The 72,089-nt window shown below is 40.3% G+C and overlaps 3 protein-coding genes and 1 pseudogene across 4 annotated transcripts; 2 read left to right on the forward strand and 2 right to left on the reverse strand.

Annotated features, from left to right (window-relative positions):
• The first annotated feature begins 2,190 nt into the window (after positions 1-2,190).
• Positions 2,191-28,401, forward strand: LOC109190146 (ADP-ribosylation factor GTPase-activating protein AGD3-like). 2 transcript variants are annotated; one of them, XM_019340588.1, is made up of 20 exons: positions 2,191-2,778; positions 3,250-3,326; positions 4,324-4,424; positions 4,959-5,029; positions 5,177-5,239; positions 5,510-5,554; positions 7,412-7,477; positions 7,601-7,648; positions 7,767-7,862; positions 7,948-7,989; positions 9,105-9,329; positions 9,467-9,598; positions 9,682-9,909; positions 10,070-10,156; positions 10,231-10,527; positions 10,777-10,925; positions 11,269-11,359; positions 12,326-12,804; positions 12,995-13,141; positions 28,389-28,401. In XM_019340588.1, the coding sequence occupies exons 1-19, from the start codon at positions 2,716-2,718 to the stop codon at positions 13,122-13,124; spliced, it is 2,490 nt and encodes an 829-aa protein (XP_019196133.1). In that variant the 5' UTR covers positions 2,191-2,715; the 3' UTR covers positions 13,125-13,141; positions 28,389-28,401. The 2 variants fall into 2 exon arrangements, with proteins under 2 accessions (XP_019196133.1, XP_019196132.1); XM_019340587.1 differs by lacking the exon at positions 28,389-28,401 and having other exon boundaries at positions 12,995-13,532.
• A 4,372-nt stretch (positions 28,402-32,773) lies between these two features.
• LOC109190153 (uncharacterized mitochondrial protein AtMg00810-like) lies at positions 32,774-33,196 on the forward strand. The gene is made up of 2 exons (XM_019340598.1): positions 32,774-33,122; positions 33,177-33,196. Exons 1-2 carry the CDS (start codon positions 32,774-32,776, stop codon positions 33,194-33,196), a joined length of 369 nt encoding a protein of 122 aa, XP_019196143.1.
• A 4,193-nt stretch (positions 33,197-37,389) lies between these two features.
• LOC109190154 (oxysterol-binding protein homolog 1-like) lies at positions 37,390-57,061 on the reverse strand. The gene is made up of 4 exons (XM_019340599.1): positions 56,777-57,061; positions 56,487-56,666; positions 56,283-56,340; positions 37,390-38,699 (listed from the first exon to the last, which is right to left on the reverse strand). The coding sequence occupies exons 1-4, from the start codon at positions 57,059-57,061 to the stop codon at positions 37,390-37,392; spliced, it is 1,833 nt and encodes a 610-aa protein (XP_019196144.1).
• Positions 57,062-71,694: 14,633 nt separating this feature from the next.
• LOC109190155 overlaps positions 71,695-72,089 on the reverse strand; it is a 1,042-nt pseudogene continuing 647 nt past the window's right edge.

The raw sequence follows: 72,089 nt of genomic DNA on the forward strand, positions 1-72,089 counted from the left end.
CAGAAATTGTAAAGAGGACGGCGAGTTCAGACCAGAGGAATACATACACGTACACACAAAAGCTATTACTTCCTTATATTTTTGAAAGGTGAATCCACCAACCACGGTTGTGTTGGACCTCCCTGGGCCAAAAAACCCTAAAACCAACATTTGTATTGAGGATTGCAAAAGTTTTCGTTCACTTTGCATTCACATTTGTATTTATGATTTGTAATAGTGATTTAAGTATACGAAATGGTAGAATATCCTCTTAAATGGTTAATTAAACAAACATTGTGATATGTATATAACCTTTCAAATACCAAAATATTTATAAAATAAAAATTACAAATCCAATAAACATTGGACAACGAAGAGTTACATAAAGTAATTAATAAAAATATTTATTTACTCTAAATGTTATAACAAAAATTCTGATATGTATATAATAACCTTTTAAATACCAAAATATTTTCTAAAAAAATTACAAATCCAATAAACATTGGACAACGAAGATTTACATAAAATAATTAATAAAAATATTTATTTAATCTAAATGTTATATATATATATCAGTGGGTATATATATATATATATATATATATATATATATATATATATATATATATATATATATAGGACAGTATAGATAAAGATAATAATTGTAACAAAAATTGCTCATAAAAATAATATGTTTGATTTACCTTCACAAAAAATATAAAAATATTTTGGAGGGAAAATTTTATGGCCCTGAATTTTGCTTTATTAAATTTAATTTACTCTAAATGTTATAACAACAATTCTGATATGTATATAATAACCTTTCAAATACCAAAATATTTTTTTAAAAAATTACAAATCCAATAAACATGGGACAACGAAGAGTTACATAAAGTAATTAATAAAAATATTTATTTAATCTAAATCTTATATATATATATATATATATATATATATATATATATATATATATATATATATATATAATAGATGAATTTTCATTAGGAGTAACCTACATGCTAATATTTAAGTGCATCCATCTGTTCCGCGAATGCACACATGACAGATTGTGTGCATTAATGCTGGACGAATTAAACACAATATAATCTGTGCAGTGGTGGAGCTACAATGGGGGTAGTGAGGACAGCTGCCCCCATTCCCCCTACCCCACCCCATTTATATATATTGTATGTATAGGTCATTGTATATACATAATTAACTTATAAATACTAAATTTACATAAATTTAACCAAGGAATTAGTTAGCTTAGATGGTAAGATATCTTATTTTTCTTTAAGGGGATGTTTGGTTCATGGAAAATGTTTGCCAAAGGAAAACATTTTCCTTGAAGTGAATGAAAATGTTGTTTTCTGTTCACGGAATTCATTTTCCAAATGGAAAATGAATTCCTCAAATTTGAGGAAAACAAAATCCTTGGTTGGACCAATGATTTTGTTTTCCATGGAGGATGGGAAGAAAAAGGGAATAGCTTGTCTATTTTACCCTTGTTTTCTTTTTTAATTATATTACTTTTATTAATTTGTAGGGGCATATAGGTCTTTATACTCATTATTCCTTACAATTTCAAATCTAACCAAACAATAGAACTAGTATTCCCAGTAATTCTTTTTCCACCAACCAAACAATGAAATTCATCTTCCTAGTAATTATTTTTCCATGGAATTCCAATTCCACTTCCCTTAAAATATTTTCCGCGAACCAAACGAGCCCTTAGGGGTTTGAATCCTATTGCATGAATTTATAGTGATTTATAATATGTTTTCTATTCGAACTATTTATCTAATTAATTATATTTCATATTTTGTGAAATTTTTATTTGTAACATTGTGTTTTTTTTTTCTCGTTTTTAATATTAATAGTGATATGAGTGTTTTATATTATGTTTTCTACTCAAATTATTTTATCTAATTACTATATTTCATATTTTGTTTTGAATATTTTTTGAATATTATTTTGATGTATTTTATTTTTTCATCCTAATTAACAATATTTATAACTCGATCTCTAAATTTTTTTTTTAAAAATATCTCATTGATTTTTAATTTTTTGTCCCGCGGAAGATTTCTAAATCCACCCCTATATGTGTGCATTCATATAATAATTTTTGAATATTTATAGTAAATCTCACAAGACTCAAGAAGAGATGGTCTCATTTGATTATTACTCTTCAAGTACATATCACCTTATTTTCGTTTAAAAAAATGACATGGGAGTACGGTAGACATCATCGCGGTATAATTTGAGTTGGTCGGCAAGGGGCAGGCAAGCAAAACATTCACGCATGGCGCGCACTCGACAGTTAAAAATCGAAGCACAGAGAGAGATAGAGAGAGAGACATAGATTACTGTTTGTTCAATATCACATATAGCCAATGGAAGTAATCTAGTGACGGCCATGAAATATCGCACCTTTCTATACCAAATTTCCATCTTCCACCATTTTCGCTAACCTTCTCCCTCGATATCTCGCTTCCCCTCACGCACCCACACTCTCTTTATTTCATGCCCTTTGCATTTCAAGATTGCTTCTTTTTAAAATTTTTTTTTTTGAAAATATTGGATGGTTTTTTTTTTTTTTTTTTTTTTGCTGATCTGAGTTTGGGTTTTTGTTGTTATTGAATGCGGGTCAAAAAGTCTGGTAATTAGTCGGAGCCTTGTGGGGTTTTCTTCATCTTGATATTGAGGGTGCTTAGAGGGTATGCCGGTTTTGATCAGATGCAGGAAAGCGCGATACCTTCCCCCTGCCGGCTCGATGATTCGCCTATGTTTCGCCAGCAGGTCTCTTTTATATTTTAATGGATAATGGATGGATTTGATGAATGAGGATCATTTGCATTTTCGTGCTTTTAGCTTTCCTAATCTCTACCTTTTTGCTTCTATTTGGTGATACATGATTTTTATGTGGTAGTAATGGGATCATTTCAATAACTATAATTTGATTCGTAAAAGTTTCTCCTTCTTTTATTCATTGACTTGATTTGGGAGAAACATAACCTGATTGCAGAGGTTGTTAGTGAAGGCATTGTTTGCTTGTCTTAAAATGAAGCATCAATAATTTTTTGACATTTTGTAGTGTGAAAAATGTATTATGATGGCAATAGTACCTTTTTGGTTGCCTTCTTCCTGCATTTCACAAGATATGTTTTCCTATGTTTCAAATTAATATGCACAGGCTAAACAAAAATGGTTCTGTTTTATATTCCCGCATTTGAAACAATGGAGGTCTTAACTTTTTACTTGGTTAATCAGATGCAATCTATGGAGGAAAATGTTGAGATATTGAAGGAGAAATGTTTAAAATTTTGTAAAGGATGCCGGAAGTATACGTAAGTTTTTATACCCTGCTATATTAACTCATAATTAATATGATACTCAGTTTGCATAGTTAATCCATCAATGAACCTTCTTTTGATTATTGTTATGTTTCTTTTAAATAAAAATGGAACTTACAAATTTTAAACTACAGGATACATGGGATGGTGGGGTAGGCCCTCCACTGTGATAAAACTAAATAACTGACAAAGTGCTAATCAAACAACCTCATTAGAGAATGCTTGTATGTTTTGGGCTTTTAGTAAGAAAAACAAGTTAGAGAAACTTTTAGGTGTTTGTGTTCTAGATCTTCTCTCTACCATTATACAAGTATGAGCTCTCATTTGCCTCTGAACACTGGAAAGTTGTCAATATTATTGTGTTCTGTGCTGAATATCAGCACTAAGATCACATACCATTCACTTGTTGTATTATAAGACCTTTACCATCTTAGGCCTATCTTGGATTACATAAGCCTAGCATTCACACATATATTACCCATGGAGTATTTTTAATTAATTAGCCTTGATGCTTTCCTACTTTCACTTCCATATCAGCATGGGTTCCTTAAACTTGTCGAAGAGTGTTGTCTTTCTGGTCCTATAATAGTTTTAGCAAGTTTGTTGAGGATGCTGACAGTTTCATCATGGTTTTCCTGTTTTCTACTCAACCATGATTGCTCCCTCTCCTAATATTTGCATCTTAGCATGTGAATTTTATATTTATCTAGTGACTATTCCCATTCTTTTGTCTTGTTTTCTAATGCTGAAACTTTCTGTAAAGATATCCATGTTTCTGTTAGAGAGGATGAATGAAGTGTTCACAAGCAATTGGTTTCTCTATTGCAACTTATATATATTATTAAATTTCTTGATTGAGTATAATTCTAGCGAAATACTGAATGCATTATCCAAGTCTAGCAGCCATTCTGCTTACTACCTCTCTTTCGCATTATTACAGTCTCCTGCAACGGCATTATCGTTACAGGGTTCCTTCTTTTTACTGTCACAGGGAAGGGATTGGGGAAGCATATGACACAGACATTTCTTTTGCTAGTGCCATTGAAATCTTTGGAGGAGGACATGACGATCCAACTTCTGTGGCATTTGGAGGTGTATATTTTCTCTTTTGTAGTCAAATAAGTTTCTGCTCCCTTTCCCCTTCGTACTTCGAAGCCCAAGGGAAGTTTATTTTCATTGGACACTGTGCTTGAAGCCTTTAAGATAAAATCTTACCACAAGTTTTGTTATATGAAGAAAAGTAGACACTAGTAACTTCAACATACTTCTTTAACTAGGAGTTGAAATAAGTGTCTTGATTTCTTAAATCACAGATTATTGAGTAAAGTATCTCTTAAAATGGCTAGAGGAATTAGTTTATCATTTTTTTTGGTATTGCTACCCATTATAAGAAAAAGAAAAAGGTAGAGGATGCCAGGGCAGCAAGGCTTCAACTTTCAAATGCCATATCAATAACTCAATAAGAATTTCAATCTAGTTACAACAAATCATGCAATTATGAGTAAATATATCATTTTTGTTTATTAGGAAATTCTACATAGCAATACTTAATTTGAGCAAAGAATTAGGTATTAAACTCTTCATCTTCCAATGATTCTCAAATTTTTTTGGTATTTGCACCCATAGGTCCTGATATGGTTAATTTTGCAATTGCCTTGAGAGAAATTGGAACATACAAGGAAGTTCTCCGATCACAGGTAGCAATTATCTTGCTACTTTTTAACGTAGGCTTTTAAATGCTAATATGATTTCATCTTTCAATATTTTAGTCTGATGTGAATATTAAGACATCTTTATCTTCTTTTAAGTTTCCTTCAATGACATCCTCTGACTATCTTTCTAAGGTAGAGCGTACACTAACGGAGAAGTTACAACATGTTGCTGTGGTTGAGATTCCACAGGTGAAGGTACTACTCGTTACTTTTGCTTGACATTTTATGTATACAATCATTATAGCATATTCTAGGTTTTTGGATATTTTGATTATTATGAAACTTTCTAGCAAGGTCCAAAGTGATGGAATTTATAAAGTTTTCTTTGTGCTAATCTGTCAATAGGATATTTTGTTCTCACAGTGGGATCCATATCCATACCCATCCTACACCCCCAATGGTTGAATAAATAGACAGATTTTCCTTGTAGCTTTCATGAGTTATGAGAATATTGGGTTATTGCAGGAAGCTCGGAAGCGTTTTGACAAAGCTAATGTCATCTATGATCAGGTTGGTATCACTAGTGAGCAGTTCAAAGTAAATGCCTCTTATATGAATAATCAGGTCTTTTTTTTTGCTTTTATAGTTTGCATTTAAAGAATCTTCAGTTGTATTTAGGTTATGAGTCTTCAGTTGTATATAGGTTCATATAATTAGATGAATTTGTAGTTATTTTCAAAATGAACTCTGTTTAACTTGGATGGACATATCTATCCCTTTATCTATATTATCACAATTGGCTGACTTCATTATGGGTGTAATATATTTTTCATAGTGTAACATTTGAATTTGACCGGGTTGAAATATAGAAACCATAGCTTAGCCCTAGGTTTAGCCCATTATGCAGCCCATAATATTCCTATATAAGCATATGTGTCTCTCTTAGAATGTATAGCAATACATTATTACTAAGAGAAAATATTTGATGCACATTCCGTTCATAAGTGTTATACACCAACAGTAAACCACAGGTTGCCACATTGTTAAATCTAAAAGTCAAAATATTGGCTGAGCCCTTGTTTGCAAATAGTAATAATATTTATCATAATTGTAAATTATTTAATTAAAAATAAATCTTATTCAATTAATAAAACCTAGCCCTAATCTACTATTGTCGGTGGCATTCTCATATTTATCTTCTTCTAAAGATCTTGCATATAAAAGTAATTACCTTAAAAAATCTGCAACTTTGGAAGACATATAGCAGGCTGCCAAGCAAGCATATGCAGAGGAATTTATATGTTTTCCTTCCCCATGGCTATAACACAATTGTTGATTGTTGATGACCATTTGCTTAAGTGGAGGCCAAAAGCAATGCATTCTTCTTGCTGACCATTCTTACTCAGTATTTGGGAAATTTTTTAAATTAAGATAGATTTATTTTTAATTAAATTATTATCATTATGTTAGACATTATTACTTCCAAACAAGGACTCAGTCAATGTTTGACTTTTATTTTTAATGAAGTGGCAAGTTTTGGTCCACCATTGATGCATAGCACCTATGCATTGATGGTGAATCAAATATTTTCTCTATTATTAATAGGGTGGTGACAGAGAAGTTATTTTTTTAATTTTTATTTTTTCAAATTATGGCTCTAATACATTGTGGAAATTGAGAGATTGAAAGACCTGGCGAGTGGCAAATAGCCACTACCCTCCAGTTAAGTAGAAGCAAAATAGCAAAAATATGAAAAAAAAAAAAAAGAATATATGATTGTATTAGTTATAATAGATTGCATACATTCTAAGAGAGATACACATGCTTATATAGGAATATTATGGGCTGCATAATGTGCTAAACCTGGGGCCACACAGGGTTTTCTATATTTCAACAGATGGTTCAAAGAATGTGTTTGATAGACTAGGTGGTAAATTAGAGAGGCTTTTTTTCTTACTGGGATAGAAGTCATTCCAGATCTTCTGCTTGTTGAGCTGATAATTTAGTCATTCTGGTAGATGTGAGGCCAATGACATTTCCCTTCCCTCTTATGGTTCAAGGAGAGGCCTCAAGTCTCCTAGAGCCTAAGGTCAAGAGTTCGACCTCCTTTCCTCTTCTGATGTACCAAAAGGAAAAAAATACTTTTCAATGTAGCAAATGTCTTCAAATCTGAGCAGCTGAGATGAATTATTGGGTCCAAGATACATAATATGCCTTGATAATACAGTCCAACATGAAGGATGACATTTTCTCCTTAATTACATTTTGTACAGTCCATCTTAATATCCTGGAATTTGTTGTACTCACAGCTGACTGGTGTTAATCAAAGTGATACAAGTTCTGTATTTCCATGAGGAATTATAGACTGGATTAGTTGGGTGTTCTGCATGACTAAGTTCTAAATATATGTCTATTTTCATCCTTCAGGCTCGTGAGAAGTTTTTGTCACTGAGGAAAAGTACTAGGTTGGACATAGCTGTGGCCATTGAGGAGGTATTAGACAACGCTTCTTACTTTACTATGAAGAATAATTCCTTTTCTATCATTAGTTGAGCCGATAGTATGTCATGGGTAACTATCCTCAGTAAATTCTAATTTGGTAGAGAGCCGTTCCAGGAACTTTACCAGTCAAGATCAAGTTTTGAGAATGCCCGCTTTCATCTGGTCAGTCAAGTTTATTTTCCGCTATATTTTCTTTGCTTCATGAATTAATGACAAAATAAAGATGCACTTGAGGAATGGCTGTGTACCCACATCTTTGACTGTTCATCGATCCATACAGTTTGGAGCTCTTACCTCTGTTGAGGCAAAAAAGAAGTTTGAGTTTTTGGAAGCTGTTACTGCTACAATGGATGCTCATCTTCGTTATTTTAAGCAGGTGCTAAAGTAATGAAAATTTTCAGTCGTTTGCCTTGCTATGCAATGCATTAGTGCTGCAATCTGAAATTCAATCTGCCATGCAGGGGTATGAACTTTTGAATCAGATGGAGCCTTATATCAACCAGGTAATTTGCTATTTCATGTTCATTCATTACGTATTAATGCTATTTAATGCCTGCTTATTGTATTGCACTATTGCACAAGGATTTTTATTTGTTTTACAGGGTTGAAAGTAGAAGTAATTCACCATTGGCATATGATGAAAGGAAATATGGTTGAAATTTTTTTGAAGTAAAATGCTTTTCTGAACTATATAGGGGATGTTTTTCATTCGAAGTTTATTGTCCATGTAATGATATTGTCTTGAAATATTAGAATCCCACTGATACATTTATGAACAATTAACTTTGTTGGTGAGCTTTGACAAACTCTGCTGCAAGCTTATTTATTTATAGCCACAAATAGATAATATTTAAAGTGTTGAAAAATAAAGAGTTAGGTTTATCTATAGGGTTGTGTCAGTTTATGAATAGGTGTTAGTTATGGGTAGTTACTTACAGTTATGTGTTTGTATATATATATATGTACTATGTTTCTTTGTTAGAAACACATTCAGATAATACAGAATCTTACATTATCTATATCTTCAGTCTTATATACATTTTTCATTCCTTGATTCTTCATCATTGCTTCCGCCTAACTGGGATTGAGAGATTTTAGCAGTAAAAGGAAAGACAAAGCACACGATTTCTTTGACTTTTTTACTTCATGATTTTACAAAATCATCTGATATTAAGCTAGTTGTTGCATGACAAAGGACAGAGTCATGATACTCGGTTGCCAAAAGTGGGATTATGAAAAATATCTCTAATGTGGTCAAAGGAAATACCTTTTATCAAAGGTTCATGAGGTCAATAAGTAAGATGGTCATTCTAGCATCACGTGGGCTCTTATTACTTGAATCCACTTCTAGTAGTATTATGAAAAATGAGTTAAAGTTTGTCTTTTGGTCTTCTTTTCTTCCTCTTCTCTTGAGGTTGGAGTAAAATAGAAACTTTTCATTGATATATGCAGTGTTATAAGTAGTCTGGTGACTTCTATACAACTCGATTAAAATGATATGAATAACAGAGGATTGTATTTGATACTATGTTATGGTTTTGCTTCTTCTCTTTTTGGCTTTCTAATTATTTTATCCTCTATTTAAGAGTTATTAGTGAAGTCAGTTGTTTTGTCACAGCTCTTGGCCTATTCACAGAAGAGCAGAGAGAGTTATTTGTCTGAGCAGGCAGCTCTTATGGAAAGGATGGAAGAATACCAAAAGAAAGTTGATGAAGACAGTAAACGGTCCTTTAGTGCTTGTCCGATTCCTCCGAATCCTCCGAATTGTGATCCCATACAATCCTTTCCCAGAAGTTCTCATAAAGCGATAGAAGCAGTAATGCAGTCAACTGTAGAAGGAAAGGTACTTGTATTTTCTTTTTTCTTTTTTCTTATTTTTGTAGATGTAACATAATTTCTTTTGCTTCCTTTCAGAATATATAGCTGATCCTAAAGTTACTGCTGATTATTACATTTATAGCTAAGGTTTCAATAGTTTAGGTACAAACTATAAAGCAAGGATATCTCTCAAAACGTTCTTCTAATTTGAGAGGTGATTGGAAAAGAAGATTCTTCATTCTTGATAGCCGAGGAATGCTGTACTATTACCGTAAACTATGGAACAGGATACCCGTAAGCATCCAAGAGAATTTTTCAAAACTTTTTGAAGTATATTTTCTTTCTGAATTGTGCAGCAGCGTGTATATTATTTTCAGGGAAATTCCAATACAAATGCTTCAAATAAAAGCTCTTCTTCAGAATCGGGTTCTGGGCTGTTGAGTCGGTGGCTTTCCTCTCATTATCATAGTGGTGTACATGATGAAAAAGCTGTTGCACGTCACACAGTAAATCTGATGACATCAACGATTAAAAAGGATGCAGAACAATCTGATCTGAGATTCTGCTTCAGAATAATATCACCAACAAAGAATTATACTTTGCAAGTAAAGTCCTAAGCATCAGTCTGGTCATATAAGCAGTATTCAGGATTTTGTTGTGGCTATTACTATAGACGTGTATAGTTAACAATGAGTAAGAGAATTGGTTCTGTGTTATTAAAAAAAAAAAAAAACTTTAATTGAAAAGGGGACTTTGACAATGCAGGCAGAGAGTGCAACAGAACAAATGGACTGGATTGAAAAAATAACTGGAGTTATTGCTTCTTTGCTCACTTCCCAGACAGCTGAGAGGGTAAATGGAAAAGTGGTTTTATGCTTGTTTTTACTGTGTTTTCAACTTACTAATGATGACTTCTTTTATGCCAGCATTTTTGTCACAGTCCCACTAGTGAAAATAGTTCCATTACAAGTCCTCCCGATTTTGATCAAAGGGCAATTGAAGATAACTCATCTGTTAGGAATATTGCCTCTAAAAACGTTATGCGTACAGCTGTCAACATGCAAACAGGAAAACTGGTTGACACATTAACGAGTTTGCCAGGGAATGATAAATGTGCTGACTGTGGTGCTCCTGAACCAGACTGGGCATCTCTGAATCTTGGTATTCTAATATGTATTGAATGTTCTGGTGTTCACCGAAACCTTGGTGTACATATATCAAAGGCAGGTTATCTTTGCACCTAAACTTTTCTTTTCCAATTGTCATTGGAGATTCTATTACTAGGTAGCTTTCAGCAATAACATGTTCAGGGAATTCAACGAACTAAGGAAGCAAAAGATGGAGAAAAAGGGGAGGGGTACATAGACATATAATATGGATTATCATTTGCATCAAACTTCTTACATCTCTTCAGTGTAACCACCGTATCATAGTGTCAAATACTTATGGATCAACTTTTACTACAAATGCAGATAAGATCCTTGACACTTGATGTTAAAGTCTGGGAGCCTTCTATCATCACTCTGTTTCATGCATTGGGTAATGCTTTTGCAAACTCTGTATGGGAGGAATTGTTGCAAGTGAGCACAACATTTCAGGATGATGATGAGATACCAACATGGTATGCATTATGAATCTTAGCAAGACATGTTTTTCATCTTATTTTATTCTATTATTATTTTTTTGAAGTGATGATGTTATAAGTATCACTTAAGAAGTTAGATAGTTAGGAACAACAGGGCTGAAAGAATCCCCTACATACTAGAGAACCTAACTGTAGATCATTACAATAAATTATATGTGGGTATTGGGTACAAAGAACTGACATAAATAGAGGACATTAGTCTACACTGAAATTCGAACCCACTTTAGGCCTTTAACCATAACAACCTCAGCTAATGCACCATTGGCATTTATATCTTCATTTATAATTGTGAAATATATGTATAATATCTGTGTTATAGGTTTGTTGAGCTGGATAAACGCAAGGAAGTTTCCCCCAAACCCAATCACAATGATCAAATCTCAGTGAAGGAGAAGTTCATTCATGCAAAGGTATCACTTCAAACTTTTGACCATTTGTTAAAATCACGTGCCACTTAAAAGGTAGTAAAGCATATAGTCTAAAATGGTTAATATGTTACTATCAGATTGGTGTAAGATGATCCTAAGATTTCCCTAACCATTACACAAGATGGGTTTGATCTAAAATTGAGTTTATTTTTCCAATCTCCTGACTAAAAATCGACATAATCTTGCATTTGCCACTTTGCATCCTTCCCACAATCCACATGTATACTGCAACACATGATTATGCTTGGTGTGTCCTTTGACTCCTTTCTTATGCTGTAGTCCTCATCTCTTGAATCCCTATGAGATTTCTCCCTTGTATATCAATTGAAGAAAATTCCATATGGTTTCAAACAAGTGAGGAATCCGTTAACTTCAGAATCCTTATCTCTTCAAACCTCTATCATCTCCTTCGTTAATTGGTTCAAACAAGTGACGAAAGCACTATCATTCAAGTCTGAACATGTTTAGGGTGTGTTTAGTGACATGGAAGTGTGAGATGAGATCTTTCTATTGAGGGGGATTCAGTAACCAGTAAATTTGGAGTGTCTTTGGAGGACTCAAATCAACATGACAAAGGTCATCTCTGTAGTAGCTTCTGTATTGTGTGGCAATGTCGTAACAATTTTGTGGATATTGCATTCATTGGATAGTATGTTATCTAGTTTTGTAATGCTTCCGATCATTCCTATAGTTTGACCCATCAGTTAACCCTCACCTTGGTTGAGCTAGGTGGATTTCCCGATTGCAGAGATTAGCAAAGTGTAGATTTGGTATGATGTTGTATTGCAAATCTTGAGCGTTCTTCAGATTTTGGCATGTGAAAGTCTAAATGCATAGCATATCCTTTTAAATAATCTACTTATTTTAAAAGATGAGAATGATCTTAGAGCTCATTAAAATATAACTCGATGCTACTTTTAATTTGATGGCTAACACTCCTGACTACAGTATGCAGAAAAAGGTTTTGTTCACAAGGAAAACAACAGTCTCAACATGCTCTCAGTTGCTGAACAGTTGTGGGAAGGTGTTCGTACGAATGACAAGAAAGCTGTATACCGTCTTGTTATTGCTTATGGAGCAGATGTTAATGCTATTAATGGAAATGCATCACCTGGTAAATCTTTGACTCTTCCACATGCAATGAAATTAGACCCACTATCAGACCTCAAGCCGAACTTCAACCGCATAGACAGCAAGTCTTCTTGTTTCTTTGATGCAGAAGAAGGAAGTGAAGATGATTACATGAATGATTCTCTTGATGGCTGTTCCCTGCTTCACCTTGCCTGCCAAATAGCTGATATTGCCATGGTGGAGCTGCTCCTACAGCACGGTGCAAATATAAACTCTTGTGATTCAAAGGATCAGACGCCACTGCATCATAGTATCATGAGGGGAAGAATTGCGGTTGCCAAACATTTACTTTCCAGGTAACCAGTCTGTTTTCAATCTTTCTTATCAAAACCAGTTGAGAGTCGCTACCCCAACTTAAATCAAAATATTCCCCGGCCTTGGAGCTTCTAGAATTGTGACTATTTGTACTATACATTGCACCTAACTCGTTTACTGTACTTAAACATAAGACTTATTGTCTGTCGTTTTCTATTTCTACCCAAATAGAGGGGCTGATCCAAATGCCACTGATAAGGATGGCAAGACTCCTTCTATACTGGTTACAGAGTTGGAGCTGGGTGATGCAGAGTTGCTTGGACTCCTGAAAGTCACAAACAGCACAACGCAATGCACTTAAAGAACAGTCTGAGATTGGTCCAGAGGGTATAAAGCTATCTGGGAATTGCTTGCGAGTTCTGGTTCACACATGTCTTTTCCAGCAAAGAAGTGAAGAACCCAATTAAATTTTGCAGTCTTCCTCCTATAGCAGATCTTCAGAAGTGAGGGTGGTATCCAAAAATGATCAAATTCTAATCCATTTTTCCCCTTCAATTTTGACTGCCATCCTTTGAGGATCTTATAGAAGTAGCAGGCAGAATATTAGCTGTATATAGACCTCCTTTATTCTTAGTTTTGCAATAAGCTCCCAAGAATTGTGTCAACTCTTGATGATAATTAGTGAGATTAGTATTCTCTGTGATAGGGCAGGGAACTTTGGATTGTTGTACAATCATATACAAAAATGAAGTACTAATTTCATTATTTTTTTTTTGCCCTTGTAACAAGTGAAGTTCACAGCCCACATTTTTTCACTCTCTAAGACTTCCTGTCTGACATGGATCTCCTTAAAGTAAAGGAGTGATGCTTTATTTTAACTTTTCAACTAAATATAATAATGTGTCTCTTTAAATAAGGAAGGTAAAAATATGCAGGGAGAATAGCATTACTTATTCTCAAATTTAACATAGAAATTTAATTCCTTCTCCAAAAATTTACATACATGCAACAAGATTTCTAATATTTTTTTTTTGGTAAAACATCCTTTTAACGGTTTTATTTTTTATTTTGATTTTGATATTATTCATGATGGGGCTTAGGAATAAGTGTACATTAAATTTTGATGATACCAAATAACTTAGGAATTTTAGTACCCAATTTATTTTCAATTTGTAAGGTGATTATGAGAATAGGGAAGAAGTGGTCATGCATGATGTTGAATCCCGCAAGTTAAAGTGCATGAAAAAGCGCGCGATTTGAGGATTATGTGATACATTGAATTGTTATTTTCATTATTATTCGCTTTTCTTGTTATGTTAACGTACATTTACGTGCGTTTTTAGAAATTAGCATTTTCATTACCTTATATCTGTATGAGATATGATCTCAGGGAACGAACATAGTATATCTTCTCAAGTCTTATTTTCTCTACTCTTTCTATCTCAGGGAATGAACATAGTACCCTTGCTCGAAAAAGGCCTCTTGATTTAACTTTCGAGTTGTATTAAAGGCCATATCCAAAGTAATCAGAACGATTTGTTAATTAGATGATAAGAACTCTGTAACTTGACAAAACGAGAGAACAATAACCAATATAATCTCGATGTTTTTATCACTCTTCCAAATGCAATAACCAAGAAGGTGAGAAGAATGATCTGAGACAGTGGCGGAGCCAGGATTTTTGTTCAGTGGGGGCGAAGAAATAAGAAGAAAATAAATTCAAAAATATTCAAATACAAGGTTCAAATACGAATAAGATTGTTAAAATACAAAATACATTATAAATTATAATACAAGGTTTATGATGAACTACGTGATAATACTCCTCTACGCTCTCTCATATTTTGAAATCGTTGTAGAACTGCTTCATTTGAAACTTGATCAAAAATATCCTTTTCAACATACGGCACTAAGCAGTCATTTAATAAATCATCGCCCATTCGGTTGCGTAAAGATGTCTTGATTAACTTCATAGCATAAAATGCTCTTTCCACACTAGCAGTTGCAACCGGTAGGATCAAAGCCAACTTTAGAAGCAAATACACCATCGTATAGTCCAAATGTCTTCCCGTTTCCACCATTTTTTTAGCTAAGTCATCAATACCATCCAATTTAGAGAAAGCAGGATTAGAAGTTACATCAACAAAATAAGTCTGTAGTTGGTTATCTAGTAATTGAAGTTCAATATCAGAAAAATCATTTGGATAAAACTGTGCCAATCGAACTAATTTATCCTTATCAAACCTAGCAAATGAATTCTTTGGATCAAAACATGCCACGCATAAGAGAAACTCTGTATTCTTCTCATTGAAACGGTTGTTTAGCTCTTGGAGTTGTAGATCTAAAACAGCATAAAACCTTTCAACACGGTACCTATGAAGATGAGTCATTTCTTCAGCTTTACGGCGAGGTCTTCCTGGAACTACATAAACTTCATCCAAATTAGGTACGGGAATTGAATGCTTGTTGCAAAACAGTGAAACCTGTTGTAAAAGAGCTTCCCACCCATCATCTCTCATCATTTGCAATCTTTTTTTTTGAGACATCAACTAGTCTCATGGCATTCACAATGTTTTGATCTTTCTTTTGTAGTGCCTGTGACAAATAATTGGTAATTCCTAAAGCATCCCTCATTAAATGCAACAAGAACACAAAATCAAAACATAAGATATTCTTCAATACTCTAAATGCTTCTGTCCTTTGTTTTGGATCCTGCTTTATTTCATCAAGAACATCAATCACTGGAGAAAATAATGTGATAATGCTCATCAGTGCACCGTAATGGGATCCCCAACGTGTATCACCCGGATGCTTTAAAACTGTTTCTTGATTCAAACCAGTTCCCGTTTCAATTGTATCATCAGAAATTGAATCAATCAACATCTTTAATTGTTTGTCTCGCAAGCTATACATGCGCTTACATGAAGCACAAACAATATTGCACAATTGCGAGACAGTATAAAAAAAATCTCCAACTTCTTCATTTTCCTTTGCAACACCCACATGTGTTAGTTGTAATTGATGAGCGAAACAATGAACATAAAAAGCACTTGGGTTCTCATTCATAATCAAAGTCTTAAGACCATTGAACTTACCTCGCATATTACTTGCTCCATCATAGCCCTGACCTCTTATTCTTGCAATGCTTAATCTATGCCTTGTTAGAAGATCTTCAATGGCTACTTTAAGAGACATAGAAGTAGTGTCACAAACATGAGTAATGCCAAGAAGACGCTCAACAATATGCCCACTTGAATCCACATATCTAATAAACACAATCATCTGCTCCTTAACTGATATATCTCTCAACTCATCAACTATTATTCCAAATAATTCTTCACCAAGATCATTGATTATTTTTTGGGTTAACTCACTTGCAATAGCATTAGCTATATCTTTTTGAATGCAAGGGGCAGTCATTTGGTGATTTTCAGGTGCATTTTGCAACACAACTTTGGCAATATTTTCATTATTATTAGCCAGTAACTTTAAGCCCTCAAGAAATTTTCCTCGATTAAGTGAGTCATAGCTTTCATCATGTCCACGAAAAGCAAGTCCTTGCCTTAAAAGATACCGGAGGATTTCAACTGATGAAGTCAATCGAACACGATAGTCTTGTTTCAATTGCTCCGACTGTTTTGATACACAAACTTGTATGTGTTGCTCTTGAGTCATTAAGTCTCGACAAGCTTGTATGTTCCTTGCGTGAACACTATTATGATTACCAATATGTGCACGCAACCTTTCCGGCCCTTTTTTCCAATTGTTGAATCCTTCTGTAACAAATGACTCTCCTCCTGCTTGTTGTCCGCTGCTTCCATCTTTGAATAGATAACAATATAAACAATATGCTGCATCTTCTGATACACTATACTCCAACCAATGACTATGATCTTTAAACCATTTAGGATTAAACCTCCTGTTGACACCCGTAATCACTCTAGTAGGAAAAACATGATTTTTTGGTTGACATGGACCCATTTGTAGATATCTTCTTCGCACAATATCCCTATCATTGATATGATATTCATAAATGCTTTTCCTTTTTAGCCGGATCAACTTCAAGTTCATCTATATTAACTTCAATACGTGGCCTTATACTTGACAATTCGTGACTACCGTGACTAGATGAATCCTCAAAAGTTGATTTTCTTTTCAAGAATTTTTCCGTAACTGAACCAACATAATTAAGTAATTAAATTAACATAAGTAAATTAACTAGGATAATCCATGACAGTAAATTAACATAAGTCATTAAGGCTTTGAATCTTAATAACATAAACAAACTAGTAATTAACAGATTAGCACATCTCCACAATAAATTAACATACAGATTAGCACATCCCCACAATAAATTAACACAAGAAGTTTCCATGACAGCAATGCTTTGAATTTTAATAACATAAGCAATAAAGCAAACTAGTAATTAACAGAGTAATTAAATCCACACTTAAGCAATAGTAAATTAGGATAATCCACACTTAATAAATAGTAAATCCACACTTAAGTAATTAACATAAGCAATAAAAGAAACTAGGATAATCCACACTTAATAAATAGTAAATTAGTAATTAATAGATTATAAATTGAATACCTGGCTTACTGGCTACGGGCTATCTCCACTCTCCAGACTGCAGTAGCTTCCTCCTTCCAAGTTCCACACTTCCACCAATTTGGCAATTCACCAAACATTAGATAAGAAGACTGTAGACATCAAAGATTCAAAAAATTGAATCAATTTTAGGGAAATCAGAATTAGGGCAAACAAAAAATTAGGGCAATTAGGCAAACAATTGAATCAATTTTTGAAATTAATATTTATAGTTCAAGCTTCAAGGGGGGAGATTGTGAGAAGTTGATGTTGTGTAAAGGTCGAAGAATCAAGAAAAGTAAAAATTAGAAAACCAATTAAAGAATTGACCAAACCTTAGCAAATCGTGAAGCGGTCGGAGATGGTGGACCGGCAAGCGGCAGCCGACAGAGGAGAGAAGAGTGTTCGGACTATGGAGGCGCTGCCTTTGTCGGTGTTCGAGAATCGCAGAGGAGAGAAGAGTCTTCGGACAATAGGACTTCGGTGTTCGCAGAGCCGCAGAGGAAGGAGAAAAGACGTCTTCCGGTCTTCGCAGAGAACAAATGAAAAATTAAAAAATTTATATATATATATATATATATATATATATATATATATATATATATATATATATATATATATATATATATATATATATATATATATATATATCAGCCCCAAAACGACGTCGTTTTGGGGCTGAGTAATTTTGGTCAGTGGGGGCAGCTGCCCCCACTGCCCCCATGTTCCCTCCGCCCCTGATCTGAGAAGGCAAAAATGGATGAAGGCAATAGAGTGAGAAGGAGCATTTTGTTTTACTCAATATTTCTAATATTGTATGTATAATTAAAATGTTGAGTTAATTCCATTTCTCGTCATATATAGATTCATAGTTAGCAGTCTATTTTAAGTCCATTTTATCAAAACATCCACTTTTGGTCCTAATAATATTGTGACATGACAATTTTTTGTCCTTTATCAACAAAATAGTTTAAATATTGTTTTTTTTTTTTGAAAGCATAAACAACAAGAATATATTAACTCAAGAGGACCGAAACAAAGTCAGGTGGGACTGAATCCCAATACAAAGAAGTAGCCTGAGCATTGGCTTTTGTAGCTAAAGTATGAGCAACCAAATTCAGCTGTCTAGGAATTAAAAACAAAGAACACGAAGTAAACTGTAACACCCCAGATTTTTAAGACATTTAAAACTTATAATAAAGGTAGAATCTTATTAAATCCCAAGATATAAATACAAGCGTTCGGGGTGCTATGCCACACCTGGGCTAGAGAACCCAAGTGCACAGGCTAACTAACTAATATCCTCAAAGCGTAAATACGTAAACGTGGCACGCAGGCCAAAAGGGAAACTATCTACTTCTAAGTTGTAGCGCACTCCAGTGACTTAATCTTCTGTGCCTGAAAGCCAAATATATCTGTTCAGCGAGAGATGCTGGTAACCCACTCCAACGCGTTGAAATACAATACATATAGAGATATATATATATATATATAGATATACGAAAACCATTTTGAGCATGAAGATATATCCTACGAACTCTAGCTTTAAAACCGGGAATGACTCGACAGATAAGGCCAGACACAAGCAACAGTTATAACAAGCATATGCAGTTCACAACAGATAAGGCAGATAAGGCAAAGCATAAACAATGATCATAACCCAACATGAACAATCCCCAATATAAATCCCATAGTCACATCCCCCAAGACACTCGTAATCACAACTCGTCCATGTCACAACACATAACACACTTTGTTGGCGCCACAGGACCAATCGCATGCCCATACATGAGGGTCAGCGCATATAGCTCTGACACGGCCCCGCAGCACCCTGCCCCGTATCGCAACACGGAGGGGTCGATCGCAACCGACCGATGAACCGCAGCTCATCATAATGTTTGATCGCAACCAAACAGTGGACCGCAGCCCAAGAGAGTGTGTCATCTGACTGTAGCCAGGAATTCCCATTTGACTACAGCCAGCCTCTGAACCGCAGCTCAGGAAAGATGTCACCTGATTGCAGCCAGGAATTCCCATCTGACTACAACCAGCTTCTGGACCGCAGCCCAGGATACCGTCATCCGACTGCAGCCAGGAATTCCCATCTGACTGTAGCCGGCTTCTGAACCGCAGCTCAGGATAACCAATCCGATCGCAACCGAATTGGGGTAACACGCACACATAACACATAACAAGCACATGCAACCCACATTACACATTGGGAAGGGGAATAAGCGTATAACAACCTTATGCGTGATCCATCACGTACTAAGAATAGTCCTAAGGGGATCATACTTCTTCCACCTAGGTCAACGGGATACCAATTCAACTAGCATGCAATATAATAGACCCATAAACCTACGAACGGTACCCGAAATATCAGACTAGACATAGGCACGACAAACGGGGTCCGTTGGGACACCACGGGGATCGGGGAAACATCAAACGGGGAAGCCGGGGTCCCGAGGGGGGGGGGGGGAAATTCCAGCGGGTAGCCGGTGGGTGGGGGTCCACCCGCCGGCTGCCCGCCGGCTAACACTGTTCCGGGCAGCGGGTGCCCGGCGGGCAGCTGCCCGCCCGCCGGCTGCCCGCTGCCGGAGCTGCCCGAATTGCCGCGGGTAGGTGGTGGGTCCCCTACCCCCCACCTACCCCCCACTGACTCTTTTCACCACTTTTCGTCCCGGGAACCATTGTGGAACCCGAAACCATGCTTAGACACTTTTCAACGTAATTAACGACAACACATAGACAATTAACGGATCAAATACGAAAAACGAACGGCACATAACCTATCATGCTTTTCTAATCATAATCAACACCCAAACATGCGATTTCCCCACCCGATAATCCAAGAATAATATCATACGATACAACCTAGGGTTCTAATCACTTTTATATCGATCAAGAATACAATTCGTCTTCTAATTGCAAGATTCGGTAGGAACAACACATAATCATCAAGGATACCAATTAATCATCAAAAACATCATAATCATCAAGAACAACACATAATCATCAAAACCCCAATTAATCATCAAGAACATCATAATTATCAAGAAACTCCCAATATCCAGATTATCAAGATTCCTCATGGAATCATTATATCGACATCAATAATAATCATCATCAATCGCCATTTACAACAATATGGGGGAAACCCTAAGGGGAAATCATAGCTATGAAAATAGGTTTTGTTGAGACATGGGTTACCTCTTAATTAATTCCTTGGCTATGAAGGGTCTTTCTTTAAGCTTTCTTGCTTTCTTGATTTCTTCTAGGGGATTCTTGGAGCACTTTGGGGTGGTGGAACGTTTATTGTGGTGGGGGGTTCTAGGTGCCTCTTAAGTCCCCTATTTATATATTTAGGAGTCCTGGTTAGGAACTAATATTATAGGCTTGCTAATTCTATTCCTTTTGGAACTAAGGATTGGGTTTAGGGATAAGGGTCCATGGTCCATAGTGGACCATATTAATTAATTAAAGGGAATCCTAATCGTAGTCTGAATAGTAAAAGGCCTACTTCCTTTATTCCTAATAGATAACTAGGTCTAGGATTCCTAATTAGAATCTGAATAGTAAAGGGCTTACTTTCTTTATTCCTAATAGGCTTAGGACTCTAATTTAGGCAAGGGTCCACGGTTCATGGTGGACCTTTATTAATTAATTAAAGGAAATCTAACCGAATTAAATCATATTTAATTATTATTAACGGGATTAATTTAATAATTAATCCGGGATTGAAGGCCGTAACACGGGGTGTTACATAAACGAAGCTATAAAACATAAACAACCATCAATCACGATTCCAACATAGGATCTTGGCTTAGCTGTTGAAGTAGTGACATAGCGGTGAAGGACCGAACAATCAGTATAGATGGCAACCTCATCAACTCCACGATCTTTTAACCATGAGAGGGCCTCTTTGCACGCTAAAGATTTCGCCGTAAGGGGGTTTGCACAGTAAGGGAGACTGTCGTTCGAAACCGCGATGAAAGCCCCATCTGCCGAGTAGAGCACAGCACCATACGTGGCAGCACCTGAGTCAGGCGAATAGCTAGAATCAAAGTAGCAACGTAAAGCAGTCGGCTATGGCTACGGTTGTTGAGGTGGCACGGCAGTAGGCTGGCGTCCAGAAGAATTATCCCAGGCCGAGAGGGCAGTGAAGGGCTCCCCTCCAAACCCGAGCCGGCTTTTGCAAACAAGATTCCCATACGACGTCGTTCCTTGCCATCCAAATGTAGTACAATGCTGCGACAACCTTGACAACAATAGCAGGAGTTAACAAGGCCAAAATATTTTGAAACCATTTTGAAAAACTGCCCCTCACAATAAGAGAAATCGGTAATTGGGACTCATGCCAAACAAGTTGAGCAAACTCACACTACACAAGTGAGTGCATTATATCTTCATGAAAAGAGACACACATAGGGCATGAAGGGCTCGCTTCCACTCTCCTTATAGAGGTTAGTAGTGGTGGGGAGAATACCACTAATAGCTCTTCAAAGAAAAACCTTCCACTTTGGGGGGACCTTGATCTTCCATAATGAGTTCCAATTCGAGAAAGCGACGTTAATCTCGCCCATGATACTCCTATAATCACTTTTCACAGAGTAACAACCACTAGGATCCCTGAACCAATGCCATGAATCCTTATAAGATGCGCACACAGGAACTCTAACAATGCGGTTCACATCACTAGGAATAAAATTATCCCTAAGGATAGATAAGTCCCAAGAATAAGTTTCCTCATCAATCAAACCAGAAACTTTGGATCCCTCCAGATACTGGGGCATACCCCAAATTGAGGTTGATCTACCATTATCAATTCTCCTTCTCACACCACTACAAACCAAACCATTGGCAGCCATAATACTTCTCCAATAATAACTAGGGTTATTACCCAATGTAGCACCAACAAAAGAAGTTTTTAGAGAAGTACCTTGCCTTATAAACACGGGTAGCCAACGAATCAGGTTTAGTGAGAAAATGCCACACTTGCTTTCCCAACATATAATAGCAAGATTAAATGTCCTGAGATCCTTAAAACCCAAGCCCCCAACAGACTTAGGTTTACACAACCGGTCACAGGCCATCCAATGGATATTATTTCTATTGGCACCACCTTTACCCCGCCAATAGCGATTCATGGTCCTTTCAATAGTTACACATAAAGAATCCATCAGCAAAAACACACTCATTGAAAAAGTAGGCATTGCCTGTGCTACACTTTTTAAGAAGATCTCTTTACCTGCCTGAGACAATAATTTCTTATTTCACGACACAATCCTCTGTTTAATTTTATCCTCAATATAAGCAAAAACTAGCCTTTTATTTTTCCCAACAAACGATGGTAACCCCAGGTATTTCCCAAAATTAGGAGCCCCCAAAAGAGTCACCACAGCTTCCCTATCATCAACCCCTGTATTCTTGCTAAAGGACACACTCGACTTATGAAAATTGACTTACTGACCTGAGAGCTGTTCATAAGTCTGAAAACACTGCCTTACCACCCCAGCCTCCTGCACATTTGCCTTGAAAAATAAGAGACTGTCATCTGCAAAGAAAAGATGAAAAATTGATAACGCTTCCTTTTTGGTTTGCGCTCTTGCTAAACATCGCATAAGAGTTGATTGTGTTGGCACTACTACAGAAAAGGGCTTTAACATCGTCGACTTTAGAGACGTAGTACATAAATGATACGATGACGGTTAAAAAACTGACGTATATTTTTTTAAAATTAAAAAATAAACTTATGACGTCGGCTATTTGCATATAGCCAACATCGTATTATTTTTTAAAAAATAAATAAATTAATATATGACGTCGGCTATTTGCATATAGCCGACGTCCGATTATTTTTTTATAAAAAAAAAATTAATATCCGACGTCGGCTTTTAACGTAAAGCAGAAGTTGTATATTAATTAATGATTTTTTTATATAATACGACGTCGGATATTTAGTAAATATCCGACGTCGTATATTTATTTTTTATTTTTTTATATTAAAATTGTTTTATGGTTTCTACCCCAATTGTATCAATTTTCAGAACCTGCGCAGCTAGCAATTTAACATTCAACATCAACTAATTCAAGCTACTAAACATGAAGCTAATATAAAGAACACAATTCATTAAACTAATTCAAGCTACTAAACATAAAACTAATATAAATAACATAATTCAACAAAACTACTAAACATAAAGCCAATAAACATAAACTAATTTTAAACGTAAAGTATCAACTAAGAAGCATTTTATTAACCCATTCATCAATAAGAAACTTAGACCATTTGTCTCTAAGTTCATCAATCTCTTGTTTGTTGTAGGCAATCTTCCTTGTCTTTCCAAAGTCTACAAAGTTCAAAAGAAATAAAAATAATAAATAAGCAAGTATTTTTAAACATTTGAAGAAGAAAGAACTGAAAGATATATTATTAAATTACTTGCCTTATCCATTCCTTTGTTTATGTTGTTGGAAACAATTTTCAACATGAATTTCATCACATAATAACCACATTCGGTGGTTCCTTTTTGTATAGCACACTACATTTGAATTACAATAAAATTAAAAAAAATTAATAAAAAACAATAAGTTTGCATGTTTTACAAAGTGGATGAAGTACTTACCGAACATATAGTCCATTTTAGTGAACGATATTGTTTCTTTCCATTCATCATGTTTGTTGCAGCCATACACCTATGAATATAAGACATAAAATATATGTAAATACTTGGCATCACTAGTTTAATAATAACTATTAATTAATTATATAAATTTACATACGTTTCCATTATATGTTTAATGTCATCACGCGCCCATGACCAAGTGAATCAAACCAAAAAATTTCATTTAGTCGAGGACAAATCGCCATCAGCATCCAATACTCACTACAAATAAGAAATTTATTAGTTTTAAGTGAATATAATATATAATAAAAATATATTATATATAATAAAAATATATAAGTACTTTTATTTAAAACGTAATTAATACTTACTTGAGAACATATGAGGCTAAGTATACAAATTTCTTCACATACTGCATGGTGGTATTTATATACGATTTCCTCTCCTTTGTATTATTCATTTGTGGTTGAATCCAATATGGATCTAGGAAACCATACGTGTCTTTTGATGCCAACTCAAAACTAATGTAAATACCCCTATTCACAAACACAAGCAATTATATATAGATTACCAATTATATAAATATAAAACTATTATGAACAAATAATACTAAAGAACTTATTACCTTATAAAGAACTGAAATAGAGAAACATAGATGGTCTCCATATTTAAGAAACACATTATCTCCACACTTTCAAGGTACAAGTCATACTCAATGTTGCCCATAATACCACAAGCCACATGGACCACAAGATTGTGTTCAAAACGGCGAGCTATTGTAAAGGCCTTTTTGCATCCATCAGTCAAAGAATCTGGATCAGCTATAGTGAATTCTTGATGTACGAATTGCACACCCGATTAAAAAGTCAATTTGGTATTTTTTTTAACTGTGAATTATAATACAAGTAAGAATTATTATTTTAAAAAGTAAATTACTTACTATTTTAAAATAGAAATATTTTTAGTGTACATACCGCATCAGCTTCAGTACATAACTCTACCAGCTTCTTTGGCCAAATAATAAAGTGTTGAATTGCATCATCTACAAGCTTAACCTCACTGGTGGGGATTGGTACATGTGCACTTGGATCACTAACTTCATTTACGCTCACCTTCACATGATTTACATCCAGTACAACCCCATGAACCTGTCCACCACTGGACGTCTAAACGTCGTAGTGAACTAGTAAAACAAATGCTAACAAGTGGTAATCAAATGAACAGTAGATATGGTTGAATTGCTTAGTGTGGATTAAGATGCTTATAGAATCATTAGACATAGGGAAAGAGGATGCAAATGCTAAGTCTAAGGAGTGGCTTGTGTCCTTTCGTAACTTAGACTACTAGGACTTGTTTAGGTCTCACCTAAACCTTTCCACAAATACCTTGCCTACAACTCCTTCCCAACCAAATCCCCTAGGGTTCCTTGAGCTAGGAAATGCCAAGGATGGGAGCTTGGATTGACCTAGCATAGGTTAATCTCTCAAACAACCATAGGAGGTGATCAAGTTCCTTTGATGCAAACAAATCAATCCCCAACAACAAGACATAGAAGCATTGCAATTAATCAATCCTTAATTCAAGAACTAAGTCACAAAAGCATCATCATCACACACTTTCACAATTCAAACCCTAGCTAAGCTAGCTTACAATAGCCATAGAAATCATAAAAGCATTCATAAATCTAAATCTAACCAAACAAATAGAAATGAAAAGAGTAGAGATAATACCAAACAAGTAGATTAGGAAATAAGAAGAAGTCTTGCAAGATCTCTTGAATTGGAGTTTGTCAATCTCTTCCTTCAATGAATCTCTCAAGAAATCCAAGCTTGAATCTACTAAAATCTCTCTACAAATTGTTCTCCCTCAAATCTAAAATGCTAAGCTCTCATAATATTCTCAAAATCTACCAAAAGTCCGCTCTAAATCTGATCTAAAACTTCTTAAATAGCCTCCCCTTTCAATCCCTTTCGCAGCTCTTCCACGCAGCCTTCAACGCCCCGGACAACGCATGTTGTCCGGGAACTTATTCCGTCCAACGCGTGTCACAATGCACGTTGTGATGCGTGTTGAACTTTCTAGAAATCAGCTCTGTTTTGCCTCTCCATAACGCACGCTACAACGCGCGTTGTGGCCTTCGTGGCTTGGTCGTCTCGACTCGTCTTCTTGTCCCGCTTTCGCTCCGGTTGTGCCACTTTGCATCGCTTAAGCCCGAAACTTACCTAAAAATAGATAAAATAAAAAGTGTGGTGGTAATTTACAATAAAATGCAAAACATAGCTAATTGGCACAATATTGCTACACAAATGATTGTTTTTAGCTTAAAATTCACCCTAAATGGACCTTAAAAGTGTGTGTCTTTGACATTTATCACAAGTTTCCACACTTTAGCATTGCTTGCCCTCAAGCAAGTTTCAACCTAACCAATGATCACTTAAGTGGCAAAGATACACTTAACCCTAACTCAATGATAACTTAATTCATCCAATGGTCAATCAAGATAAGTGTCACGCCAACGGAGGGGGTGAAGTCCCTCATATCATGTAATAAATATGCTAGTCACGTCCCCCTACTAAAGCTACTCAAGGAATATACTAAAGAAGCCTCAAATTCCTAAAAGATAGAATGAAAACAAAAAAGGGGGTACCCTCTCACACTATTCATCAAGCATGTAATCCGAAATTGGTATTCACCTCTTATCTTGCAAAGGCCTATAGCCGAGCCACACCAGTGGGAACGATGTGTACAATCCAACCAACCCCATCCTTATACCGCCAAGGTCCTTTACAAGAAAATAAGTGAATGGTTTGACATGGGACACTCACCAACCTTAAGCCAAGGTCCAATTTCCTCCGGCACGAAGCTCTGTGTTTTAACCTGGGGAAACTTTTTGTGGTCCCGACTTAAGCGTTGGTTCTCACACACTTCCACCCTTATGCCAAAGATTGACTCCCCGCATCATAGATCTCTATGTTTTAACCCGAGGAAGTCTTTTATGATCCCGACATAAGCAATGTCTCCCTCTTTTTGCTCTCTTTTTTTCTCATCTTCTAAGACATCGCCATTGGGACAACCGACTTCACGTAGAGCTCTACGCTTTTTCGAAGACAGTGCAATGGAATTGCCCCATGTCTTAGCGAGATGGCTTACCTCTTTTCTTAACTCACGGGATGGCCATTTGTTTTTGGTCTTTGCCTTTTTCTCAACGTCATTCCCCTACTTCTTAACTCATACTTTTCTTTTGGGTTTATGGAATTTTTCTCACTTCTCACAGCAAGGCTTCACCTTTTGCCCCATACCTTGCCAAAATTAGGTTCATTCCCGACCTTGCTTCTTTTATCTTTCCAAGGTTGGAGAGTACACACTCCCACTTCGAGGGATCGTTTACTAAGGTCTAAGCAAGATAGGAGGTGAATTCATACAAGCATGCATTAAATGTAAACCTAAATGGCTTATCTATGCAATTGCTCACTTGGGTGTAAAGGGAATAACTTCCAAAGGATATTTCAATAGTAAAAACTTTTCGTACGGGCACATCACTATCACACTTATCACATGATATGAACAACGACGCACTCTCCAAATCCATAAACACTCGTCAATCAAGCACCAATGAATCAATTAAGCAACAATAGTCATTTAAGCACAAGGTGCTTCCCTTTCCACACTTTAAACCGAACATCGCCCTCGATGTTCTTTAAAACATAGGTGGACAAGGAAAGTCAAGGTCAAACAAAAGTGCTTGTCCCTTTCCACACTTTAGGATTTTTACGGGACTTGGGTGAGCTTTAAAACTAATCCTCCGTGATAAAGTAAAGCCAATTAAACATGTGCAAAACAACCAAGATTTCCACACTTTAAAATTAAAACATAAGGCCTAACAAGTCAAGGGATAGAGAATTGTCACCAATTGTAGTGCATATCCCTTTAATTTTGAAAACTATTCGCCTTTGCCCTTTTTTTCAAAAGAAAGCTTCATGAAGAATTGGTTAGTGGTGTAAGTGTAAAAATGTTGCACATTTAAACCTCTTAATATTGGCCTAGATTAGTTGTCAAAGTAATCTGGATTAGTTGCTGGATTAGTCACACTGTCTGGAGTAATTGACTGGATCAGCTCAAGAAAATAATCCAGGAGGTATGCATCTAATTCAAAACTTTTATTCGGTCAAGACCCTATCATGGTGGAGATCTACATCAAATGGATCAGCTGAAATCAAGAATGGAAAGAGTGCTTGATTTGTGGATAGAAGATCTCTTTACTACCTATATAAAATGCTACTTTGTTTAGCATTGATTACACACTCTTTCACTTGATTTTACTCTGAAATTCCTTGGCTAATTATTCCATATATATTCTGTATTGCTGAGCGCGAAGAAAGGTCCTTAACCAGTTCATGAAGAAATGAAGATCGCCTGCACATCGGATCCACTGGAGTAGGCTCTGGAGTAGTTATAGGTTATACTTTAGTGTGTAATTAACTCTCATCTTGTACTCCTTTTTATCATAGTGGATTTGGGTTGATGTGAGTGGCCCCGCAGACGTAGGAGTGAGGCTCCGAACTGCGTGAACATTTCCTGGTGCATGCTTTCTTTTACTGCTATCTGTTTTATGTTCATTATTATATCTGGAGTAGGATTGCATCTAGTCCAGCTTTATAATTGAAATAAAATTAAAATTCTTAAGCTAAATCTTGCATTCAAGACTCACGTGCTTTTTCAATTGGTATCAGAGCTCGGGGACTTAAGATATTAGTCTAACCGATCTGGCTATCACGTGTTTTTTGAACTCAAGATCTCAGTATCTCTTTTTATTTCTGTTTGTCTGGTTTATTTGTTGCTTACTGTGCATTGAGTCTTACTTCATGGAACGGCATAGAGCACCTCCTGAACTAACAGGTGACAACTATGCGTACTGGAAGGCCCGCACCAAAATGCATCTACGAGCTCAAGGAGAGAGGGTCTGGAGAGCTGTTCTCACTGGTTGGTCTCATCTTACCAAAGATGGAGACAATACAGGAGATCCTCCAGCCTTCAAACCAGAGGAAGAATGGACAGAGACTGAGAAGACTACCGCCATCTACAATCATAAAGCCTTAGATACTATTTTCTCTTTAATGCATGAAAGTCAGTTTACTATTGTTGAAGGGTGTGATTCGGCTAAAGAAGCTTGGGATGCTTTGGAAACCACCTATGAAGGAACCGCATCGGTTAAACAATCCAAGTTACAAATGGTTCAATCCAATTTTGAAGACCTAAAGATGAAAGATGATGAAACTATAGTCGATTTCTATGCTCGGGTACAAGAACTAGCCAATAGGGCAAGCATCTTAGGCAAGCCAATCACTCAAGAAAGACTTGTCAAAAAGATTCTTCGCTCACTCTCTCCAAGATTTCGCATGAAAGTTACAGCTATTCAGGAGCACGATGGATGGGAAAAGAAAACAATACAACAATTGATGGGAAGTCTACAAACCTATGATATGGAAATTTTAGGCGGCCCTGAAACAAAAGAAAAACCGTAGCTTTTACTGTTGAAGACGCTGGAGCTGTTTCTGATCCAGACGAGGTAAGTGACGATCCAGTAGTTTTCTTAACTAAAGGTTTTTCTAAATTGTTGCAACAGGTAAAACAACGACAAACTGGAAAATTTGGCAAGTTTCAAAATCAAAAAGGATCGGGGTCGAGTGCTGTTAGAAACAATCAAAAACCAAACTCGTCCAACCAACGATGAGGCACATCAAGAAACTCTCAATCCAAAGAAAAAACCGGAGGCAAAGTGATCAAATGTTATGAATGTGAAGGATATGGTCATGTGCAAGCTGAATGTCCAACCTACCTAAGACGGAAGAAGTCGATGAAAGTCGCCCTTACCTGGAGTGATGATGATGAACCAGAAATTGATCTAGGATCTGATCCAGATGAGATCTTCGGGAACTTTGTTGCCTTCACGGCCCTCAAAACTACTGTACCTGACTCAATAACTGGTGAAGAATATGAAATTGAAGAGTACGTGTCATCAGAAGATCAAGGCTTACCTGCGCCTTGAAGTAGAATATAGAAAACTATATGCTAAATGGGAAATACTTGTAAAAGTGAATAAATCCCAGTCTAGTCAGGTTAGCATTCTAGAAAATGCCAAAAAGGTGTATCTATCTAAAATATCTGACAGGGACAGTATCATTGAAGACAGTCACAAGCAAGAAGAAACTCTCAAACATGAGATTGAAGATCTCAAAAAGGAACTGGAGCAACTCAAACGCAAGATCAAAATGATGGACAACACATCCACTTTAGACCAAATTTTGGGCTCTGGTCGAAAGACACCCACGAAGTATGGGTTAGGATATTTTGGAGGAAAGGACAAAGCTGTTACAGTTTTTGTCAAAGCCTCAGGCCCTGACTCAGGCACTGGAGCAAATCAAGATAGTCCAGAAACTAGTACAGCTCAACGTCAAGTCAAATTTGCTCCAAGAAAAAAGACACCTAAGATTAGATTTTATAATCCTATATGTCATTACTGCAAGGTACGTGGACATACGAAACCGGAGTGCTTCTACTTCTACAAAGACCAACGTGTTGAGAAATTCACCAAAAAGTCTATCACCCCGTTTGTTAAGAAAATTTGGGTGAAGAAAAGTGACTTCGTCTGCCATGTCTCCTTCCACTCTACAAGTACTAACAGAAAAGAAAGATGGTACTTTGACAGTGGATGTTCACGTCATATGACGGGAGATGCTAAATTCCTAAACAATATCAAAGTAAGTACAGGAGAAGTGACTTTCGGCGACGGAGTTAAGGGAAAGATCACTGGAATTGGCACTCTAAATGTCACAGGGCTACCCAAACTAAAACAAGTTCTTCTGGTGGAAGGCCTTCATGCAAATCTTATAAGCATAAGCCAATTGTGTGACCAGGAATGGAAAGTCTGCTTCACCAAGGACAGTTGCAATGTTACAGACTATCAAAAAACTGCGTCATGGAAGGTAAACGCTCCTCTGAGAATTGCTATATACTTACTAACGATTCCTTTTGTTACAGGTCCAGCATAAAAGAATCAAAACTATGGCATCAAAAAATGGGTCACTTAAATTATCGCTCATTGGAAAAAATAATCAAGATTGAGGGTGTAAGAGGTCTACCTAACATGAAGGTAGAAACAGTCGGAGTATGCAGTGCATGTCAAGCTGGAAAAAAACTAGAGCAGCTCATACCCCTCAAAATATGATTAGTACCACACACTGCTTGGAACTCATTCACATGGACCTTATCGGACCTACCAGAACAGAAAGCATTGGAGGTAAAAGGTACACTTTAGTTTGTGTTGACGATTTTTCTCGGTTTTCGTGGGTCAGTTTTCTCAGGGAAAAATCAGAAACTTTTGAAGCCTTCAAAGTCCTAGCCCTAAAACTCCAAAGAGAGAAAGATGAGCGAATCATACGAATTAGAAGTGATCATGGACGTGAATTCGACAATCAAGTATTTGATGATTAGTGTGCATCAGTTGGTATCTCTCATGAATATTCAGCCCCTAAAACACCACAACAAAATGGTTTTGTTGAAAGGAAGAATCGAACGATTCAAGAGATGGCTTGGGTACTACTCAATGCCAAAGACTTGCCTCAGAGATTTTGGGCTGAAGCAGTAAGCACTGCCTGTCACACGATAAACCGAGTATATCTGCGACCTGGAACGCATCACACTCCGTATGAAATATGGAAAGGTAAGAAGCCTAATATCAACTACTTTCATATTTTTGGCTCACGGTGTTTTATTTTAAAGGACTGAAGCCCAACTGGAAAATTTGAACCTAAAAGTGTGGTTGTTGACGATCAACTAGATGAAATAACTGAAGTTATAAGAGTCTCTGACTCCGAAGTTACTCCAGACTCTGACAAAAATAATCCAGAACCTCCTGAAACTGCGTCATCAGATCCTACTCCGACTCCTCCATCTACTAGTCCAGAACCTGGTCTAGAACCCGATGCTGGAGCACTCGAAGTGGCTATCCGAACTCACAAATATCATCCTACACAAAACATTATAGGAGATCCATCCTCCGGGGTACGAACTAGAGGGATTAAGAGAAATTACCTTGATCTTGCAGGGTATACGTGTTACACATCAAAGATTGAACCCAAGAAGGTAAAAGAAGCTCTATCTGATGAACACTGGATTAAAGCCATGCAGGAAGAACTCGGACAGTTTGAACGAAACAAGGTATGGAATCTAGTCCCAAAACCTAACGGTGTAAATGTTGTAGGGACAAAGTGGATCTTTCGTAACAAGACTGATTCAGCTGGAAACATTGCTCGCAACAAAGCAAGAATGGTTGCACAGGGCTACTCTCAAATTGAAGGTATAGACTATGAAGAGACGTTTGCTCCTGTAGCCCACCTAGAATCTATTCGCCTTCTGCTCTGTTTAGCTTGTGCCCTAGGGATAAAGCTATTTCAGATGGATGTCAAAACGACGTTTTTAAATGGATATCTATCCGAAGATATATATGTCGCTCAACCTAAAGGCTTTGAAGACCCTCATCATCAGGATTATGTCTACAAACTGGACAAAGCTCTCTACGGTCTAAAACAAGCTCCAAGAGCCTGATATGAAAGACTGTCCCAGTATCTTCTCCAGCACGGCTACAACCGAGGGGGAGTTGACAAAACCTTATTTATCAAAAGGTTAGGTAAACATATTACAATTGCTCAGGTTTATGTTGACGATATTATCTTTGGTTCCACTTAAAGAGGTGCTATAGATCAACTGGTTCAAGTCATGCAACATGAGTTCGAAATGAGTATGATCGGTGAATTGACCTATTTTCTAGGACTACAGGTTCAACAAACCAATGAAGGTATTTTGATATCTCAAGAAAAATATGCAAAAAGACTTCTAACGAATTTTGGCCTCGAGTCGGCTAAAGAAGCACAAATGCCAATATCTACAACTACAAAATTAAGCAAAGATGAATCTGGAAAGCCAATTGATCCTACTCTGTACAGAAGCATGATCGGAAGTCTACTATACCTAACAGCAAGTCGTCCAGAAATTATGTTGAGTGTTGGAATATGTGCCAGATTCCAAGCTGCCCCTAAAGAATCACATCTCAAAGCCGTGAAAAGAATAATTGTATACGTCAAAGGTACTCTCAATTATGGTATTTGGTTTTCCAATGATACTAACTTGAATCTTGTAGGATACAGTGATGCCGACTAGGCTGGGAATGCAGATGATCGCAAAAGTACCTCTGGTGGTTGTTTCTTCTTTGGAAAAAACTTAGTTTCCTGGCTAAGTAAGAAATAAAATTCGATATCTCTCAGCACAGCTGAAGCTGAATATATAGCAACTGGTAGCTACTGTACGCAGCTCTTATGGATGAGACAAATGCTTCTGGATTATGGTCTACATCAAGAATGCATGACACTCTATTGCGACAATACAAGTGCTATCAACATCTCCAAGAACCCAGTTCAGCACTCCCGTACTAAACATATTGAAATACGACATCACTTCATAAGAGAATTGGTAGAAGACAAGGAGATCAATCTGGAGTACATTTCAACGGAGAAAAATCTAGCTGACCTATTTACAAAACCTCTTGATAACATAAGATTTGAGTTACTCCGGGCCGCTCTTGGAATGTGCAGGTTTTCCATATAAGTTTGTTTTTTTTTTTTTTTCTTTTTGAAACAATAAAGTTGTTTGTGTTTCTTTGTTTTGTGTTTGTTTTTTTTTGTTCTTCATGTTTAATACAGAAAATCCTCCAGATCCGCTCTCTGCTCCAGTTAGTACTCCATACCGAATAATAAACTTTTAGACCGCACTAAATAACTCATTTTTTTAATTATTTTTTTCTCTCTCCTAGCTGTTATACACCACCGTCTCCTTCCCCATTTTTTAGACTCAAATCCCTAAAATCTCTCCTTCCTCCCTTAAATCCTTCTCAAATTTCCTTTCTCATATTCGAATCCTAGACAAAATCGTCCATCAGATCTTCGAATGGCTGGCCATTCTGATCTCAATCCTTTCCTATGTTACCTTACTGAGGATGAGCGTTTGGATCTCATCGCCAAATCCTTCGTGGCACAGCTCCGATTTCGGATCTCTCATCCCGCCGTGTGCTTGCGACTCTGCTTTGACGTCCATCTCTAATGGAAGAATTATCCGTGAGAGACTCGAAAGAGATGTTTGCTAGAGCTTCGGGCATCACAGATGATCCCTGGCCTCTTGATGAGGTGTTCGACGAAGAGGATCTTCAGGCAGAGCTTCGGGCTCGACAGCTATGGGCTCAATCTACGGTTTGATTTCTTTATCCTCTTAGGAAGCAATAACTTCTTGCTTTTTCCTAGGCATGCATCACATCCTTGTGTTCTAATTTGCTTTTATCGCCTTGGTTGTGTTTGGTTTGCTTTGTGTTGTTGCTATGCTCTTTTATCTTAGGATCCCTCTGTCGGTTTGTCTTTTGTGCCTCTGTTTACAATTGTTTTCACAGGTTCCCTACCACAACGTTCAGATGAGGCCATTCCCAAAATGGTTGAGCACTCGTAAGATCCAGCCTCTGCTACAGCTTCTACTGCAGCTGCTGCTCCAGTCACTGCTCTAGCTGTTGATCCTACCTCTGCTCCAGGCTCTATTCCAGAGGATGTTAGGGTTTCTATTCATGACATAGTCTCTGAGCGTGAGGATCCCTCCGTTCAAGCAGCCATTATGTCAGATATCATTGTCAATATGCCCAACACTGCCCGTGCACAAAGGGCTGTCCCTGTGATCACTGTGCCGTTTGCGACATCTAAGGCCAAAGGGAAGGCTAAAGTCACTGATCCAGATGAAACTCCAGTTGCGCCTGTCCCAGCTCCAGCGGCTAAGAGAAAATTGAATTTATCCGACGATATTGAATTTGTATCTGATACTCGTCCAAGTAAACGTTCTGAACATCGCTTGACTGGCCTTGCTTCGCGTACTAGATCCAGGACTGGCATGTCTACTCCAGCTCCTCCTCCAGCCCTTGCTCCTGCTCTAAAGGCAGCAGCACCGTCTAAGTCCAAGACCTCTAAGGTATCCAAGGAGACAATGTTCAGGCCAATTCTGCTCTCTCCTGCTTTGGAATCACTATGGCAACAAAATTCGAATCGTGACATCCTTGTTGAGAAGAATGTTAGGAATAAAGTGTAATGGTTTTGATATGCCAAATATGTATTTGTAGAACCCCCAATTTTATTTTATAGGTCTAGTAGAGTCTTAGACTATGATCGGGAAATTATTTAAGTTGCAAAAGAGAAAAATAGAGTGTTGGTCCCAGTAGGGTCGAAAGGAGAGTCTAGAGGGGGGGGGGGGGGGGTTGAATAGACTCAATTCGTTTTCTCGCGAAAATAGCTTCTTTCGGGCTTATTGCGCAGCGGATATGTAATATAGGTTTTAGGTTTCTTTGCACTGTTTGATATTGTGAACAACTTTTCGATTAGGGCGAGTGAAATGCAATGCACGAAAGTAAACGCTGAAAAGTAAAGAGATAGGGACAAGAGATTTTTATAGTGGTTCGGCTAACTGTGCCTACTCCACTCTTCTTTCACAACTTGTGAAAGGTTTGCACTATCACTCCTTAGTACAAATTACACCAAGATAGCTTCCTTGAACACTAAGCCGGACAGCTACTTGAAGGTTTTTCAACTCCTAGAGTTTACTCCGCCTCTATTAACTTCTTCTTCAGAGTTGAGGATTGAATGAGATTGATCTTTGAGTTTTCCAACACGGTGAAGTCTTGACTGTCTGGTGGCTAGATGGATAAGCAGCGTGTACAAAGTTGCAAGACTTCTTCAAGGTTGTGAATGATATCAGATTTGCTTCTACAAAGAATCACACCTTGAATCACTGGATTACAAAAGCTTTTGAGAGAGTGTTCTTAATTTAAAGAGCTTTTGTAAATGAGAGATTGTTCGTTCAGAAAACCAGCATCTTCTAACATGGAGAAGATGTGTATTTATAAATGAGAAGAAATCCATCCGTTGGAGGGAGATGGCATTTCAAACCTATAATCCAGTGGTTATTAACCGGAGAGCCTTGTGCATTTATGGATTCATTTAATGCGATTGTACTTCATAGCCGTTGGAGACAAGCACTTTTGCTTATTTTGTCTTCTAGCACTAAAAAGTAGTACTTTGGCATTTAATGCACCTTGGTAAGTGTGCTCCCGTTTCTAGGATATTTTTCTTCCTAGGATGATCTTTGGATTAGACAGATTGACACATTCTTCTTGAGTTGGGAGAAGATGTGTTGTCTTTGACAGTCATTGATGTCTTTTGGACAGAAGGCTTCTTTCGGTTTTAGCTTTCTGTTGAGAAGATCATCTTTCGTTGTCCAGACGAGTTGTGACTTTGCTTCATCAAGCTATTCTTCTTTCGTCAAAAGAAGAGACCTAATTAAAATGATTCTTAACTCAGTTTCGTGTGTTTGTCTAGCTTAACACGAATTACATATTGAGTTAAGGTACCTTTTGTCTAAGACAAAGGTAACGAAAACAAATGACAAAAAGTTAGGGGTCTACTTCTAAGTTACATTGGTATCATCAAAATCCTAATACATGTGTTCCTAACAATTTCCCCCTTTTTGATAATGCCAAAACCTATACTCTCTTCAAAAGGCCGATAAATGTCCCATAAAGGATTTTTCATTACAAAACAGCCAATGAGAAGAGTTTACATATGACTTCTATAAGAATGTAGGATAATACAAGTTTTTGAATTTTATTACTTAGAACCAACACGAGAAAAATTGAGACAAAAGGTGACTTTTATAGAAATTAGAAAAACTTACAAGTAATAGTCACTGGCAACGAAGAAAAGAAACCTTTACATTTCTAAAAGTTTCATCTTCTGAACTCGAGCTTCTTCTCTTTCCTTGTCTTCTTTCTCCTTTTGATTCTTGAGCATTCTTTTCTTGTCGATGTCTCGGTTGATGTGATCTCTGTACTTCTGGATTGAGCTTTCTTTGACAATTTGTTCATATTCGCCTTTGATGTTGCTGCTCAAGTAGTTGTTGTATGCTTCAAGAATGTTTTCTCCCTCAATTATGCCGAGATTCCACCAGGTTATGAGTTCGAATGAATGCATTCCTTCGGTGTAGTTTCTTCCAGACTCCTTGTGAATTTTGAAAGCAGCATTGTGTTTGACTCCTGGCTCAGCATCCTTTTTGACTTTTGTGACATCCTTTATTGCTTCTTTGATTCGTTCTCTTTCAACTAGCTCCTTTTCTCTGACAGGTCTTGCTTCCTCTTGCTTATCCCAAAGATCACGGTTTGCCTTTTTGATTGCTTCATTTCTTTGGGCTTGATGCACTTGCCGAAAGTAATTGTCTCTCTTCTTCATCCAAACGGGTATGTTGTACCCTTCATACCTTTTTCCACTTCCTTCTTCTTATGGTCGATATGTGTGAAAATTTCCTACGGCATCCATAGTAACATTTTCATTACGTAGCAGCCTTTGACAAAGATTTCTTTTCTCTCTATTTGTCTTTCCAGAGAACGAGAATTCAGAATTGGAACCGAAAGATTGTCGGGGTTTCACCGAATGTTGTTGTCTGGATCTGGAGGATTGTTGTTGCCGAGATCTGGATTCTGGAGGGGTTGATCTCGTGTTCCTTGGAGAAGGATTTCTTCTTTCGTCATGTCTTATGGAAGAATCATTGGTTCGCCTTGGTTCATTTCTACGTTGTGGTGATCTGTTCCTATCTTCATCTTTGTCATCATCATCCTTTCTTGACTTTTCCCCCTTTTTGGCATCATCGCACGGGGTGTTGGAGAATTTGGACAAACTTTGAACCGCAAGAAGAACATCTTTAACATACTCAAGCATGGTGAGTTGATATTCAGCCATTTTGTACATGTTGTCATGCCCGAGATCTATCTTTGTACAACCAAGATCCACTCGTTCTTTGAGACTGAAATGAGCGTGTTTGAGAACATGTTGTTCTTTTGCAATCCGTTCAAGGATGGTTCTTTGTTGACAAAGCTCTGGTTCAAGATTGCTGTGAGTAATTGGAATGGAGGGACCAGGTTGCGGACGAGACATTGTTTGCATGGTTTGCATCATGTGATCCACTTTGGCAGAAAATTCAGCTATGTTTTTGCTATCTTTTTGTTGTTGATCAAGATATTGCATGTGAATAACCTCAGCATTAAAAAGAGCATTTAGAACTTGTTGCATGATGTGCTCTAGACTAAGATAGTCCATGCTAGGTTCACGATCAGGCATTTGAGGTGATGCTTCCCGGCTGTCATCACTTGGTGATGCATCCACGTTTTCATCACGAACTTTCTCTTGGATGGGAGGTAGAATGGCGAGAGGTAGCTGATAGGTGGAATCTTCTTTCGGCGGAGATTGGCGAGGAGCCTGTGGACGTTCGGGTAAGTTGCCTAGGATAGGAGAGTCACTATCATAGTCTGAGTGGTCATCACCATCGTGATCATCATCTGAATCATCATTATGATTATCGTCCTTTCCTTCGTCATCATCATCATACCCATCATCTCCATGAGAGTCAGCCTGCTCATCATCTGATTTGTCATCATCAGCTTCTTCATCTTCTTGGTTTTCAGGGTCTTCATCAGTATTGTTATCTTCTTCAACATGTTTACCCGAATTGGAGTTCTTGCCATCATCTTCTTCTTCATCTTCAGGATCAATTTCCCTTCCTTCGTCATCTTTTAATCCGCTGACATTGCACGCTGGATCATTTTGATGAGTTCATTCCAATTCGGTCTTGATTTTGGATAGGAGTAAGGCATATCGAAGTTCTTTCATTTCTTCAACGAAAGCTGGATCCAATGGTGGCTTATTGAGCTCAATGAATATGGGTGCCTTTTCTTTCCCGAGAGAGTGATTGGTCACTTTGTAGGAGTATACGCGTCTAATGGTTTCAAGATGTAATGCTTCATAGACGTCTCTAGTGCCGATCCACTCTAAGGCAAACTCTTCTTCATCCTTCATTACCTCACATGTTTCAAGAAACGTCTGTAATGGAGAGGTGCACCATTTTTGCCATTGCATGACCCTATTGAAGTCACTTTCAATAGATTCCCGAAGCAATTGATCCCTTGTGGGGGGGGGGGGGGGGAGGGGGGGGGGGAATTGGTGCAGCTTTTAGTACTTTCACAATCACTTGAGAGCTTTCGGGTAATGTTGTAACACCCCAGATTTTCAGGACATTTAAAACTTATATAACAAGGATAACGTCTCATTAAATCCCAAAGTATAACATAAGCGTACGGGGTGCTATGCCACACCTGGGCTAGAGAACCCAGGTGCACAGGCTATCTAACTAATATCCTTCGAAATATAAATGCATAACATGGCACGCAGGTCGAAAGGGAAACTATTCTACTTCTACGCTCCAGTCTAGCGCGCTCCAGTGCTCTAATTATCTGTGCCTGAAAGCCAAATATATCTGTTCAGCGAGAGATGCTGGTAACCCACTCCAACGCGTTGAAATACAATACATATAGAGATATATATAGATATACGAAAACCATCTTGAGCATGAAGATATATCCTACGAACTCTAGCTTTTAAATCCGGGGATGACTCGACAGATAAGGCTAGACACAAGCAACAGTTATAACAAGCTTATACAATCCACAACAGGCAAGACAGATAAGGCTGAGCACCATTAATAATCATAACCCAACGTAAACAATCCCCAACATAAATCCCATAGTCACCACCCCCAAGATACTCATAATCACAACTCATCCATATCTCAACACATAGCACACTTTGTTGGCGCCACAGGACCAATCGCATGCCCATACATGAGGGTCAGCGCATATAGCTCTGACACGGCCCTGCAGCACCCTGCCCCGTATCGCAACACGGAGGGGTCGATCGCAACCGACCGATGAACCGCAGCTCATCATAATGTTTGATCGCAACCAAACAGTGGACCGCAGCCCAAGAGAATGTCATCTGACCGCAGCCAGGAAAGTATGAACCGCAGCTCATGTGGAAACGTTTGATCGCAACCAAACGGTGGACCGCAGCCCAAGAGTGTAAATCTGACCGCAGCCAGCTTCTGAACCGCAGCTCAGGAATAACCAATCCGATCGCAACCGAATTAGGGTATCATGCACACATAACACATAGCAAGCACATGCAACCCACATTAACACATTGGGAAGGGGGAGAAAACGTATAACAAAACCTATGCGTGATCCTTCACATACTAAGAATAATCCTAAGGGGTTCATGCTTCTTCCACCTAGGTCAACGGGATACCAATTCAACTAGCATGCAATATATAAGACTCATACAACCTACGAACGGTACCCGAAATATCCAACTAGACATAGGCACGATAGACGGAGTCCGTTTGGACACCACGGGGGTCGGGGGAACATCAAACGGGGAAGCCAAAATCCCCAATTGGGGTGCAAACCAGCGGGTAGCCGGTGGGTGAGGGTTCACCCGCCGGCGGCAGCCATTCCGGGCAGCTGCCCGCCCGCCAGCTGCCCGCTGCCGGCGTTGCCCAAGGAGGCCGTGGGTAGGTGGCGGGTCCCCTACCCCCACCTACCCCCCATTGACTCTTTTCATCAAAAACGCCCCGGGACTCTTTGTGGAACCCGAAACCATGCTTAGACACTTTCAAACGCAATTGATAACACACGTAGACAATTAACGGATCAAAATCAGGAAACAAACGGCACATAACCTATCATGCTTTTCTAAACATAATAAACACCCAATCATGCGAATTCCCACCCAATATACCAAGAATAATTCCATATGATACAACCTAGGGTTCTAATCAATTTTAAATTAACAAGGTCACGATTCATCTTCTAATATCAAGATTCGGTAAGAATATTATATAAACATCAGGAACATCCTACAATCATCAAGAACATCATATAATCATCAAGAACGTCATATAATCATCAAGAACACCATAATTATCAGGAACCTTTCATCATCAAGATCACCCATGGAATTATCCCATCAATCATCAATAATAACACAAATCATCAATACACAATAATATGGGGAAATCCTAAGAGGGGAATCATAGCTATGAAAATAGGTTTTGTTGATACATGGGTTACCTCTTAGCCTTAATTAATTCCTTGGCTATGAAGGGTTTTTCTTTAAGCTTTCTTGCTTTCTTGATTTCTTCTAAGGGGATTCTTGGAGCTCTTTTTGGGGTGGTGGGGCGTTATTCTTGTGGGAGGGTTCTAGGTGCCTCTTAAGCCCCTTATTTATATATTTAGGAGCCCTGATTAGGAACTAATATTATAGGCTTGCTAATTCTATTCCTTTTGGAACTAAGGATTGGGTTTAGGGATAAGGGCCCGTGGACTATGGTGGGCCTTTTTCCCTAATTAATTATTATAATTTATTCTTTTTCTTGGGCTATGGGTTAATTAATTAATTGGTTTTAGGGGTCGTAACACGGGGTGTTACACTCTCCCCCCCTTACGAGGGGCTTCGTCCCCGAAGCCCGGTGCGTTAGTCCATTCTTTCACCCCCTAGGCATTCCGCATCTTGGCCTCCCGGTTAGGAATGTGGCCCCATGTTTTGCCTTAGCTGGGGTAGACTGGGTTTCTGGTGGTGTTGTGATAGAAAGGTTTTGGGTCTACCTCGGTCTCTTGCTCCTGAGCTGGACGTCCCGCGAGTGCCTAAGGTGGCTTCGATTGCTGCCACCCTCTGATCTAGTGCGTGTGTCGTACGGATCAAGGATGAGAACCCTTCCTCCATGATTTGGTTTTGCCGGTTGAGCTGTGCAAGTATGCATTCATTGATTGAGCCCTCGTCTTGCTCCCTCGGGTTCCCTCCTGATCGTGGTTGCACCAACGGGTTGGGCTCGTCATCCTCCTCCTGGTCCTCATTTCCCTCCAGGATTCCGCAATCTTGCATTGCCCGTTTGAGCTTCTTGTTGGAGACATCTAATTGGTCGACCAATTCTCTTCGTTCATCCTCGGGTTTTTGGCAAATTTCTTCGAGGGTGAGGTAATGTCCTCCCTCGGTGTAGTAGATATCATTGCGGCGTAGGTTCTGGGCGTTAAAGACCATGCCATTTGTGGTCTTGACCTCGGTGTGGCTTAGATCCACCCCCTTTTTCTCCATGATCCAACCTAGGATCATCCCGTAGGGTAGGCTAAGCCGGTTGCTCGATTTGCAAAACTCCATGTGTTTTAGCATGAGGGCCGGCAGGTTGAACTTGATTTTGTGTTTCAAGAAGTAGGCAAAGGTGCACTCTAAACTCCCCATGTCTTTGCTTTTATTGTTCGTGGGCAAGAGGCTATCGGTTACAATCATAACCAATATCTTTTGTTCCGCCGATAGCTACTTTCTATTCGGTCGTGTGGCCGAGGTGAATCCTTCCTCTTTCCCGAGTAGGTACCCGAGGTAGTCCTTATACCCCGTGGTTTGGGTATCAATCCACCCCTTCCGGTCATAGTTAGACACACCCGTGGTGGTCAATTTCAAGAGTTTGGCCAATCGGCCTTCGGAGAGCACAATTTCCTTGCCACGGACCTTGGTGGTGATTTCTACTTTGTCACCTCGTTTGGTGGCCACAAGGTGTTGGTAGAATTCTTTCACCAAGTCGGGGTATGTATCTCCTTTGATGGCGAGGTAAGTATCTAAGAGCCCTTGATGTCTAAGCATATCAACCAATTCCGGAGAGAATTGGTCGGGTTCAAGTGCTTTACCTCCGATTACAGTATAATCGGCATTGCTCCACTCCGGGGTGCGGATTCCGAGGGGTTTCTTTGGCATCGCGATTGGTGGCACTTTTCCGGCGAGTTTTCCGGTGGGTCTCCGGTGAAGTTTTTCGGCGGGTCCCTTTTCCGGTGGTGATTCGAGCTGCCGTGAGGTGGCGACGGTGGCGCGAAGCTCGACGGCAGCTCGGCGAGGCGGTGGAGGTCTTCGGTGGCGTGGGGCGTCGATGGCAGTGGGCGGAGTTCGGGTGGTTGGCGGGCGGCGTCCTTGGTGTTGCGGGTGACCTCCGGCGGAGCAGTTCGGACGGCGGGGCGGCGGCGCGAGGTCGTCGGGGAGCGGCCGGGTGGCGACGGCGTCCGGTGGGTGGTGACGTGGGTGGCTGGTGATTTTCTAGGTAGGGGGGGGGGGTGGTGGCGTGCGTGAGAGGGGGAAGAAGGGAAGGAATGGGGAAGGAGAAGAGGAGGAAGGAGAAGAAGGGTTTTTTGATTTGGGGGTTTTGTGGGTTTTAGGGATTTGGAGGGGTTTAACAAGGGGGTGTTCCCTTGTAGTTTCAAGAAACACCCATGGGCTAGTGGTTAGGGCTTTAACTTGTAGAGGAGAGGTCCAAGGTTCTATTCCTAATGGTAACATTAAATATTTATTGATGGTGTGGTCCTTGTCTTTTTCCTTATTTTGTCCTTTAGTGGGGGAAGGGTTGGGTCGGTGATATAACTTGTGTTTTACCTTTGTGGTGGTATTGAAATTCGACCAAAATCTTTGTTCATAGTAATTCCGAAATAGCTAAGCTAAGTAAGTGGTTTTTACCACAAGGGGGGTGGTTACAAGGGGGTGTGACGGTTTATCCCAGACAGTATTCGCTTTCTTGGTTTTCTTCCGTGGGGTCCACATGGTCCTCGTCTTCTGGGATTGGATTTCCTTCTCCGAGGTCCTCCTCGTTTCCAAGGTTGGCTTGAGTGTGGCTCATAACGAATATTTTCCCGGGAGCGCCGTAACTCCCTTGATGACTGGTGCCCCCGTGTTGGCCTACGGCGGTAGGGCGTGGCTTTTGGGGTCGAGTGCACTGGAAGGCCTTGTGTCCTTCCTCTCTGCAATTGAAGCATCGCCAGGGGTTGCCCATGCAATCCTTGCCTCTATGGCTTTTGTTGCATTTCGGGCAAGGGAAGCTTCTTGGATTAGCTTCATTGTTCCCCAGGGGCGGTCTTTGATTAGCCGGATTGTTTGATCTTGCGCTGGTGTCGTTCCTCGTCCTTTTTGCCGGTGGTGCCCCACTCCCGGTGTTTCTCCTTCGTATTTGCTCCTGAACTCCGCGTTGGAGTAGTTGGATTCGATAGAGATTTGCGGCACTGGAGTAAGCCTCATTGAGGGTCTGAGGCCTGCTTACCACTAGTGCCTTCCGGGCTTCGAAGTTGAGGCCCGATACGAATCTTTCTATTTTGGTTACCTCGGTGGGGACTAGCTCTGGCGCGAAGCATGCCAGTTCGAGGAATCGTTTATGGTATTCCATGACGGTGGTCGTCCCTTGTTTCAAATGGAGAAACTCTTCGTACATGGATGCTTTCACGTGGGTTGGATAAAATCGTTCTCGTAGTCGTGTCTTGAGGCTCTCCCAGTTGAACCCCGGTTCTTGTCGGTAAGCGGGCCCCTCGTGGATCCACCAGAGATCGGCCTCGTGTCCGAAGTAGAACGAGGCTATCTCTACGCGACGTCCCTCCGGGCATTCTACTACCCCTAGAATCTTGTCAAGGGTCCGGATCCATTCTTCTAGGACCGCGGGGTCTTCTTCTCCTGAGAATGTTGGTGGTCGGTGGTTTGAGACTTGTCGAGCGATGTCTGAGTTCGCGTTTGATGGCGGTGGTGGGGGTCTGTTGTTGCGAAGGGCTGCGTCACTTAGTGCCTGCGCAACTTGCGTCAGTTGTTGTATGGTCTGAGTTCGCGTTTGATGGCGGTGGTGGGGGCCTGTTGTTGCGAAGGGCTGCGTCACTTAGTGCCTGCGCGACTTGATGGCGGGCTCTGGGGTCCTTGATTGTCTTCTGTTTGGGGCCATGCTATCGTCTTTCTGGTCAGTGTTTATAAGAACGTCAGGTTAGAGTTCGATGCACTTCTTATGAAGTGATAAGTGGGGGAGGGCTTTAGAATGGGAAGGGGTAAGGTGCGGGAATTTATGTGTAGGTTTCACAATCTCACCGCGCGCCCTAAGATTTCCGAGTCCTATGCTCCTAGGTACCTAGAGTTCAAGCCCAATGTCCTAAAGTCCGGTCCTAAGAGTCTTTTTCTAGGGTCAAACTTAGGCTCTGATACCAACTGTAACACCCCAGATTTTCAGGACATTTAAAACTTATATAACAAGGATAACGTCTCATTAAATCCCAAAGTATAACATAAGCGTACGGGGTGCTATGCCACACCTGGGCTAGAGAACCCAAGTGCACAGGCTATCTAACTAATATCCTTCGAAATATAAATGCATAACATGGCACGCAGGCCGAAAGGGAAACTATTCTACTTCTACGCTCCAGTCTAGCGCGCTCCAGTGCTCTAATTCTCTGTGCCTGAAAGCCAAATATATCTGTTCAGCGAGAGATGCTGGTAACCCACTCCAACGCGTTGAAATACAATACATATAGAGATATATATAGATATACGAAAACCATCTTGAGCATGAAGATATATCCTACGAACTCTAGCTTTTAAATCCGGGGATGACTCGACAGATAAGGCTAGACACAAGCAACAGTTATAACAAGCTTATACAATCCACAACAGGCAAGACAGATAAGGCTGAGCACCATTAATAATCATAACCCAACGTAAACAATCCCCAACATAAATCCCATAGTCACCACCCCCAAGATACTCATAATCACAACTCATCCATATCTCAACACATAGCACACTTTGTTGGCGCCACAGGACCAATCGCATGCCCATACATGAGGGTCAGCGCATATAGCTCTGACACGGCCCCGCAGCACCCTGCCCCGTATCGCAACACGGAGGGGTCGATCGCAACCGACCGATGAACCGCAGCTCATCATAATGTTTGATCGCAACCAAACAGTGGACCGCAGCCCAAGAGAATGTCATCTGACCGCAGCCAGGAAAGTATGAACCGCAGCTCATGTGGAAACGTTTGATCGCAACCAAACGGTGGACCGCAGCCCAAGTGTGTAAATCTGACCGCAGCCAGCTTCTGAACCGCAGCTCAGGAATAACCAATCCGATCGCAACCGAATTGGGGTATCATGCACACATAACACATAGCAAGCACATGCAACCCACATTAACACATTGGGAAGGGGGAGAAAATGTATAACAAAACCTATGCGTGATCCTTCACATACTATGAATAATCCTAAGGGGTTCATGCTTCTTCCACCTAGGTCAACGGGATACCAATTCAACTAGCATGCAATATATAAGACTCATACAACCTACGAACGGTACCCGAAATATCCAACTTGACATAGGCACGATAGACGGAGTCCGTTTGGACACCACGGGGGTCGGGGGAACATCAAACGGGGAAGCCAAAATCCCCAATTGGGGTGCAAACCAGCGGGTAGCCGGTGGGTGAGGGTTCACCTGCCGGCGGCCGCCATTCCGGGCAGCTGCCCGCCCGCCGGCTGCCCGCTGCCGGCGTTGCCCAAGGAGGCCGCGGGTAGGTGGCGGGTCCCCTACCCGCCACTGACTCTTTTCATCAAAAACGCCCCGGGACCCTTTGTGGAACCCGAAACCATGCTTAGACACTTTCAAACGCAATTGATAACACACGTAGACAATTAACGGATCAAAATCAGGAAACAAACGGCACATAACCTATCATGCTTTTCTAAACATAATAAACATCCAATCATGCGAATTCCCACCCAATATACCAAGAATAATTCCATACTATACAACCTAGGGTTCTAATCAATTTTAAATTAACAAGGTCACGATTCATCTTCTAATATCAAGATTCGGTAAGAATATTATATAAACATCAGGAACATCCTACAATCATCAAGAACATCATATAATCATCAAGAACGTCATATAATCATCAAGAACACCATAATTATCAGGAACCTTTCATCATCAAGATCACCCATGGAATTATCCCATCAATCATCAATAATAACACAAATCATCAATACACAATAATATGGGGAAATCCTAAGAGGGGAATCATAGCTATGAAAATAGGTTTTGTTGATACATGGGTTACCTCTTAGCCTTAATTAATTCCTTGGCTATGAAGGGTCTTTCTTTAAGCTTTCTTGCTTTCTTGATTTCTTCTAAGGGGATTCTTGGAGCTCTTTTTGGGGTGGTGGGGCGTTATTCTTGTGGGAGGGTTCTAGGTGCCTCTTAAGTCCCTTATTTATATATTTAGGAGTCCTGATTAGAAACTAATATTATAGGCTTGCTAATTCTATTCCTTTTGGAACTAAGGATTGGGTTTAGGGATAAGGGCCCGTGGACTATGGTGGGCCTTTTTCCCTAATTAATTATTATAATTTATTCTTTTTCTTGGGCTATGGGTTAATTAATTAATTGGTTTTATGGGTCGTAACACGGGGTGTTACAAATGTTGTTTCGGGCAGGACTTTAATTTCGGGTTGAACTGCATTCGGATGAGATTCAATTGGAGGAGTCACTTCTTTCATCTCAGCTGGTTTGACAGGTTCTTGTGGGAGACTTAAGTGACCCGAAATCTGTTGTGCAGCTTCTTCTTCTTCTACCCTTACAGGTTCTTGTGTCAGAATAGGAACCATATGCTCTATTCGGGTAGGTTCTTGTGGGAGGGATGTTTCTTCATCAATCACTTCTCTCGTCTCTTCTGGCATGCCAATTTCTTGTGGGAGACTTAAGTGATCGTATAGAACGAGAGCTCCTTGAGCTTCCTTTTCTATCGTGGCAGGTTCTTGTGTCAAACTCGTGTGGAGTTGCTCTGCCTGGATGGGTTATTGTGGCAAGGGTGATTTCTTCGTTCTTTCAGTGCTCTTCAATCTCTTATTTCTCTTCTTTGATTCCTTTTTCTTCATTTCTTCCCCCTGAGAAGATGCAAGTTTCTTCTTCAGTGTGGATGGTAAGATTGATTCAGGAGGGGGGCCAGTTTCGCCATAATTTCGTTTGCTTTGGCAATGGTTGGGCGAAAGTGGCTTCTTGATTGTTGCACAGGGGTTGAATGTGAAGCTTCTTCTTCATCAGTGGAATCATCTATGATGACAGGTTCGGTTGAGGACATTTGAGGGGTCTTCTGAGAGACTTCTTTCGTGACAACTTCTTGTTTGACGGGTGGAGGTGATAGTGCTTTCGTTACTGTGACGGGCTGAGCAGTGTCAGCAGCTTTCGGTAGGACTTCGAGATGAGCTGTGGGTTGCTCCTTTGTTTCAGGTATGGAAGATTTAACACCCCAGATTTTCAAGACATTTAAAACTTATAAAATAAAGGTGAATTCTCATTAAATCCCAAAACATAATACAAGAGTACGGGGTGCTATGCCACACCTGAGCTAGAGAACTCAGGTGCACAGGCTAACTAACTAATATCCTCAATAATGTAAATGCATAAGCATGACACGCAGGCCGAAAGGGAAACTATCTACTTCTACGTTCCAAGTTCTAGCGCGCTCCAGTGACTTATTCTTCTGTGCCTGAAAGCCAAATATATCTGTTCAGCGAGAGATGCTGGTAACCCACTCCAACGCGTTGAAATACAATACGTATAGAGATATATATAGATATACGAAAACCATTTTGAGCATGAAGATATATCCTACGAACTCTAGCTTTAAAACTGGGAATGACTCGACAGATAAGGCCAGACACAAGCAACAGTTATAACGAGCATATGCAGTTCACAACAGATAAGGCAGATAAGGGAAAGCATAAACAATGATCATAACCCAACATGAACAATCCCCAATATAAATCCCATAGTCACATCCCCCAAGACACTCGTAATCACGATTCGTCCATGTCACAACACATAACACACTTTGTTGGCGCCACAGGACCAATCGCATGCCCATACATGAGGGTCAGCGCATATAGCTCTGACACGGCCCCGCAGCACCCTGCCCCGTATCGCAACACGGAGGGGTCGATCGCAACCGACCGATGAACCGCAGCTCATCATAGTGTTTGATCGCAACCAAACAGTGGACTGCAGCCCAAGAGAATGTCATCTGACCGCAGCCAGGAAAAAGGACGAACCGCAGCTCGTATAGAAACGTTTGATCGCAACCAAACGGTGGACCGCAGCCCAAGAGTATCAATCTGACCGCAGCCAGCTTCTGAACCACAGCTCAGGATTGGGGTAACACACACACATAACACATAGCATGCACATGCAACCCACATTACACATTAGGAAGGGGGAGAAAACGTATAACAAAACCTATGCGTGATCCATCACATACTAAGAATAGTCCTAAGGGATTCATAATTCTACCACCTAGGTCAACGGGGTACCAATTCAACTAGCATGCAATATAATAGACTCATAAACCTACGAACGGTACCCGAAACATCAAACTAGACATAGGCACGATAAATGGAGTCCGTTGGGACACCACGGGGAACGGGGGAACATCAAACGAGGAAGCCGGGATCCCAAGGTGGGATAATTTCCAGCGGGTAGCCGGTGGGTGGGGGGGCCACCCGCCGGCTGCCCGCCGGACTTTACTGTTCTGGGCAGCGGGTCGCCGGCGGGCAGCTGCCCGCCCGCCGGCCACCCGCTGCCGGGCGGTGTTTCACGGCCGTGGGTAGGTGGCGGGTCCCCTACCCCCCACCTACCCCCCACTGACTCTTTTCACACACTTTACGCCCCGGGAACCGTTGTGGAACCCGAAACCATGCTTAGACACTTTACAACGCAATTAACGACAACACGTAGACAATTAACGAATCGAATACAAGAAACGAACGGCACATAACCTATCATGCTTTTCTAAATATAATCAACACCCAAACATGCGATTTCCCCACCCGATAATCCAAGAATAAGATCATACGATACAACCTAGGGTTCTAATCACTTTTATATCAACAAGAATACGGTTCGTCTTCTAATTGCAAGATTCGGTAAGAATAACACATAAATATCAAGAGCATCACACAATTATCAAGAACAACACATAATCATCAAGAACTCCATATAATCATCAAGAATCTCCCAATATCAAGATTATCAAGATCCCCCATGGGATCATCACATCAATTACCAATAATAATCATCATAACTCGCCAATATGCAATAATATGGGGAAACCCTAAGGGGGAATTATAACTATGAAAATAGGTTTTGTTGAGACATGGGTTACCTCTTAGCCTTAATTAATTCCTTGGCTACGAAGGGTCTTTCTTTAAGCTTTCTTCTTTCTTGATTTCTCCTAAGGGGATTCTTGGAGCTTCTTGTGTGGTGAGAGATTATGGTGGTGAAAGATCTAGGTGCCTCCTATATCCCTATTTATATATTTAAGACTCCTAATTAGGGTATGAATGGTATGGGTTTACTAATTCTATTCCTTATAGGACTAAGGGCTTATTTTAGGGATAAGGGTCCATGGTACATAGTGGACCATATTAATTAATTAAAGGAAATCCTAATCGTAGTCTGAATAGTAAAAGGCCTACTTCCTTTATTCCTAATAGATAACTAGGTCTAGGATTCCTAATTAGAATCTGAATAGTAAAGGGTTTACTTTCTTTATTCCTAATAGGCTTAAGACTCTAATTTAGGCAAGGGTCCACGGTTTATGGTGGACCTTATTAATTAATTAAAGGAAACCTAACCGAATTAAATCATATTTAATTATTATTAATGGGATTAATTAAATAATTAATCCGGGATTGAAGGTCGTAACACGGGGTGTTACACTCCCCCCCCCCCCCCCGCTTACGAGAAGCTTCGTCCCCGAAGCTTGGAAATCGTTGCGGGGGTAACGAGTCCAAAGTAGTACGGTGGTCCTATAGTGAAAGCTTTCTACGGGGAACTGTATAATTGTATGTTTATGTGTGCAGGGTTTTTGGGAATGATTAGGTTTAAAGGGCTAAGAGAGTGGGTTTCGAACCTGAGGACAAAGTGAATTTAGGAATTAGGATCAAAGTTTTCAAGGTTGCAACTTAGGGTGTGTGGTTGCCACTTTGTATGGAATCGAATAGGGGATCAAGAGTGTGGTTGAAGGGTAGAAAGAGTTTTGAAATAAGGAGGGGGCCGATTTTCCGAGGGAGGGAAGGGAATTCGGCTAGGATGGGTTAAGGGTTCTCGATCTTCAAGTGACTATTCCGGTTTGATGCTTTGATCACGACGTATTGACGAACTGATGATCCTTCTTCCTTGGTGTTGGCACTTACTTGACTTTAAGATCCTTGTTAGACCTTGCTTCCCAGGCTAAGGTTTCATCCTTCTCCCCTATCTTGAGGGAATCTCCCGTGATGATTTAACACTTACTTCTTTAATGCGTCCAAGGTCTTGACCAAGTTTGGTCAACCAAGCCAATCTCTTAGGGCGCACTTCCCAACCTCTTCCCAAAGTTTCTTGGGAGTCGGTAAACTTTGGGTTGATTTTCCCTTCTTATTGAATTTCATCTCCTCTTTAGTGAATGAAATTCTTAGTATGACTTCATGTCTTCCCCGAGGTTCGACTAGTTGTGCCTTTTTGTGTTACTTTTAATGGTGAAAGTGTCCTTGCATGCTCTTTTTGAAGCGCAGTTGGTTACCTAACCTCGTTGTGGAATGACTCGGTGACTTTACGAGTCATCTCATTTCCTTGTGGGTCCTTAATCACCCTTGAGATCTTGGCACAAATGTGCTTTTTACCTTTTTACCTAGCACCACGGACTACGTAGTTCTTGATTCCATACAACTTGTAAGGAGTCATCTGATTTGCTTGAATGATACCCATGGTTTGAAGGAGTCCTGGTCCATCTTTAGAATTTTGACTTTTAAGGTCTTTGTGAGTCCTTAGCACGAGTTTCCAACTCGCCTCCTTGGTTTGCACAATCCTTTATGCCAATCATCCCTAGTTGGTTGCATCGTAGAGTCCAACTTCAACTCCACGTGAAATGCAATTGGTTGTGCCTTTCCGATGGTGTCTTGCGTGTCAAGGTCTTTTACCGATGACACCATGTTTGGGCGACCCATGGTTCTTTACCCAAGACTCGCGTTCATCAATCGAGGCACACAAGTGCGCCATGAATCAATAAAGTGAGGAGTTAAGAAATCAGCACATTGTACCAGTGGGCGCGAGGTGGGCGGTCGTCCGCCTGCCAAGCTCCTGTTGGGGACCCGTCAAGGTCCCGTTGGGGACCCGCGGGAAGGTGACTAGGAAGAGTGAATTCCTTCGGGAAAAATCCCAAGAATGCACATATTCAAGTCCCAACAAGCCCCATGTCCATGTGCACAATAGAAGGGACTTGAATACATAGGGTGGCCCATCGTATAGTCTTATTGATCCTTAGGTACGAGTTATAGATGAGTCAAGACTCTCGCATGTTCTTTTTGCTCAGTAGGTCGGGTCCGGTTTCCAATTAGCAACCTTGTCACCTTCACCGGGAAGTTGGTTATAAGCCAACTTTGTCTTTGCCTTGCTTGATTAATGATAAGCCTTCTTGGTCTTTCTTGGAGTTCGGCTTGTCGCTCATTCTTTGTTCAGTCCTTTGGTGACCAAGTGCTTGGTGATGCATTTCTCTTCCTTGGAATGCATTGATCGACTGCCTTGGACGTCGCATGGTGTTTTGGCGATTTTGTGTGTTACATGTACTTCTTACGGTGCCTTAAAACCATCAAGGTCCTTGTTCCAAGGTAAGGCCCTTATTGCCGGGAGGCTCTAGTTGTATGATACTTTCTATGCGTCTGTGTAAATCTTGCATTGCACTCCGTATAGGTAATGCCTCCAAATTTTCAGTGCGAATACGATGGCGGCTAGCTCGAGGTCGTGGGTGGGGTATTTTCTTCATGGGTTTTGAGTTGCCTAGATGCGTATGCTATTACCTTGCCTTTTTGCATTAGCACGCACCCCAACCCCTTTTTGGACGCGTCACTGAAGACCTCGAACCCTTCCACCCCGGAGGGGATGGCTAGTACGGGTGCCGTGGTTAACTTATCCTTCAATTCCTGAAAGGCTGCGACGCAGTTGTCGTCCCATCGGAAAGGGGTCTCCTTTTTCATGAGTTTAATGAGAGGTTGGGCTATCTTGGTAAAGTCGGGTACAAACCTCCTGTAGTAGCCAGCCAAGCCCAGGAAGCTTCGGACCTCTGAAAGTGAGTTCGGTGTGGACCATTCCTTAACGGCCTGGGCTTTGGTGGGGTCCACCTTAATTCCTTCTTTGGTTATTACGTGGCCCAGGAAGGTCACGCTGTCTTTCCAGAATTCGCATTTGGAGACTTAGCGTATAGCTGGTGCTCTCTTAGAGTTTGTAAGGTTATGCAGAGGTGCCTTTCAAGTCCTTCCTTGTTTCGGGAGTAGCCTAGGATGTCGTCAATGAATACAATGATGAAGTCATCCAGGTGGGGTCGAAATACTCAGTTCATGAGGTCCATGAGTATGGCGGGTGCGGGGTGGAGTCGTCCTTGTAGCCGTGCCCCTAGGTACTCTTAGTTGAACCCCCGGTTGTTGCCCATAAGTTCTTTGTGGACCTATCAAAGATCAACCTCGTGTCTTGAAGTAGAACGAGGCTATCTCTACGTGGCGTTCCTCTGGGCATTCTCCTAACCCGAGGATTTTGTTGAAGGTTCGGATTCATTCTTCGAGGAGTGTGGGATCCTTGACTGTCTTCTTATTGGCGCCATGCTGCTGGTTTTCAGGGTCAATATTTATTGTAATGATGAGTCAGTGTGCTGCACCCTTACCTTGGTGTGGTAAGCGTAGGGGGAGTTCTTTTAGAGAGGGATAAAGTGAGGGGAGGTTATGTGTAGGTTTCACAATCTCACCGCGCGTCCTAAGATTCCTGAATCCTATGTTCCTTAATACCTAGAGTTCAAGCCTAATGTCCTAAAGTCCGGTCTTAAGAGTCTTATCCTAGGGTCAAACTTAGGCTCTGATACCAACTGTAACACCCCAGATTTTCAAGATATTTAAAACTTATAAAATAAAGGTGAATTCTCATTAAATCCCAAAACATAATACAAGAATACGGGGTGCTATGCCACACCTGAGCTAGAGAACTCAGGTGCACAGGCTAACTAACTAATATCCTCAATAATGTAAATGCATAAGCATGGCACGCAGGCCGAAAGGGAAACTATCTACTTCTACGTTCCAAGTTCTAGCGCGCTCCAGTGACTTATTCTTCTGTGCCTGAAAGCCAAATATATCTGTTCAGCGAGAGATGCTGGTAACCCACTCCAACGCGTTGAAATACAATACGTATAGAGATATATATAGATATACGAAAACCATTTTGAGCATGAAGATATATCCTACGAACTCTAGCTTTAAAACCGGGAATGACTCGACAGATAAGGCCAGACACAAGCAACAGTTATAACGAGCATATGCAGTTCACAACAGATAAGGCAGATAAGGGAAAGCATAAACAATGATCATAACCCAACATGAACAATCCCCAATATAAATCCCATAGTCACATCCCCCAAGACACTCGTAATCACGATTCGTCCATGTCACAACACATAACACACTTTGTTGGCGCCACAGGACCAATCGCATGCCCATACATGAGGGTCAGCGCATATAGCTCTGACACGGCCCCGCAGCACCCTGCCCCAAGAGAATGTCATCTGACCGCAGCCAGGAAAAAGGACGAACCGCAGCTCGTATAGAAACGTTTGATCGCAACCAAACGGTGGACCGCAGCCCAAGAGTATCAATCTGACCGCAGCCAGCTTCTGAACCACAGCTCAGGATAACCAATCCGATCGCAACCGAATTGGGGTAACACACACACATAACACATAGCATGCACATGCAACCCACATTACACATTAGGAAGGGGGAGAAAACGTATAACAAAACCTATGCGTGATCCATCACATACAAAGAATAGTCCTAAGGGATTCATACTTCTACCACCTAGGTCAACGGGGTACCAATTCAATTAGCATGCAATATAATAGACTCATAAACCTACGAACGGTACCCGAAACATCAAACTAGACATAGGCACGATAAACGGAGTCCGTTGGGACACCACGGGGAACGGGGGAACATCAAACGGGGAAGCCGGGATCCCAAGGTGGGATAATTTCCAGTGGGTAGCCGGTGGGTGGGGGGGCCACCCGTCGGCTGCCCGCCGGACTTTACTGTTCTGGGCAGCGGGTCGCCGGCGGGCAGCTGCCCGCCCGCCGGCCACCCGCTGCCGGGCGGTGTTTCACGGCCGTGGGTAGGTGGCGGGTCCCCTACCCCCCACTGACTCTTTTCACACACTTTACGCCCCGGGAACCGTTGTGGAACCCGAAACCATGCTTAGACACTTTACAACGCAATTAATGACAACACGTAGACAATTAACGAATCGAATACAAGAAACGAACGGCACATAACCTATCATGCTTTTCTAAATATAATCAACACCCAAACATGCGATTTCCCCACCCGATAATCCAAGAATAAGATCATACGATACAACCTAGGGTTCTAATCACTTTTATATCAACAAGAATACAGTTCGTCTTCTAATTGCAAGATTCGGTAAGAATAACACATAAACATCAAGAGCATCACACAATTATCAAGAACAACACATAATCATCAAGAACTCCATATAATCATCAAGAATCTCCCAATATCAAAATTATCAAGATCCCCCATGGGATCATCACATCAATTACCAATAATAATCATCATAACTCGCCAATATGCAATAATATGGGGGAAACCCTAAGGGGGAATTATAACTATGAAAATAGGTTTTGTTGAGACATGGGTTACCTCTTAGCCTTAATTAATTCCTTGGCTACGAAGGGTCTTTCTTTAAGCTTTCTTCTTTCTTGATTTCTCCTAAGGGGATTCTTGGAGCTTCTTGTGTGGTGAGAGATTATGGTGGTGAAAGATCTAGGTGCCTCCTATATCCCTATTTATATATTTAAGACTCCTAATTAGGGTATGAATGGTATGGGTTTACTAATTCTATTCCTTATAGGACTAAGGGCTTATTTTAGGGATAAGGGTCCATGGTCCATAGTGGACCATATTAATTAATTAAAGGGAATCCTAATCGTAGTCTGAATAGTAAAAGGCCTACTTCCTTTATTCCTAATAGATAACTAGGTCTAGGATTCCTAATTAGAATCTGAATAGTAAAGGGTTTACTTTCTTTATTCCTAACAGGCTTAAGACTCTAATTTAGGCAAGGGTCCACGGTTCATGGTGGACCTTATTAATTAATTAAAGGAAACCTAACCGAATTAAATCATATTTAATTATTATTAACGGGATTAATTAAATAATTAATCCGGGATTGAAGGTCGTAACACGGGGTGTTACAGAAGAGCTCTTGTCCTTTCGAGATCGTTTGGCCTTTGGCAATTCATCATCGCTTCTTTTTTATCTTTTGGACTTTCGTGATTTCTTTACTGAGTCCAAAGGTAAGTCAAGTTCCATAGCCTTTTATTTGTCATATCCCGTGGGTTTTGACTTCATGTGGCACACCTTTCGTCTCGGTGAGACTCCTGCTCGTGAAGGGACTTTCTTCGTGGCAAGAAGATGGCTGACCAGAAATCGGAAACCCATCTTTTTAATGATGTCTCCTGGTAACGAATGACCGCCTGACTTTTTGGTACTATCTCCTGGTGAGGATCGTCTATGTATGATGGTGTGGCGAAGATAAGTGAAAATCACTTGTGACCAGTTCACCTTGTATCCTCCGAGGAAAGCATGCAGCATTTTGAACTTATCCTTCGTGACATCATCAGTTCTCGAGGTTTTGTGCTCAACAACTTTATTGAAAATATCCACGGTAAATTCATAGTCCATCTTCAGCCATTTCTTCTTCAACGACCAGGTTATCTCGATTGGCCCGTGCTTGTTCTTTATCTTTTCGTAGAAAGCATTTTGCTCGTAATAATAACGAGAAAAGTCAGGCTGATAGGTTTCATTCGGTCAGGGAAGGAGAAGGCTTTCTTCAAGTCATCAACGGTCAAAACCACGGTGGTGCTATTGACTTCGGAGGTGATTTCCGATCCATCGGCGGAAACATTCGCATTTAGATAAAACTGCGCAACGTCAACAGGAAACCAATAAGTGTACAAATGGGTAACAAAGTTATACAAACCGATATCCTTGAGAAGGTTGATCACTTTCTCTCCAAAGGAACGGTCCAAAACATATTCCAGAAATCCGTGGGCATCCCACATGCTTCCACCGATGATGAACGACACTCTGGATTCGATGAAGTTGATATCAGATGTCGGAAAGCTAGGTATCACCATTGTGGGAGGTGCTTCTTATTCAGCATCAAAGGAGGGAACTTTGGCTGTCTTTGCCATGGCTTCAAGTAATAAGTATGTAATGGAACAGGAAAGCAAAGATGGAGAGGTTTTGGAAGATTTCTGAGGGAGTTTCAAAACATAGAGTATTGAGGAAGCTTTGTTTTTGGAAAGTGGAGGAGGAGATGATGATCTAGGTTTTATATACGTAATTCCCATAGCAGTTATCCAATGGGCCAAGAATATCAAACGTTTGACCTGGCCCTTTCCTTGAAGATGAATGGGTTGGACTTTTCTTATTTTGACCAGTTAAGGCAAACTGATACTGTGAATGCATCTGATAAATAGGAGAGAGAAAAGCACTCGAGTATAAGACACATTCATTAAATGCGAGTCCCATCAACTGACATAAATGCCTAGGTTAGTGGACCGAGTTTTGTGGCCACACGATTCCCATCATCAGAATAATCGAATAGTTGGAGCATGAATCCCCAATCCCAAGTAACTTCCAAGACGTGTAGTCTTGTTTTTAAATCCATGGGATAATCGGTTTTCTTCATTCTCGGGTCAGATAGAATTTTAAGAAATCGAGACTTCTAGTCATAGATGCCTTAAACCACAAAGGGGGTACACATGATACAGAGCGATGAGTTATTACACGAACAAACATTGATGATAGATATTAGATTCATCTCTCGGTCTACACGAGATACTCTTAAGATCTTTTCACCCTCTTTTTCAACTGCTCCTCAAGCTCTTGAATTTGTTCCTCACTGAAGTTCTTCCACATTAAATAAGATGGATCATTTTTAAAAGAGTTCTTCGTGGAAGATGATAAGCCGAGAAGAGGTGGCACATTTTGGAGAAGAGCTGAGGGAAGCTTCTTAGCACCCGATGTAACACCCCAGATTTTTAGGACATTTAAAACTTATAAAATAAAGGTGAAATCTCATTAATTCCCAAAAACGTAACATAAAGAGTACGGGGTGCTATGCCAAACCTGAGCTAGAGAACTCAGGTGCACAGGCCAACTAACTAATATCCTTAATAAAGTAAATGCATAACATGGCACGCAGGCTGAAAGGGAAACTATCTACTTCTACGCTCCAAGATCTAGCGCGCTCCAGTGACTTATTCTTCTGTGCCTGAAAGCTAAATATATCTGTTCAGCGAGAGATGCTGGTAACCCACTCCAACGCGTTGAAATACAATACACACACACACACATATATATATATATATATATATATATATATATATATACATAGATATACGAAAAGTCATTTCGAAGCATGAAGATATATCCAAAGACACTCTAGCTTTCAAATCAGGGAACCGACTCGACAAATAGGGGTACACACAATCTACAGTCATAACCAAGTATATACGATTCTCGACATAGGGCACAGTTATAGATAAACACAACCAATAATCACAATTAAACATGTATAGTTTACTAGCAAGAATCCTACGGTCACGTTTCCATAACGGTCACAACATCAATCCTTCTTATCTCATCATATAGCACACTTTGTTGGCGCCACAGGACCAATCGCATGCCCATACATGAGGGTCAGCGCATATAGCTCTGACACGGCCCCGCAGCACTCTGCCCCGTCTCACAATACGGAGGGGTCGATCGCAACCGACCGATGAACCGCAGCTCTGTATAATATTTATATACCTAACCGGTCTTTACCAGCCTGTTTAACAGTTGGGATGGTTCTCAACCCATTCAACTGCCTGTATAGTGGACCTCTGTCCTACATAATATTTATATACCTGACCGGTCTCTACCAGCCTGGTTAATAGTTGGGATGGTTCTCAACCCATTCAACTGCCCGTATAGTGGACCTTTGTCCTATATAATATTTATATACCTGACCGGTCTCTACCAGCCTGGTTAACAGTTGGGATGGTTCTCAACCCATTCAACTGCCCGTATAGTGGACCTCAGTCCTATATAATATTTATATACCTGACCGGTCTCTAGCAGCTTGGTTATCAGTTGGGATGGTTCTCAACCCATTCAACTGCCCGTATAGTGGACCTCAGTCCTAAATAATATTTATATACCTGACTGGTCTTTACCAGCCTGGTTAACAGCCGGTATGGTTCTCAGCCCATCCGACTGCCCGTATAGCCCGATTGATCTCAACCAAATCGGGGTAACATGCACACATAACACATAGCAAGCACATGCAACCCACATTAACACATTGGGAATGGGGAAACGCATAACGAAACCTATGCGTGGTCATCCACAACTAAGAATACTCCTAAGGGGTTCATACTTCTTATACCTAGATCAACAGGATACCAATTCAACTAGTATGAAATATACAAGACTCAATCGACCTACGAACGGTACCCAAACATCAAACTAGACATAGGCACGATAGGAGGGGTCCGTTGGGACGCCACGGGGGTCGAGGGAACATCAAACGGGGAAGCCGGAATCCCGTGTTGGGATACTTTCCAGCGGGTAGCCGGTGGGTGAGGGTTCACCCGCCGGCGTTACTGTTCCGGGCAGCGGGTGCCCGGCGGGCAGCTGCCCGCCTGCCGGCTGCCCGCTGCCGGAGCTGCCCTTTTTGGCCGAGGGTAGGTGGCGGGTCCCCTACCCCCACCTACCCCCCACTGACTCTTTTTCATCAATAACGCCCCGGAAACCTTTGTGGAACCCGAAGCCATGCTTAGACACTTTCAACGCAATTGACAACAACACGTAGACAATTAACGGATCGAAATCAAGAAACATACGGCACATATCCTAACATGATTTTCTAAATATAAACAACACCCAATCATGCGAATTCCCGCCCAATACACCAAGAATAATACCACACAAATCTCACGATATAACCTAAGGTTCTTAATTACTTTTTAAATCAACAAGAACACGATTCATCTTTTAATATCAAGATTCGGTAGGAAATAACACATAAGCATGAAGGACATCATATAATCATCAAGATCATCACATAATCATCAAGAACATCAAGGACACCTTTTAATCATCAAGAACTTCTCAAGAACATCAAGATCACCCATGGAATCATAATACCAATTATCAAGATCATTATAACGAATCATCAATCTCACAAGAACATGGGGGAAATCCTAAGAGGGGAAACATAGCTATGAAAATAGGTTTTGTTGAGACATGGGTTACCTCTTAGCCTTAATTAATTCCTTGGCTATGAAGGGTTTTTCTTTAAGCTTTCTTCTTTCTTGATTTCTCCTAGGGGAATTCTTGGAATTCTTGGTGTGGTGAGAGATTATTGTGGTGGGAGTTCTAGGTGCCTCCTTATGTTCCCTATTTATATATTTAAGAGTCTTACTTAGGGCCTAATTACTATAGGTTGCTAATTCTATTCCTTTTAGGACTAAGGATTGGGTTTAGAGATGAGGGCCCACGGACTATGGTGGGCTTTTATCCTAATTAATTTCTGTAATTTAATTCTTTCTTTTGGGTTATTGATTAAATGATTTAATTGATTTTAGGGATCGTAACACGGGGTGTTACACCCGAGCCATGAGATCCTTCTCCATGTTCAGATGATAAGTTGAGAGATTTGAACATCTCTCGAACTTCTTTTAAGTCCTTTTTCGGGAAGGAGACAGTGGAGGAGATCTTTTTCTTTCCTTTATCCATTGTAGGAACCTTGAGTGATCAAAGAGATATACGAAGTGCCTCTTTATAGCCAAAAAGGGTGTGCATACCAAGGTATGACACATTTTCATTTGAAAGACTAAGCACAAAATATTATCAAGTTCCAATGTGAGAAAGATTCCTGACGAGAGAGAATGAATGATACATGGCATACTTTGAAAGATAAAGTAAATCAAATAAAGATCCACTTCTCTCGTTTTGTCACTTGTGTCAATATTCGTGTTAAGACAGAGAGAAACAGATAAAGTCACGGTATGGCTGAATAAAAGATGTTTATTGGGCAGCCTTCATTCTTTCCTGGATGTGTCTGACCTTGGTTATGGTATCTTGTAGGTATTGGGGCCCTAGTGCTACTGGGTTGACCATGTCTTCCCAACATAAGGGGGTTCTACACTTTTGTCCGTATAGAGCTTCGTAGGGTGCCATACGAATGCTTGCGTGGTAGCTGTTGTTGTATGAGAATTCAATAAGGTCTAGGTGCTCCTCCCATGTCTCTTGAAAGTCTAACACACAGGCTCTTAACATGTCTTCGAGAGTCTGGATGGTTCTCTCGGTTTGGCCGTCAGTGGTGGGGTGGAAGGCTGTGCTCAGTTTTAGTTGTGTCCCCAAGGCTAATTGTAGCGATCTCCAGAATTGTGAGAGGAACCGGGAGTCTCTATCGGACACGATGCTCCGGGGGATTCCGTGGTACTTCACTACTCGGCTCAAGTAGGCTTGGGCCAGTTGTGTCATTGTCCATGTTTCCTTCATGGAAATGAATCGCGCTGTCTTGGTTAGTCGGTCCACTATGACCCAAATTTTATCCTTGCCGGTTTTTGTTTGGGGTAACCCTCCGATGAAGTCCATGGATATGGAGTCCCACTTTCCCTGTGGTATCTCAAGGGGCTGTACGAGTCCCTTGGGTTTGCATCGTTCGGCCTTCACCCTTTGGCAATTCAGGCATTTGGCCACGAAATCTGTGATTTCCTTTTTCATGTTGGGCCACCAAAATGACATTTTCACATCTTGGTATAGTTTGTCACCCCCTGGGTGAACTGAGTATGGGGAGTTGTGCCCTTCCTCTAAGATCTGTTGTTTCAAGTGGGGGTGCGTTGAGGGCACGCACCACCTGCCCTGGTAACGGAGACTGCCGTCTTCGTGTATTTTGAAGGGCCCTTCCTTCCCCTGGGTTAGGTCGAGGCAGATTTTATCTAGTTCTGGGTCCTGCTGTTGTCCTATTTTGATTTCCTCGAAGAGTGTAGGTATGATTTGCGTGTTGAATAAGTGGGCGTCGGGGTGGATTTGATCTTGCTCTATTATTTCCAAATTCAGTCTTTGGAAGTCCTTGTATAGCTGGTCCGGTAGGATCCAGGTGGTGTTGAGGGAGTGGTTAGTCTTCCTGCTTAGGGCTTCTGCCACAATGTTAGCTTTTCCCTCGTGGTATTGGATGTCTAGATCGTAGTCCTTTGTGAGTTCTAGCCACCTTCGTTGTCTCATGTTTAGGTCTTTCTGGGTGAAGATGTACTTTAGGCTCTTATGGTCTGTGTAAATCTTGCATTGCACCCCATATAGGTAATGCCTCCAAATTTTTAGTGCGAACACGATAGCGGCTAGTTCGAGGTCGTGGGTGGGGTAATTCTCTTCGTGGGTTTTGAGTTGTCTGGACGCGTATGCTATTACCCTGCCCTTTTGCATTAGTACGCACCCCAATCCCTTTTTGGACGCGTCACTGAAGACCTCGAACCCTTCCTCCCCGGAGGGGACGGCGAGCACGGGTGCCGTAGTTAGCTTATCCTTCAATTCTTGAAAGGCCGAGATGCAGTCGTTGTCCCATCGGAAGGGGATTTCCTTTTTCATGAGTTTGTTGAGAGGTTGGGCTATCCTGGTGAAGTCGGGGACAAACCTCCTGTAGTAGCCAGCCAGGCCTAGGAAGCTTCGGACTTCTGAGAGTGAGCTTGGCGTGGTCCATTCCTTAACGGCACGAATTTTGGCGGGGTCCACCTTAATTCTTTCCTTGGCTATCACGTGGCCCAGGAAGGCCACACTGTCTTTCCAGAATTCGCATTTAGAGAACTTGGCGTATAGTTGGTGCTCTCTTAGAGTTTGCAGGGTTATGCGGAGGTGTCTTTCATGTTCTTCCTTGTTTCGGGAGTAGACTAGGATTTCGTCAATGAAGACAATGACGAAGTCATCCAAGCGGGGTCGGAATACTCAGTTCATGAGGTCCATGAATATGGCGGGGGCGTTGGTGAGTCCGAAGGGCATTACTATGAATTCATAGTGGCCGTAACGTGTCCGGAAGGCCGTTTTCTGAATGTCCTGTTTGGCCACTTGTATTTGGTGATATCCGGATCTTAGGTCAATTTTTGAGAATACCCCTGCCCCTTTTAGTTGGTCGAACAAGTCATCAATCCGGGGAAGGGGGTACCTATTCTTTATTGTGACTTGGTTATGTTCCCGGTAGTCGATGCACATGCGCATGCTTCCATCCTTCTTTTTGACAAATAGTACTGGTGCCCCCCATGGGGAGGTGCTGGGGCAGATGTACCCTTCATTTCTTTTAGTACTGGTACCCTTCCCTGTAGTTGCGTTTTCAGTTCCTTCATTTCTTTTGGTGCCAACCTGTAGGGTGGTTTAGAGATCGGGGCAGCCCCAGGTATGAGGTCTACGGTGAACTCGACTTCTCTGGCTGGGGGTGCCCCGGGGATTTCATCTGGGAAGACCTCGGTGAATTCGTTTACCACTGGAATGGTTTGTGGTTCGGGGATTTTGGCGTTGAGGTCTTCGACCGAGCATAGGAAGGCCTCGCTTCCCTTGTTTAGGTATTTCTTCATTTTCATCATGTTCACCAATTTGATCCCTGATTCCTGGTGGGTCCCGCGGTATGATACCTTTTTACCGTTTGGTCCCCGTAGGACCACTTTTTGTTCTCCGCATAGGATTTGTGCTTGGAATTTCCCTAGCCAGTCCATGCCCAAGATCACTTGTACCCCGTCCAGTTTGAATCGTATTAGGTTGCTGGGAAATTCCACCCCTTGGATGGTAACCATTACGTTCTCGTACATGCGGTCGCATTTTAGGATTTCGCCGGAGGCCACCTTGACCTGAAGTCGGACCTTGGTGCTGTTGTTGAGGCCAAGCTGCGTGGCAAACTCGGTTGCTATAAACGAGTTAGTAGCCCCCGAGTCAAATAATATAGTGGCGGGGGTGGCGTGTACCAGGAAGGTCCCGGAGACTATGTTGCTGTCTCCAATCCTGGCTTTGCTTAGAGTAAGGATCCTTCCCTGAATGGTTGGCGTTGTGACCTTGTGAGGTGAGACGGTCCTAAAGTTCTTAGGTCCTTGGGTGGGGTTTGTGTGCTCCCCTTCGGGTTTCCTTTTGTACCCCAAGCGTGTCTCCCGGGGTTGGTTTGATACTTGTTGTAGTTGGGATGCCTTGGCATAGGCTTCCCTGAGGGTTCCTGGCTCTTTCGTGGCCAGGGCTTTTTGGTGTTCGGGATCAAGGCTTGTTATGAACTTCTTGATCTTGACCCTCTCGGTGGGTACTAGCTCGGGGATGAGGCGAGCCAGCCGATGGAATTGTTGGTAGTATTCCGTGATTGGGGCTGCACCTTGTTTTAGGTGGAGGAATTCTTCGTATATGGTGGCTATTAGATGATTGGGGTAGAATTGTTCTCGTAGTCGTGTCTTTAGGGTTTCCCAGTTAAATTCGTGGTTTTGTTCACATGCGGGTCCCTCATGGGCCCACCAGGCATCGGCCTCGTGCCTGAAGTAGAAGGAGGCTATTCTTACTTGGTGGTTTTCTGGACATCTGGTTGCCCTGAATATCTTGTCGAAAGTCCCAATCCATTCCTCGAGGGTTGTGGGGTCTTCGTTCCCCGAGAAGGTGGGTGGTTGGTGTGCCGAGACTTGGCGGTGAGTTTCCAAGTTCTCGCTTGTTGATAAAGGTCGGGGAACGGTAGTACTCAGTGCCTGGGCAATTTGAGCCAGGCGTTGCAGATTTTCAGTCAAGAATTCCTACGTGGGGAGTTCCGGTGTTCCTTCCTGTCTTCCTTTCGGTGCCATCCTGGTGTTCATAGGTCGATGTTATTTTGCATTCTTACCTTGATGCAATAAGCGGAGGGGGAGTTTCTTTAAGTTAGAGGGGGATAAAGTGGGGGGTCATGTGTAGGTTTCACAATCTCACCACGAGTCTTAAGATTCCTTGGTCCTATGTTCCTAAATACCTAGAGTTCAAGCCTAATGTCCTAAAGTCCGGTCTTTAAGAGTCTTATCCTAGGGTCAAACTTAGGCTCTGATACCAACTGTAACACCCCAGATTTTCAGGACATTTAAAACTTATAAAATAAAGGTGACATCTCATTAATTCCCAAAAACGTAACATAAAGAGTACGGGGTGCTATGCCACACCTGAGCTAGAGAACTCAGGTGCACAAGCCAACTAACTAATATCCTTAATAAAGTAAATGCATAACATGGCACGCAGGCCGAAAGGGAAACTATCTACTTCTACGCTCCAAGATCTAGCGCGCTCCAGTGACTTATTCTTCTGTGCCTGAAAGCTAAATATATCTGTTCAGCGAGAGATGCTGGTAACCCACTCCAACGCGTTGAAATACAATACATATATATATATATAGATATATATATATATATATATATATATATATATATATATATATATATATATATATATATATATATTGTTGGTCCCAAAAGAGGTAAGGTGAAAGTCTAGAGGGGGGGCGAGTGAATGGACTTTCAAACTTTTTCGCACAATATAACAAAAGGTAAGCCAGAGATAAACCAAGACTCTTAACTAGATTGTTAGAGTCAGGTGCACAGCGGAATTAAATAAACGATACGGTGTGTGTGTAGATCGTGTCAAGATTATTGACGTGAGAAGCAAGCAAGAGCAGTAAGTAAAGAAAGCAGTAAAGAACACAAGGCAATTTATAGTGGTTCGCGAGGTGATGTAATCCTCCTACTCCACTTGCTCTTTTCTCCAAGAGCTAATTCACTATATCCACCACTTCTTGGTTCCAAGATACAATGAATTCCGTGATCTAGTGCTTTGGTCACCAAGCCCACACTAATCACGCCCAGTGCCTCCGACACTGCTGCTTCGGGTTTCACGTCGCCGCGTTACTTTCCCAGGATTTCACAACTCCGTGCTACTTTCCCCCCGTCTTCTACGATCCGGTAGAAACGTATCTTCCGTGATCTGGTGCTTTGATCACCAAGCCCACACCAATCACGCCCAATGTCTTCCCGACACTGCTGCTTCGGATCTCACAGCTCCGTGTGACAATCCAGGATTTCACAACTCCGTGTTACTTTCCTCCTTTCCCTTGTTTTGCTCCAAAACAAGTTTTGCCTTGCTTCCAACTTTGAGATTCTGTAGATGATCTTCGTTGATGCGCTTAATCTCTTGAAGTTGATGAAGATTTCAACACTCTTGGATATTTCTTTTCTAAGCTCTGTATCACTCTGAGTGTTTATCTCACAAAAGATATATCAATTTAAGCTCCTGAGATGGAAAGCTTTCTTTGAATTTTGTATGCTCTGTTTAGCTCTGTATTCTTGCTCTATTGCGTTCTTGCTTCTGCTTTCCAAAGCTTCAATCTTCATCCTTTTATAGCTGGTAATGAGAATCCGTCCGTTGGAAAGAAACGGTCTCATTTTCGAATTTTGCTTAGCTGTATAGCCTTTTGTCAGAAGATAAGATAACGTTGCAGATCTTGTCAGATATTTCAAATTGAGCTTGAGGTTTCAGCAAAAATGGCGTCCCATGAATCTCCATCTGGTGTAGATCACGCCTCTTGGGATTTTTATCTTCAAAATATATTCTCCAATATAATCCCTTACTAGTTAGACTAGTATTTTTGCTCCTGCAACTTCTTCTAATATCTTCCTCTGTTTTTCGTGTATCTGGGTCTGTATACTGCTTCCAAACTTCATCTCTTCAATTGACTTGGAAATCTCTTCCCTTGTGAAACTTCATCCCCCTTTCTATTTTGGGAAATGAAATCTCTATCCCTTGCTAGATTTGTCAATTGAATTCTCATCCCTTACTTGATTTGGAATTGAAGCCTTGTAAATCTCATCCCTTCAAATTGATTTCCCTGTACCAATTTGAACTTCAATTCTTCTGATGAAATTGCATCCCTATTTCAATTTCGGGGTTCCAATTTGTTTGGGATACTAATTTGAGAAACTACATCCCTTCACTTGTAAACTTTATCCCTTAGTCAATTTGAAAATCTCATTCCCTTTGACTTTGCAAATTGCATCCCTTGAAATCTCATCCATAGTCAAATTGGAAATCTCATCCCATTGACCTTGAAATCTCATCCCATAGTCAAATTGGAAATCTCTGGAAATCTCATTCCCTGCATCCCTTGAAATCTCATCCATAGTCAAATTGGAAATCTCATCCCATAGTCAAATTGAAAATCTCATCCCATTGACTTGCAAATTGTATCCCTTCGGCCAAACCATCGCCTCTTACTTGATCAGATGGAATTTTAACTTGGCTTCTTTAAAATATGTGGGATGTGAGATTCGAACCTGTGACCTTATACATAATATTTCAAGCTTCTACCATCTCATCCGTACAGCCTTTTAGTCATCTTTTAGTTTCACTTGGTGTACTCCTTTCTTTCCATAGATGCTTGATCTTCAAGATAGCTTCATGCAAACTTCTAGTCACGTTCTTTCTTCTTCGGGATTTTTGAGGGATTTTCTCAAATTTCATACGCATACATCTTCCTCTTCTGTTTGCCATTTTCTCTTGACAAATTCTTGATTTTTGGCTTGATATCTTCTTCATCCATTTCCTCAACTAATGAATTTATTTTTCCCTTTCTTGGTCTAAGACTCGACTTAGTCTAATAAAATAAAATTGGGGATCTACGAATTACAATATGGCTTATCAAAATCTATTACAATTTATTCCTAACAATTTCCCCCCTTTTGATAATGCCATAACCTATACTCAAACATTGGCTTTAAGTCTTTGAAAAATATTTTTATTTTTACTCAATTTTATTTCGACAAAGCCAAGATGAGTTTGACAAAAATAATTCTAGGGAAAATAAAACTTTGTGAATTAATTTAGACAAGTCCTATACGCATCCTTGACTAATCAATTTTTATCTTTATCAAAATTTTGCGTGCGTTTAACAACTCTTGTCTTTTGATTCACCAACTAATTACATGATAGCCAAAAAAATAAATCATAAACAGACTTAGATCAGACCAAGGGAATTTTTATTCATATTAGTCGAAAGAGGAAATATTGTAGCTAGCCAAAATCATCGAAATTTAAAACATCATATTTCTTGAGGAATATATGCTTGATTACCTTCTGGGTTTCTTGACTCCCATGTCAGCTTTCAATATATCCTTGATATGTTCTCTCATCTTGCAGATATCATTCTTGAACTTCTCACATTCAAATTTCTTAGTCACATTCCCAGCCATGTAGTGTCCAAAGGCCTCTTTAATGTTGGTGCCCGGAAGAGCTCCGGCTTCCCACCAAATTATGCATTCTTCAAAACTTCTTTGGAATCCCAGACTTTCACCATTATTCTTGGTATAGTCTCTGAGCTCATACCACATTTCGATTCGCTTTTGTTTCGCTTCTTCTTCTTTATTCTTGTCCGAAATCCATTGAGCTTGATCAGCTTTTGGCCATCTTTTCACCATAGCCGGCACATTTTCGGATGTCCAGACTTTCTGCGGTGTTAAGGTTCCTTTTGAGCATTCGAACCAATCTCGAGTTTCGGCCACTTTTGATGAACTTGATCCAAGACTTGGATTTGCAAATTGAGCGAAACCAACTTGGGATTGTTGACCACATCCTCGTCCACGGCCTTTCGTAGGTGCGGCGGTCTGAGCTGGTTGTTGTGACTGATTTCCAATGATGAATTCATGTTGTTGTAAAGCCAGATGATTGAGAATTTCTTCCCCCCTTATGGAATTATCAATCAAAAAGCCAAGGGATTTGGAATCTTGTTCTTGATTGGCTTTAACAATCTTAACTCCATCATGTGTTTTGAGAGAAACATCCTGCACAACATACAATTTATTAGCCATGGAGGATAATTCCACCTCAAGGTGATTTATCCTTGTTTCTTGATCTTGTATGGCTTTGATTTGTCTCAGGTGTCTTTCACTGTTGATTTTCTCTGTGGCTTCTCGTTCCTTCTTCATCAGCTGGATGATCTCCAATAAACCTTCAGTGAGATCTCCTTTCAAATGTCGTTCGGCTCTTTCAATTTTTGTCTGCAAAGTGTTTTGATACTCCAACAACTCCTTCAAATTTGTTCGTGTGTTCTCAAAATGTTGTAGAGAGAGATGTCCTTGCTCGGTGAGAGTACTTCCAATTTTCTGACACACCATATCACTTGATTCAGTGACTTTTGCAAACAAAGAAACCAATAAATCATCTTCATCTTCTTCTCGGGTTCGGCCTCCTTGCATATTCAAAGAGTGTAAACTCTTGAATAAATTCCTTCTTGAATCTCCAAGAACCGGATTTTCGGTGAGTTGCAAATTCTCTTCTGGTGATTCGGCTTCTTCAAGATGATTTTCCACTTCTTCTTCAATTACCTCTGTTATTGAAATAAGCTCTGCATTTAAAGTAGCTTCCAGAGAGGTATTTTGAAGTGACAATATAGGGGTGTTATCGTGTACTGGCACTTCAAGTGAATATTCCCCCCCAATTGATGGTCTGATTTCACCATCAATTTGGTCTCTAAATTCATCCCTTGTAGGGTCCAATTTTTTACTTTTGACCATATAACGTGATGAGGAAGTTTTGTTCATTTTTGGTCATTTTTAATGGGGTAGGAAATACGATTTGTTCCAAATACAGCCAAGCAAACATTTTTATTTATTACTCCTTTAATCAGGAGTACAAGAGAGAGGATCACAAAAGACATTCCTTTTAGACAATACAACCACATCAACTGCGATTAGTGGAACAACATTCATCTTCATTGTTGTCCGAGTCAGTGTGTGGAGGTGATGGGCAGTACCCTGGTCCGGAATCTTCACTGTGCATGTTCGAGCTTGAGGACGAGTACGTTGCATTGAAGAACCTTGTGTAGTCCACAGGTGGACGGATGCGGGGATTCACCGGTGGAAGAGCAGATGGCAGAACGAGTTCTGGTGGTACTGGTGGTAGGTCAGGTTCTGCGGCCGGTGGTGCAAGAGGTTCATGAGAAATTCCTTCAAAGCCCGGTGGTGGCAACACTGGTCCGAATGTCAGCTGCTTCAGATAGTGGATGTACTCGGTGTTGCTCATGTTCATGATTTCCTGGTAGATGTCCGGTTGCACAACAGGTGAAAATTTCAAAAAAGGTCCTTCAGATTCTTTTGACTTCTGTGGTTCGGCTAAGCCTTGACATGGTGGTGGCATGCTTTTCTCAGCATCTCCTTCTTCAGCATAGATAAACCCTGGTTCTCTTGGTGGTGAAACAGGTGTATATTGTTCAGGGCCTTTCTCTTCAGATACGACAAGAGGGTCGTTTGCAGTATCTCCAACCAGATGTCCTCCAGCCTCAGCCCTTCTGGCTCGCAATTTCTGGAGTCGCACTTGATTCCAGATTCTCTTTGATGTTCTTCTTTCTTCATTGTTCTTCTCCTTCGAAACCATTGTTCTTCCTGCAAAAAAAAATAAAATGCACTGCTTGCACGGTTTTTGGATTGCCGATATATATAGGCGGAGAATCGTCTGAGATCTTCAGGGATTATGGTCGACAGTTGGGTTCTGAACAGGTATGATTGACATCCACTAAATTTGGATGAATCTCTATTGGTTGAGGAGGACGGTGCTAGGAGGAGATTAGACAAGTAACTACTAGTGTTTAAGAGAGGATTTTATCAGATTTGAGGCATGGGTGACGATCGGGATCTTCGAGGGAGAGAGGGTGTCGATTAGGATTAATGAAGGGATCTGATTTTGTGAGAGGGGGTGAGATTTTTGTGGGATGTAATTTATGAGTGGAAGATCAAGAGGTGTAGATTTGAAAGGTGAAGAGTTTTAATGGAATTGGGTTTATGGGGAAGAGGTTTAAGGGGTGGAGGTTTTAAATCCAATCTGATCTCTTCCTTTATCATCTCAAAAACACACGTTAGATGTATCATAAAAAAAAATATAAATATAATCACACAAATTACACACATATCCGTAAATCTCACATATAATTTCACAAAATTACTCACATAATTTCGAAACATATAAGGGGATATTAAAAAAATAAAGCAATTAAAACACATCCATATATAAACAAACATATACACGGTAAACTCCCAATTAACTTTAACACAGATTTAGAAAATTAGACAAATTTCAATTAGACACCAAAATTAAACATACATAAATATGGTAGTTTCTAAAACACACAAATAATCAAATATTTAGAAACTAGGCAATTATTTTAGATACCAATTAAAAACAATTAGCACATAAGTATAAACCAAATTATAGATCATATATCACAAATAAATTGTTCATGCAAACAAATTAACACAAACATGAACATAACTTGCGGTCCAATTGTTGGTCCTAGTAACGATCAAAACATGCAATTCAAAAAACAAATTGGATTAAATAAAAATTGCACATTTAGTCACATTAATTTGCATGGCATATAAAATCACGTTAAACACTACAGGCAAATTTATAAATAGATACTAAACACATTGAACTAAATTATTCATGCAATTTTCGAACCAATATATAAACGTATATATTAAATAAAAAATTATATGAGCACAAGTATCAATTTAAATCATGAGATTAAGTCCAGTGATACTTAGCTCATTTCAAGCATTCCCAACTCATGCCTTAAGGTAGAAAATCTCGTTTCGCATAAAGGCTTCGTGAGAATATCTGCAACTTGGTTCTCCGTAGGGATATACTCGATTTTTAGATCTTTCTTTTCAACATGATCCCTTATGAAATGATGTCGTATGTCGATATGTTTGGTTCTTGAGTGAAGCACCGGATTGTGGGTGATAGCGATTGCACTTGTATTGTCACAAAATATGCTAACATTGTCGCAATTCACTCCATAATCCTTCAATTGTTGCTTCATCCACAAAATTTGCGCACAACAACTTCCTGCAGCAATGTATTCGGCCTCGGCGGTACTAGTTGCGATGGAATTTTGCTTTTTGCTAAACCAAGAAACAAGCCTTCCTCCCAAGAATTGACACGTTCCGGAGGTGCTTTTTCTGTCTATTTTACAACCTGCAAAATCCGCATCTGAAAAACCAGTTAGCGTAAAATCTGTACCTTTAGGACCACAATCCAACATTGATTGTGCCCTTCAAGTATCTTATGATTTTCTTTGTTGCGGTGAGGTGG

This window comes from Ipomoea nil, unplaced genomic scaffold (assembly GCF_001879475.1).
Source record: "Ipomoea nil cultivar Tokyo-kokei standard unplaced genomic scaffold, Asagao_1.1 scaffold1572, whole genome shotgun sequence".
NCBI lineage: Eukaryota > Viridiplantae > Streptophyta > Magnoliopsida > Solanales > Convolvulaceae > Ipomoea > Ipomoea nil.

Bases quoted from the DNA above. Each gene is read 5' to 3' on its own strand.
- LOC109190154 (XM_019340599.1), bottom strand. From the start codon at position 57,061: ATGGTGATACCTAGCTTTCCGACATCTGATATCAACTTCATCGAATCC. The intron at 56,667-56,776 runs GTTTTGACCGTT...TTCTACGAAAAG, and splicing joins AAGTCAATAGCACCACCGTG to ATAAAGAACAAGCACGGGCC. The intron at 38,700-56,282 runs GTGTGCCACATG...AAAATGATCCAG, and splicing joins GAGTCTCACCGAGACGAAAG to CGTGCAATGTCAGCGGATTA.
- LOC109190153 (XM_019340598.1), top strand. From the start codon at position 32,774: ATGAGTATGATCGGTGAATTGACCTATTTTCTAGGACTACAGGTTCAA. The intron at 33,123-33,176 runs GTACTCTCAATT...TGAATCTTGTAG, and splicing joins AATAATTGTATACGTCAAAG to GATACAGTGATGCCGACTAG.
- LOC109190146 (XM_019340588.1), top strand. From the start codon at position 2,716: ATGCAGGAAAGCGCGATACCTTCCCCCTGCCGGCTCGATGATTCGCCT. The intron at 10,157-10,230 runs GTAAATGGAAAA...CTTTTATGCCAG, and splicing joins CTTCCCAGACAGCTGAGAGG to CATTTTTGTCACAGTCCCAC. The intron at 11,360-12,325 runs GTATCACTTCAA...TCCTGACTACAG, and splicing joins AGAAGTTCATTCATGCAAAG to TATGCAGAAAAAGGTTTTGT.